Source organism: Lithobates pipiens, unplaced genomic scaffold (assembly GCF_037356315.1).
Source record: "Lithobates pipiens isolate NorthernLeopardFrog02 unplaced genomic scaffold, aLitPip1_a1.2 Scaffold_22, whole genome shotgun sequence".
Classification (NCBI taxonomy): Eukaryota; Metazoa; Chordata; class Amphibia; order Anura; family Ranidae; genus Lithobates; species Lithobates pipiens.
In genome coordinates, this window is record NW_027507784.1 from 25,236,541 (window position 1) to 25,308,629 (window position 72,089).

Genomic DNA, 72,089 nt, shown 5'->3' on the forward strand with positions numbered 1-72,089 from the left:
AGCATATAGGAATCCGTGTGCCCTACATAAGGATCAACTCCAGGTCCGTGTATAGGGATCACCTCCAAGTCCGTGTATAGGGATCAGTGCTCCCTACATAGGAATCACCTCCAGGACCCTGTATAGGGATCAGTGCACCCTACATAGGGATCATCTCCAGGACAGCATATAGGAATCCGTGTGCCCTACATAAGGATCAACTCCGTGTATAGGGATCAGTGTGCCCTACATAGGTAGGGATCAGTGTGCCCTACATAGGTATCACCTCCAGGTCAGTGTATGGGGATCAGTGTGCCCTACATAGTGCTCACTGCTTGGGATGGGCTCCAGTAGGGATCACCCCTGGAGGATGGGGGCATACCCCTGTTCATTAGTGGTAAGCCGAGTTCTTATTCCCCATTTGCTGTGATTGGTGTATATTGTGCTCCATAAAATGCTCATCTAAAAGTGTTTTTTTTTTAAATTGTCACTTCCCTCTGAAATCACAGATTGTGAAAGGGAGTTCCACATCCTTACCAGTCTTAAAGCGGGAGTCCGCCGTTTTTTTTTTTTAAAGGCAGCAGCTACAAATATTGCTTTTAAAATAGTGACACTTACCCACCCAGCGCGTCCGCGATGTCGGCACCCGAAGCCGATTTCTCGATCGTCTCTCGGGTGCTGCCGCCGCCATCTTGGGTATGGGAATCAGGAAGTGGAGCCTTGCGGCTTCATTTCCTGGTTCCCTACTGCGCATGCGTGAGTCGCGCTGCACAATAAGGATGGTCCCCGCTGTCTCTGGGATCCGTGTGTTTCCCAGCAGGCAGCGGGGGACCTTCGGAAAGGGGCGTAGATTCTGTGGAAAGGGGCGTACCCTCTGCAGATATCTATGCCGGAAGTGGGTGCAGATACCTGTACTGTACAGATACCTGCACCCCCCTCCCCCCTGAAAGGTGCCAATTGTGGCGCCGGAGGGGGGGGGGAGGGTTCCAATGAGCGGAAGCTCCACTTTAGGGTGGAGCTCCGCTTTGACAATTAAGAACCCCCTACACCAGTGATTCTCAACCAGGGTTCCTCCAGAGGTTGCTAGGGGTTCCTTCAGCATTGGGCATTTTCTGCCTCTCGGATAAGTTCCCACCCCAACCATTGATCTTTTTAGCTCTCTGTAAGGAGGTAATTCTTCCCAATGACCATCACACTAATGTACAATGAGTTGTAGATTTCTAATTTTTATCAGGGGTTCCCCTGAGACCAGAGAACTATTTCAAGGGTTCCTCTGTGTTGAAAAGGTTGAGAAAGGCCGCCTTACACCAATGTGTGCTGCAGATTGTAGAATGTGTAAACAATTTATGATTTTGTACTATTACTGTCTGATTTATATTCAGTCTTCTTACCATCTCTTCCAGATGGGGTCGAGGCTTTGGATTGGTTGAAGGTATTTTGGGAGCACAGAGTCTCCTCAATCAGCCCAATAGTGTGTTCGGAATCTTGTTCTACACCCTGCAGATAGCGCTCGGTGAGTATTGGGGAAACCGCACCCTTCAGAGCACAAGGCACCCTATCGTTATTCCACATGTGTGTTCCTACAGGCAACCCAGGCACTTTATATTCTATCCTGACCCAACCTCCATCCAAGCTTCTTACCTGCTCCTGAGCTGTAGATCACAACTTGGGGCAGCAAAATCAACTCTAAATGTTTTATAAAAAGAACAGTGAAGAGCAATAGCGATAGAGCAATAGCGATAGAGCAATAGTGGTTCAGATATCAGATAATCCTCCGAGATCACCACATTCTGGATAGGCAAGCTTCATCCCCCCTTTTTTTGTTTTAATTGGGATTCTCGATACAAATGCAACCTTCACCATTCAACTGTAAATACACAATCTGTTCTATCTCTAGAGCTGAATTGAGAGAACACAAACAATTGGCCAAAAGTCGGGGAGAGTTGATAATCCCATCCAAGTAGTAGTAGTAGTAGTAGTAGTCAACTGGACTTAATTGTAATGTTGAAGATGTTTTCGTAGTTTTATCCCAGATACTTCTTCGATAATGAGTGTCAGGAAGATGCGCCAACATTTGTATCCAAACAGGTAGCACCATCACCTTCATCCATTCTCTGTGGAATGTGTAGATGTTGATTGTCCAACAACAAGATGGACTACAAACATCCACAAGAACCCATCCCGCTCTCGGCCAGTCAACATGTACACAAACCCGTTCCGTTCTCGGCCAGTCAACATGTACACAAACCCGTCCCGTTCTCGGCCAGTCAACATGAACACAAACCCGTCCCGTTCTCGGCCAGTCAACACGTACACAGACCCATCCCATTCTCTGCTAGTCAACACGTACACAAACCCATCCCGTTCTTGGCCAGTCTGCACGTACACGAACCCATCCCGTTCTCAGCCAGTCAACATGTACACAAACCCATGCCGTTCTCGGCCAGTCTGCACGTACACGAACCCATGCCGTTCTCGGCCAGTCTGCACGTACAGAAACCCATCCCGTTCTCAGCCAGTCAACATGTACACAAACCCATCCCGTTCTCGGCCAGTCTGCACGTACACGAACCCATCCCGTTCTCAGCCAGTCAACATGTACACAAACCCGTCCCGTTCTCGGCCAGTCAACATGAACACAAACCCGTCCCGTTCTCGGCCAGTCAACACGTACACAGACCCATCCCATTCTCTGCTAGTCAACACGTACACAAACCCATCCCGTTCTTGGCCAGTCTGCACGTACACGAACCCATCCCGTTCTCAGCCAGTCAACATGTACACGAACCCATCCCGTTCTCGGCCAGTCTGCACGTACACGAACCCATCCCGTTCTCAGCCAGTCAACATGTACACAAACCCATCCCGTTCTCGGCCAGTCTGCACGTACACGAACCCATCCCGTTCTCAGCCAGTCAACATGTACACAAACCCATCCCGTTCTCGGCCAGTCAACATGTACACAAACCCATGCCGTTCTCGGCCAGTCTGCACGTACACGAACCCATCCCGTTCTCAGCCAGTCAACATGTACACAAACCCATCCCGTTCTCGGCCAGTCAACATGTACACAAACCCATGCCGTTCTCGGCCAGTCTGCACGTACACAAACCCATGCCGTTCTCGGCCAGTCTGCACGTACAGAAACCCATCCCGTTCTTGGTCAGTCAACATGTACACGAACCCATCCCGTTCTCGGCCAGTCAACATGAACACAAACCCATCCTGTTTGGCACAATGTTGATGTTGAAGATGTTTTGTATTTTTCCAAGCTGCTTCTTCTGTTTCAATAAGTGTCGGGCACATGTCCTATTATTTATATCTACCCAGGTAGCACCTTAATCCAATCACTGTGAAATGTGTAGATGCTGATTGTTCAAGACCAGAATGAGCAATCAACATCTAGAACAACCCATCCTGTTCTTGGACAATGTTGATTGATGTTGAAGATGTTTCATAGCTTCAGAAAGATATTTCTTCAGTTCCAGTGGGTGTCAAGAACATATCTCACGACTTGTATACACATACCTCAATCTTATCACCATGGAGAGTGTACGTGTGGATTGTCCAAAAACAGGATGGATAAGAAATATCTACAGGACCCCCACCCTGTTCTTACAGTGTTGATTGATGTCGAAGATGTTTTCTGGCTTCTCCAAGCCGCTACTTCATCTCCAGCCAGTGTCAGGAACACACCCCAACCATTTATATCTACATAGATAGCCCACACAGCTTAATCCAAGTTCCATGGAATGTGTAGATGTTGATTGTTCAAGAAGAGGATTGACACTCAACATCTACAAGAACCAGTCCGGTTTCATCTTGAAGATGTTTCATAGCTTCCCTAAGCCACTTCCTCTGTTACCAGTGTGTGTCAGGCACAGACCCAACCATTTATATCCACAAAGGTAGCACCAACACCTTAATCCAATCACCAGGGGAATGGGCAGATGTTAGTTGTTCAAGACTAGGATGGGCAGTCCACATCTTCAGGAACCCATCCTGTTGTTGGGCAATGTTTATTGATGTCAAGGACATATTGCTGTTTCTCAAAGTTACTTATTCCGTTCCACTGGAACATGCCCCACAATTTATATGCACATAGGTAGCACCGACTACTTAATCCAATCACCATGGAGTGTGTGTATATGGATTGTCCACGACCAGGATGGACAATCAACATCTGCAAGAACCCACCCTGTTCTTACACAGTGCTGATTAAAGATGTTTTTTGGCTTCTCCAAGCGACTACTTCGTCTCCATTGAGTGTCGGGAATACAGCCCAACCATTTATATCCACAAAGGCATCACCAACACCTTAATCCAATCGCCATGGAATGTGTAGATGTTGATTGTCCATCCTGCTCTTGCACAATCAACATCCACAAGAACCCATCCTGTTCTTGGACAGTGATGATTGATGTTGGAAATATTTCATAGCTTCATCAAGCCACTTTTTCGGTATTAGCGAGTGTCAGGCACATACCCAACCATGTATATCCACAAAGGTAACACCAACACCTTAATCCAACCACCAGGGAATGTGTAGATGATGTTTGTCCAGGACTAGAATGGACATTTTCCATCTACAAGAACCCATTCTGTTCATGGACAATCCATATCTTTAAGAACCCATCCTGTACTTAGACAATGTTTGGTGTTGAGGACATTTGGTAGTTTCTCCAAGTTACTTTTTAATTTCTGGTTAGTGTCAGGAAGATACTTCAGCATTCATATCCACACAAGTTGCACCAACACCTTAATTCAGTCACCATGGAAGGTGTAGATGTTTGTCCAAGAACAGGCTAGACAAATGGCAGCTACAAGAACATATCTGTTCTCGGACAATCAACATCTACAAGAACTCACCCCATTTTTTGATAATGATTGATGTTAAAGAGGAAGTAAACCCTGATGAGTTTACTTCCTCTTTCATTCCCTGCAAAGGTAAAGCATAATGGGCTACTATGCATGGCATCGCATCGCATAGTAGCCCATTATGTGTCACTTACCTGACACAGGAGCCAGCGAAGTCACCGCTGTCCCCTGTAGTCCGGCGCATCCATCTTCTCGGTGGGTCTCGCTGCTCCGCCGCTGTCATTCAGCGAAGCCGCGATGACGTCACTCCCGCGCATGCGCACGGGAGCCGCCACTCGCGGCATATCGCCGTTGACCGCGCTGCTGTCTATGGCGCATGTGCCGTAGACAGCGGTGCCTGTCTTTCGGCAAATATCTCCTAAACCTTGTAGGTTTAGGAGATATTTCTTGGACCTACAGGTAAGCCTTAATCTAGACCTGTAGGTCAAAGTTGTTTGTAAGGGTTTACAGCCACTTTAAAGATTTGGCAGCTTCCCCAAGCCACTTCTTCTGTTCCAATGAGTGTCAGGAACATACCCCAGTATTTATATGCACACAGGTAGCATTTAGGCCTTGGATCCAAACACCAGGAAATGTGTATATGTTGATCCAAGGCCGGGATGGACAGTCTGTTACAAGAACTCCTCCTGTTCCTGGACATTGTTGATTGATGTTGAAGACATTTCCTTGTTTCTCCAAACCAGTTCTTTAGTTTCAATGAGTGTCGGGAAAATAACCCACAATTTTTATATCCAATTCCCATCGAATGCATATATGTTGATAGTCCAAGAACAGGATGGAAGGTGAAAGTTGAGGGACCCCCTGTTCTAGTTACTTTATTCTATCCTCGGCATCAAGACATTTGCATAGGTATCACTTCCTCGTTAACATGGATGAAGGTTAAATTGTTGTCCACCCGCTGGTGTAGAGATGTTAAAAAAGGCATTATACTCGGAACACAAATGGCGTTGAAGGCCTCCCGCCTCTGTTCAGGGATGGTTTTTCAGTTTGAAAGAAAATATTAAAAGAAAAAACACCCTGCGCTATCCAAACATAAAAAAATCTGCTAACACACCAAAATGGATATTTTAGGTAAAAAGTGTACAATCTATACAAAAGTGTAGCGCTAAAAAAAAATAGACATGTGCAAAAAATGCAAAAACATATATAATATCCCCGTGTACAACCACCTGGGACTCTATAAATGTTCCCTATAGTGAGAACTTTAATCCTAATAAACACCAAAATTGTGTTAGTGAAACAATTGACCACATAGACTTGTGCTTATATGTGTCTATAGAGTGGAACATTTGCCCTATAGAATTGTGTTACTTTGTGTCCATAAAACAAAATAATCAATATCAAACGGAAAAATTGTTGTTGTTCAAACGTAAAGTCTCTTTGTTTGATAAAAATATTCAAGTCCCACGTGTGTGTTTAAATTGCAAATCCACCTTCCACTCTTAAAGGGATAGCATGCGGACACCACGTGACAATCCCACCACCCCTGTGGATGCGGGCTTACCAGACGTATCTGACCCAAAAGAATATATATTCAAAGGGTCGTACAGGCTTCTGTAGTATCTGTAGATATTCAAACTCGCACATGATATGGATTAGGCAGCACAGTGGTGTAGTGGTTAGCACTCTCACCTAGCAGTAAGAAGGGTCACTGGTTCGAATCCCAACCACGACACTACCTGCCTGGAGTTTGCATGTTCTCCCTGTGCCTGTGTGGGTTTCCTCCGGGTACTCTGGTTTCCTCCCACAATCCAAAGACATGCAGGTAGGTTAATTGGCTTCTGTCCAAAATTGGCCCTAGTATATGAATGGGGACCTTGGATTGTGGGCTCCTTGAGGGTAGGGACTGATGTGAGTGTGCAATGTACATTGACAGGGACAATTGTAGACATTCAGGTTGAACTAGATGGACTGGTGTCTTTATTCAACCTTACTAACTATGAAACTATGATGAATCTCCAATGAAAACAAAATCAAAACAATCTCTCCACCAATGTAATTGATGGTAATAGGTTTTCTCCAATTAGATGGAGGTCCAGCTCAGAATGATGGACGCATAAAATTAAAAAGATGGGGCCATATAGTGTAATTCCATTAAAAAAAACAAAGTTTAATAAAAAATAGTAACACACTCACATTTGTGAAGTGAATCAAGCGCTTTCAGATAAAAAATCGGCTGCAGTGGAGTACTCCCGACGCGTTTCGTCCTCATAGACACCGTCTGGGGTGCCCATCCACTGCAGCCACACTTACTTCATAGTTTCATAGTTAGTAAGGTTGAATAAAGACACCAGTCCATCCAGCTCAACCTGAGTGCGTGTCTACAATTGTCCCTATCCCTGTACATTGTACACTCATATCAGTCCCTACCCTCTAGGAGCCCACAATCCAAGGTCCCCATTCATATACTAGGGCTAATTTTGGACAGAAGCCAATTAACCTACCTGCATGTCTTTGGAGTGTGGGAGGAAACCAGAGTACCCGGAGTAAATCCACGCAGGCACAGGGAGAACATGCAAACTCCAGGCAGGTAGTGTCATGGTTGGGGTTTGAACCAAAGACCCTTCTTACTGCTAGGTGAGAGTGCTAACCACTACACCACTGTGCTGCCTGTGCTACTTTTATATCAAAAAATGCCCATTAGGCCAAATTCCGTCGGCCTGTGTCACCGCATGTTACTTCCGGTTTTGGGAGCCAAGATGGCTGCCGGGCATGCGTTCCACACCTCTATCCCATTATATCACAGTATGTCCCGCTTCCATTCTACTAATATACATTGTTTTTTTATTTTTTTTATATATATCTTAACTGCATATATGTAAAAATGAAAAGTCTAACATATCTGGAAAACTTATACCCTTAGTAAACTCTGTAGTCATCATTAAGTCCGGCTATGTTATGCGCTGGAGCGCACGCTGTTCAGGAAGTGACGCAATTTAATCTCGTCACTTCCGGAGAGCACAACTAAACAGAGACCCGAGTTGTAAACAATAAGTCTTGTGCGGAAGTGACGCGGATGGTCGTGATCGCGTCAGAAAGTTAAATGTCATACGAAAGTGGAGCCATAAAAACAACTCGCGTCACCTCCGGATGGTGTATAGAGGACACAACGCCGGCACGTACAGTGAAGAATGTAAATTACGTCGCATCCAAACGGATGCGACAGGGCGACAGACTATACAAATAACCCCTAGATGGAACAAAAATTTTTTTTTCGATGTAGTTGGCCTTTTTCATGTCTCTTATGAACAAATGTGTACTTCACAGAAACCAAGAGGAAAACGGGTTTAAAGGTGGCCTGAAAGAGGCTATCTCAAAGGAACTGGTGGGGGAGGGGGGAGGTTGAGTTCTGCAAATATCAAAATGCCTTGGTGGGAGTCAGTGTAGAGCAGTGGAGATTCCTAGGCAGGCTGTATCTGCATGCAGGCCACCCACAGCTGATGTCGAGCCTCCTTGGCTTGATAGAATTTGAAATCCAATGGAATGAAAGGGTTGGGCCGGGGACAGTCAAGCTGGGGAGGAAAGTGATAGATGATGCTGGATGTCCTGCAGTCAGGAAATGACTTGCTTAAAGGGGTTGTATAGCCAAATTGGGGACTTTTACCTACAGGAAAGCCTATAGTAAGGCTTACCTGTAGGTAAAAAAAAATTCCCCTCGCAATGCGCCGCCGACTGCAGCGGCGCAAGCGCACAGGGGATTCCCGGCTGATACCGGACCCTGCCGGAGAGAAACGATATCGCGGCTCCGGCCACTCAGCGCCGGAGCCGCGATACCCGGAAGAAACGCAGAGGGAACATGTCAGCTCCCCCGGCGTGGATCAGGACAGATGTCGGGGGGCCTCGTTCTAAGGTAACTATTTCATAATGAGCTAGTATGCGGTGCATACTAGCTCATTATGCCTTTTGCTTTGCAGGTGAGGGAAAAAAAATAAAAAATTCAGCGGGTATACAACCGCTTTAAGCTTCTAATGCACATTGTGAGAAGCTTACAGAAATTTTGAGTAAGCAAATTCAGTATAAGAGAGCAGCCTGTGTTGTATCTTCGCATCACAATGTCCACTTGCTTGCTGTTAATGGGTTTTTATCCCTCTTCAGGATTTGTGCCCTCGTTGGCCGCGGCCGCCACCCTCCTAGTGACATCACTGGTGTCCATCGCTGGCTCCCTCTACCTGGCCTACATCCTCTTCTACATCCTGGAGGACTTCTGCGTTATCTGCATCACCACCTACGTCCTAAACTTCTCCTTGCTGCTGCTGAACGTGGTGCGGCTGCGCAACCTCACCGCCAAGCCCCAGAAGAAGAAGAAGAACAAGCGCAAGGCACACTGACGATTGCGGTGGCGCTTTCTGCATTGTGTCTGCAACAACACTCAGGAATTTTTAATTGACAGTGTTACAATTTTTTTTTTTTTTATAGAAGTCCACATTTTTATTTTTGAAAAGTTCCTTGGCGGTTTTATCATGTTACAGGAGGAGTAGAGCGGTTCTGTCTGAAATATTCTGCCAGATATGAGGACCTTCTTGGGGGGTGGCTGAGAAATTTTGGGAAGATTGAAGCCAATGAGCAACAACTCAGGAATTGGTGGTTCCCGTTTTTTCCCTTTTCTAGGTACCAAGGGAACTTCAAGACTGAATTTTAATCGGACTCTTTTCTGACCCGTAATCCTCTAGTTGTGGGGTTTATAACACTACAGAATACAACCGCCTGCAGATAGAACTGTCTGTGGATCATTTGTGGCGCTAAGTGCCTTCAGAGTAAAGGGTCATCCTGTGTCTCGACCATTCCAAGCCTTGTGTTGTCTTCTAATAAATTGGATGTTTTACACACTGTCTTCCTCCAAGTGTCTACACCACAATAAAAAAAACAAGTCTTAGCCCCTGTACACACAGTCGGAGATTTCGACAACCAAATCCGTCGGATTTTGTCCGAAACTGTTGCATACACACGGTCGGACTAAGTTGTCGAAAAATCCGATCATTTAAAATGTGATGACGTAATTTCGTTACGATGGGACTACAGTCAGGCTAGTAGCCAATAGCTTTGATGTAGGAATTTGATCTGAGCATGCGTGGCACTTTGTCCGATCAAAATTCTCTACACATGATCGGAGTATGTCCGATCGGACCAGTTGGTCGGGAAATATTTCCAACATGTTGGAAAATTGGGTCAGACGGAATCAGTCCGATGCAAACCACACACAGTCGGAATATCCAACAACACGGTCCGATAGGACACATTCCGACGGATTCTCCGACCGTGTGTACAAGGGCTAACACAATGATTTCCCATCATGCTGGGGTCACCACACCCAAAGTTTTGGTTAGGGCTCATTCACACCAACACCAATTGGCAGGGCTGCCAAACACAGTCCCATTGGAAAAGTGAAGAGGCTGTTCACACTATCTTGTTACGTTGTTGTGCATTGCATGTCATCGTAGCGCGGCGCTTTTATAACAAGTATAATGTGTCATCTAACCACTTCAACCCCGGAAGATTTTACCCCCTCTCTGACCACAGCACTCTTTTTTTTTTTTTTTTTTCGGCACTACGTCACTTTAACTGACAATTGCGCGGTCGTGCAACATTGTACCCAAACAAAATTTGCGTCCTTTTTTCCCCACAAATAGAGCTTTCTTTTGGCGGTATTTGATCACCTCTGCGGTTTTTATTTTTTGCGCTATAAACAAAAAAAAGACTGAAAATGTTGCAAAAAATATATATTTTTTACTTTTTGTTATAATAAATAGCCCTCCAAAAAAATTTCTTCATCCGCTTAGGTATGTGTGTGTGTATGTATGTATGTATGTATGTGTGTGTGTGTGTGTATATATATATATATATATATATATATATATATATATATATATGTATGTGTGTGTGTGTGTATGTGTGTGTATATATATATATATATATATATATATATATATATATAAATCACAGTAAGCGTATATAGATTGGTATATGCAAAAGTTATAGTGTCTACAAACTATGGGAAAGATTTATGACTTTTTTTTTTACTAGTAATGGCGGTGATCTGCAATTTTTTTTCCTTGTGGGATTGCGACAGACAGATCGGACACTTTTGACACCGCTGACATTTTATACAGCAATCAGTGCTATAAAAATGCACTGGTTACTGTGTAAATGTCACTGCCAGGGAAGGGGTTAACACTCGGGGGCGATCAAGGGATTAAGTGTGTGTGTTCCCTCAGCGTGTTCTAACTGTATGGGGATAGGACTGAGTAGGAGAGGAGACATATCGCTGTTCCTACTATGTAGGAACAAACGACAAGTCTCCTCTCCTCAGACATCACAGGGATTTGTGTGTTTACACGCGATCATGCCCGCCGGCCGTGCACATCGGGTCCCCCGAGGTGCGGCTGGCGTGCGTGCGCCCTCTGGTGGCCAAAAAAGGAAAGGAAAGGACTTGCCTATACACAATTTGGCCCAGGAGAGCTGTTGTGCTGCAGTATATCTGCGTGAGCTGGTCAGGAACCGCTTAAAAGCAAGCACTGTGGCGCACCAAAGTGTGTTTTGCACAACACCCCCCCAGTGTTTGCTTGTTACGGCACCATAAAGCGCACCTATTAATGTGAACCTGGTCCTACAAGGCTCTGGACTCCTCACCAGGGTTCATTTTGACGTTAAATTTCAATTTAGTTTTAGTCTTTTGACTAAAATGCAGTTTTTAGTTTGTCTTTTAGTTGACTAAAACCTCCAGTATGTTTTCGTCAACTAAATTTGAATGGGTTTAGTTTAATTGTAATGTATCGTTTAACCAGTTCCCGCCCGGTCGTCAGTCTGCTATAGGCCGGGTGGGAACTGGTTAAGTAATGCATTCATTGTTCTGAGTGGACATCATAGGATGTCCTCCAGAACGGCCACTCGTGCACTCCGATCCGTGGTGTAACGCTCGGACACACCGCATCACCGATCATGGTAAAGGGCCTATAACATGGGCTCTTTACCATGTGATCAGCTGTGTCCAATCACAGCTGTTCAGTGTAAATGGGAAGTGTTGAATATCTACATTCCTGTCCTCACACTGACAGTGTGTGAGGAGAGGAGAGGAGAGCCGAAAAGAGGCTTTTCTGAGTGGGGACATCTGCATTGATAATCAGCGCAATCATTATTAGTGATGCCCATTGGTGTTGCATATTAGTGCTGCCTCGTCATTGTCCAGCAGTGATGCCTATCAGTGCTCCATATTAATGCCTCTTCATCGGTGTCTATCAGTGCTCCATATTAATGCTTCCTCATCAGTGCCTATCAGTGCTGCATATTAATGCTTCCTCATCAGTGCTGTATATTAGTGCCTCCTCATCAGTGCTGCATATTAAGGCCTCCTCAGTGCCCATAAGTGATGCCTACCAGTGCCCATCAGTGATGCATATTAGTGCCTCCTCATCAGTGCCCATAGGTGATGCCTATCAATGGGGCCTATCAGTGCTGCCTATTCGTGCCTCCTCAGGGCTGCCTACCAGTGCCCATCAGTGCTGCATATTTGTGCCGCCTCATCAGTGCTGCATATTGGTTCCTCCTCGTCAGTGCAGCCTATCTGTGCCCATCAATGAAACAGAAAAAATACTTATTTACATTATTTTATAACAGAAACAAACAAAAAAAATTTGTTTTTGTTTTTTTCAAATGTTTTTTGTTTTTTTTGTTTGTTTGTTTGATTAACAATAAATAAAAAAAAAAACCCATAGTGATTAAATACCACCAAAATAAAGCTCTATCTGTCTAAAAAAAAGATAAAAATTTCATACAATGTTGCATGACCGCGCAATTGTCATTCAAAGTGTGAGAGCGCTGAAAGCTGAAAATTGTCCTGGGCAGGAGGGGGTTGAACATGGCCGGTATTGAAGGGGTTAAGCAGTTCTCTCGATTGTCCAAATTCATTATATACTCCTTGAGTAAATGCCTTAAACTAAACTTATGACAAAAATATTTTAGTTGACGAGGTGGACACTGGTCCTCATCATAGATTTTGGACCTCTTCCCACCTCTGGAGTTTCTAGTGCTTTATGCAGACTACTACTACCAGTATGAGTAGTATATAGCGTGATATAAGCCGTTTCTTTGTTATCTGCAGCCTTGAAGCTGGTCACCTCCCTAAACAGTGCAATCCCTTAAAATGATAAATTGTATCAAATACGGTAATTTTTAGACATGTTGAATGACAAAAAAAAATTGTTTTCGTCTCATTCGCTTGTTTGCTTTGAAAATTTGAAAATCTAAAAATTCGGAAATGTGAAAATCCAAATTTCCGAATTTTTAAATTTTCACATTTTCGAATTTTTCAATTTCCAAATTTCGCATTTCTGAATTTAAAAAATTGCAGAATTTTTGAATTCCGAATGTTCAAATTCTGAATTTTCGGATTTTCGGAATTTGAAAATTCAGAATTTCCAAAATCCAAAAATTCGAAAATCTGAAAAAAAGAAAGAAAATCAGTAAGATTTGAAATAATAACTAATTGATAACTAATAACTAATCAACTAATGATTAAATTATAGGTATTGGAAATTTCTTTCAAATTTGTCTGTTTGTGAACGTAACCAATACAAATTAATCTAAAGTTACAAATGATCCTAAATAATGAATGCCGCATCTAAACAAATGGAATGGAACAAATTAATAATAAATAATAATAATAAAAAAGTTTTATTGTTATTTATTATTATTAGATTGTTATGTTCCATTAGTTTAGATACGGCATTCTTTATTTCAGATCATTCATAACTTTGGATAAATTTGTACTCGTTACATTCACTAACAGCCAGATTTGAAAGGAAATTCCAATACCTATAATTTAATATTTTATTATTAGTTATTTTCAGATTTTCATTCTTTGGAATGTCCAGATTTTCATTTTTTTTTTTATTTTATTTTTTTTTAATTTTTAACATTCCACATTTTAGAATTTTCTAATTTCGAATTTCTGAAACTTTGAATTTCCAATTTTTCGAATTTCAGATTTGCGATGTTTCAAATTTTATAATTTCCTAATTTCAAATTTTCGAATTTCTGAAATTTAGAAATTCCGAATTTCGAAATTCTGCAATTTCGGAATTCATAACGAAACAAATGGCACATGTCTAGTAATTTTCCTTTCCTGGCTCCAATCCATGGTGGCGTACGTGCGGTAGTATGCTGCCATATTGGGTGCAGGTAAAAAAAAAAAAAAAAATTGTATTCCTATTGAATACAATTTTCCTTTTCTGGTGCTGGTCCATGACCGTATACTACACCATGCATGATGCCTTGTTGGCACTAGGAAAGTAAACCCGCGCTGAGAGAATGTGTGGGATGCCATTCATGTCCTCTCCACCCATAATGCTGGTTGCTTCTTTGGTGCCATGCACATCCTGAATCCCCAACCTTGGAACAAGCATGCCACAGGAATTCTGACTTGATTGCGTCAGGGCTCAGTGGATTGAAATTAAGTATGACCAAAGATTTTTTTTTTTTTTTGCCCATACTTCTCCAGGGAGTCCCAGGAACACACTTTCCTTCTCCAGTGACCCAGAATCAGTTTATGGTAGACTATTGCCAGGCTCAATGGGTGGAAATTAGGTATGGGCCAAGCTATTTTTGGCCATTCTTCTACTGTTGATCCAAGGAACACGCTTTCATTCTCCCGTGGCCCAGAATCTGTTTTTAGTAGACTACTGCTTGATATATGTGATGGAGCAGACCTGAAACAGACAATATTGCCTGATTGACAGCTGGTTCCACCTTTAAGTGTGTGTCTGAGAGTCAGAGCCAGCTGTGCCCATTCCCTGCCAAGTCTGGTGCTCCAGAGAGTGCTGGAGGACGAGTCTCTGCTCAGAACTGAGCAATCCGTGATGTTCAGCATGGAGTTATGTGTGTGTTTTTTTTTTGTTTTTTTTTAAAGCCACCCTCCAGGATATAATCCTCCCCCTGCCCGTCTCCTCTACCTAAAGGTTATACTTAACAAAAATTGCCCTTTTTTTTTTTTTAACTTGCCAGTGACCATGGCTTTGTCTTCTGTTCCTGGCTTGGGTCCTCCTTTGGGTGTCCATGGCAGTATCTGCCTGATGTGGACACTTCCCATTGGATGGACTGCAGTAAGGTCTCAGAAGTGAGAAGGGGACTATCTCTCCACCATAGGGAATGGTGTCCTTGTGGGGGGGGGGGGGGGCGATGACAGCGCTGGGTCAGTGGTCCCTTCACCCAGAATTGGCATCAGTGAGGGACCTGGATGGGGGGGCTTAGGTGAGTATATCTGGCTTCAGAAGGCTGGGATTTGTTAGCGGTAAGTGGAAGGGGGGCTGGTCAAAAGATGTTTTTGCCTGGGGGCCATGACTGCGCTAGGTCAGTGGTCCCTTCACCCAGAATTGGCATCAGTGAGGGACCTGGATGGTGGGGCTTAGGTGAGTATATCTGGCTTCAGAAGGTCGGGATTTGTTAGCGGTAAGTGGAAGGGGGGGCTGGTCAAAAGATGTTTTTGCCTGGGGGGGCCATGACAGCGCTGGATCAGTGGTCCTTTCACCCAGAATTGGCATCAGTGAGGGACCTGGATGGGGGGGCTTAGGTGAGTCGGGAATTTGTTAGCGGTAAGTGGAAGGGAGTGCTGGTCAAAAGATGTTTTTTGCCTGGAGTGGTGATATAAAGTCAGACAATAAAGCCTACCTCCATATTACTTTCACTTAAAATAGTTGGGTTTTGGAGAAGCTGGTAGAATGATATAATTTTTCCCCAATCTGTGATACATAATATCGCAATCAATGATTTGTGTCTGCAAAGGGCCAATGTACTGTCCTTTAGACTTAAGGGGGGGCCGGATGTTGGTGTCAGTGTGAGGAATAGTGCCCCATCATTGGTGTCAGTTGGGAAGTATAGTACCCCCTCATTGGTAGTGGGTGGAAGAGTACTCCATCATTGGTGTTTGTAGGAAGAATAGTGCCCCATCAGTGGGAGGAATAGTGCCCCCTCATTGGTAATGGGGAGGAAGAGTACTCTATAGTTTGTGTTAGTAGGAAGAATAGTGCCCCATCATTAGTGTCAGTGGGAAGAATAGTGCCCCATCATTATAGCTATGAGTAAGCGCTAAATTTAGCGCAAAACACGGCAGAATTTTTTCTTGTTTCATGCCCTCGTTTTCTGCTGTGGTTCGTGTGATGTAGTATTTTTTAATTGAAAAATAAAGGCATCAACTATTCCAGATTCGATCCGGAGTATGGCTGTCCAGAGCTTTTTTCTTTCTCTATCTATTGGTTTGTGCAATTAGCCTGCACCTGGGACTCCCTTGTCTGGAAACTTCACAGTTTTTCAGGTAGACTGGCCTGGAGTGGTGGTTTTTCCCTCTCCCTACTCCATCATTGGTGTTTGTAGGAAGAATAGTGCCCCATCATTGGGAGGAATAATGCCCCCTCATTGGTAATGGGAGGAAGAGTACTCTATAGTTTGTGTTAATAGGAAGAATAGTGCCCCATCATTAGTGTCAGTGGGAAGAATAGTGCCCCATCATTGGTATTGGGAGGAAGAGTACTCCATTGTTGGTGTTAGTAGGAAGAATAGTGCCTCATCATTGGTATCAGTGGGAGGGATGGTGCCCCCTTATTGGTAGTGGGAGGAAGAGTACTCCATCATTGGTGTCAGTAGGAGATATAGTCCCCCATCATAGGTAGTGGGAGGAAGAGTACTCAATCGTTGGTGTCACTATTGCTGCGTACACACGAGCGAATTGTCCGGCGTACTTAGTCTGCCAAACAATCCGGCGTATAGTCCGGCTGACTTTCTACCGAACGGACTTGGCCACACGCGGACACACAGAAAGTCCGGCGTTTGCCAGCGCGATGACGTACAGCACGTACGACGGGACTAGAAAAAGGAAGTTCAATAGCCAGTAGCCAATAGCTTCCTTTTTCGTACTTGCTTCTGAGCATGCGTCATTCTTAGTCTGCCGGACTAGCATACTCACAAGCGTATTGTCCGCTGAAACCCAAGTCCGGCGGAAAGATTGGAGTGCAAAACTACTTTCTAAGTCCGCCGGACTTTACGCTGGAAAAGTCCGCTGAAGCCCACACACGATCGAATTGTCCGCTGAAATGCATTTAGTTCGTGTGTACGCGGCATTAGAAGAATATTGCCCCAGCATTGGTGTCAGTAGGAGATATAGTCCCCCATCATAGGTAGTGGGAGGAAGAGTACTCAATCGTTGGTGTCACTATGAAGAATATTGCCCCAGCATTGGTGTTGGTAGAAGGAATAGTGCTCCATAGTTGGTGTCAGTGGGAGCAATAATGTCTTGTATCAGTGAGAGGAACAGTGCCCCAAGGGCCAAATGAAGGCAAGCAAAGGGCCTCAGTTTGGAGACCACTGATTTAGAAGAACGTCTGATCTAGGAAGCATCTCAAATGCAAGTCAGGCTGGCACATTGGAATCCACGATCTGTGCATCCATACACCCTCAGTGCTGTCACCATCCAAGTAGCACATCTGCTCTAAGACTCCATGGTTGGTTATGGACTGAAAATCCTCCAGTTGCGAGTGGAATCAAAGTACAAATAGTGTACACCCAAAGGTGTTGAAAGATTTAATATACTCTTATTCAAGTTACAATTAAAAGTATCGTACCTGTATCCGCACTAGGAATGTTCTGGGTTCAGTCCGAGCCCAGTTCTGTAGAAGCCTTGGGAAGCTGTCATGTGATTGCATCCCTGTTGGCCCAATCAGCAACACCCAGGGGCACTCCCTGCATCGGCATGTACACAAAGGGGCAGGGATGTTCATGACATCATTGACTTACTATGGCCACATGGCAATATTAGGTCAGTGTCATTAAGTTTAGACTTAACCCAATTTAGTTCTGATCCTGACCCAGGTTTCAACACATAACAATCAGTTGGATTTAAGGCGGAGAGTGTCATGTGTTTTGTGATATGTGTTTTATATTTAATATATGTTTGGGTGCGCTTTACACACAAGTGTTTCTTCAATATAGTGGGCCAAGTGTTAATGGGCAGGATCTATACCATATTAATCCAGTATGGGAATATAAAAATACCCTGGCCAGTGTCTAAACAAATCAAAATGCATGCTGTATGACAGAAGAGGCATTATACTCCCCTTCGTTCCCTGTAATAGAAGAGTTATTATACTTTCCTCTCCAGTGTCCTTTGTCTCCTGCCTCTTCTCCATTCCCTGTAATAGAGGAGTCTCTATATTTGTATGTTCCATGTCTCCTACGTCCCTTCTGTTCCCTTCAATAGAAAAGGTATTATACGTCTCCTCCCGTTTTCGGTATCTTTTACCTCCCTTCCATTCCCTTCAATAGCGGAGGTGTTACACTTGCCTCTCCGGTGTCCCCTGCCTCCTAACCTCCTCTTTGTTCCCTGTAATAGAAGAAGTGTTATACTTGCCTCTCTTTTGTTCTGTCTCCTATTTCCCCTCCATTCCCTATAATAGAAGAGGTAATATACTTGCCTCGCCGGTGTTCCATTTCACCAAACTTCCCTCCATTCTAGCACTGTAGTCATCATAAGACTCTTCAGTATTCAAAATCCCTGGAAGTGCTAGATGTCTACATCCTCCACTCTGCACCGTGATTCCTTCCTCTTCTCCGTAAAATCAGGTGTCTCCAAACTTTCTAAACAAAGGGCCAGTTGACTGTCCTTCAGGCTTTAGGGGGGCCGGACTGTCGCTATTGGGAGTAGAAAAGGATCCCGACTTGAGTGGGTACAAATAATGCCCCATAGTTGGTTTCAGTGGGAAGAAATTGTGCCCAATCATTGGTGTCATTGGGAGGAATTGTGCCCCATCATTGGTGTCATTGGGAGGAATTTTGCCCCATCATTGGTCTCATTGGGAGGCATTGTGCCCTATCTTTGGTGTCATTGGGAGCAATTGTGACCCATCGTTGCTTTCATTGGGAGCAATTGTGGCCCGTTGTTGGTATCAGTGGATAAAATAGTGTCCCAAGGACCAGATAAAAGCAAGCAAAAAAAAATGCAGTTTGGTGACCACTGCCCTAAATCATGACTGAGTGCTTTAGGGAGGTAGGGGACCAAAAACAGAACAATGGCACGCTGCAGGTGACTTAGGCATCCAACACTTTCCTAAGTTTCAAGAGCCAAATGGACTAATGGAAACTGCAATGCCAAAAAGGAGAGACGGTAGACAGAGACATGGGCTGCTAGAGAGGAGGACATATTTATACTCTTCTTTGTAGGGTTCTGACATTTTGACCTATACCTGTCATGGTCTCTTTAAAGACTAACCCTATCCTTCTGACCCTTGTTTCATGTTACACCAATATTTAGGGACTCATAGTTCCCAATGGAACACACCGGAAGGGACATCACTGACCTCGTAGTCCATTGACACTTCCTGCAGCCCTGAAACTAAAGCTCTGTACCTTGGGGTTGAGAAGCTATTGTGGTCCACTGATTGCCGTTGCAATGCTGTCCAGTCTCCAATGTATTATTATTATACAGGTTTTATATAGCGCCAACAGTTTGCACAGTGCTTAACAAAATAAAGGCAGACATTACTCTTGTACCAAATTACAATTTGGTACAAGAGGAATCAGAGGGCCGTGCTCATTAGAGCTTACAATCTAAAAAGGAGGGTCAAAAAAGGAATGTAAAAAATAATAGGAGCACATTCGTTTTTTTTAATGAATTTATTTATTTATTTTTTACAAAAGGTGGGACCTAGCCTTTAAAAATAGAACCAAATTAAATATATAGCTTGGAAGGCTTGTTTTTCAATTACATGTTTCAGCCTGACTGCTGCCGTGAGAGACCCAACCAGGTCCGAGCACCCAAAGCCAAACAAATCAAAGGCAGACTTGACCCATCTATTGATATCGTTATATAGAATATTTTGAATTACAAAGTGTTAAAGCGGCAAGGCCAACTCTCAGTCTACCTTCCACTTTTGGTGAATTTACCTCTTATATTTATACTTACAAGGTTGAAAAAATATTGGTTTGGTGTGGGTGAGATCAACCTTAGAGCCGAAGTCCAAGCAGATATAAAAAACACAAATTGTATTCATAAATATATCATTAAATTTATTTATTTTAATTCATGAACTTTAGGTACTTTAATGGGTTGAATCCACCTTAAATCTGAACTCCAGGCAGATATAAAAGAGACAAATGAATACAGCTCTGTATCCATAAATAAATCATACATTTATTTATTTTAAATCTAGCACATTAAGTGCCTGTATTTGACTTAATATTGGCATCTTAGGGGCCCTGTACAGACTGGAAGATGGAGGGGTCATTAAAGGGAATATAAAACAAAGTTTCTTCCACCATTGAATCCTCTTGTTCTCTTCTTTGATCCTTCAGCTGCATAGTTGATTTTAGGCTTTGCTGTAGCTCACAATAAGAAAAGAACCAAATGTCCTTCAAATGGTCCCTCAATAGGTAAATACCTGGGGGCTGAAAATGTCTGACCTCACTCACAGTGTTACACAGCATATTTTTAATTTTTTTTAAATGTTTTTTGAGAAATTACATCATCTTTAAAGGATCAGTCCACCAAAAAAAACATTTTTTTTGTTGGGCTTAGGCTATCATTATACCTAAAACAGCAATATCCTCCTGCCATATCTCTAGACTCTGTTCCTGTGCGCTTCAGAGTTTTGGGTGTTCCCATTCGCTGTTGTATGTTTAAGCCTACAAACAATGGGGAATTTATTTTTGGTTGCACGAGTGATGAGTTTGAGCACTGTGCAACAACGACCTTTAGTATGTCACATACAAGGAATATATAATATCTCTGAATTGTTCATAGAAGCCAATGGTTGTAGGGTTGACATTTTTCCACACAATTCACATTTTCTGCCCATGTGTTCTATTTAATCAGAATGTTATGTAGTTTTATCACAGCTGATATCTCACGGCTTCCAGAGTCGGGGACTGCAGCCTCTTGCCACTTTTTCCTCAAGACATCGTTCCTATGCTGTAAACTGTGGTTGGGCGTTAGTAGTGTGTGGATTATTTCTCTTTGAATGACTGCTCTGTGTGATTTGACTGCAGTGAGACTGATAGCTTAGAATCTTTCCCCTGCACTAGCATAGATTTTAGATTAGGTGTTTCCAGAGTACCAGGCTACGAGCAGCCATGAGGTCTTATACCACGTACACACGACTGGACTTTGTGACAATTTGATCGTGTGTGGGCTCCATCGGACCTTTGCTTGCCAAAAATCCGGCGGACTTTAGAAATAGAACATGTTTTAAATTTTCCCACCGGAACTCCGCCGGACCGAGAAATCTTATCAAAACTCCCTATAATTAATATATATGATCCTTATGTTATTATTGCAATTTTCAATTTCTCTGCTTTTAACCGGAAATTATTATCTACCCAAAATAGATATGTCCTAAATTTCTCCTGAAGAAGCGACTATTGATCGCGAAACTAGTTGAGAGCAACTGACACCATCTCTGATTTTGGGCACCAATTTTGATTGTGAAGCACTGGCCTCTCCTGTACAACAAGATTGGAAATGCCTCTGCATCATGGTTGTATACCTACATGAACGTGACAAAGCATTCTTTTAGGCTCTGTATTTTTAATTTATACTTCTTCTTTGTATGATATAAAATTGTCTAATTTTCTATGTAATAAAAACTTTAATTTTAAATGTCTTTTGGTGTTTTTCAAGAGAGTCCTTCAAAAACTGGGGCACAGCACATCTAAAATGTTTTTTTGGGGTTTTTTTTTGGGCATATGCCTCCTTCTTTCGATTCTCTGGACCGAGAAATCTGTTTGTGTGTATGCTAGTCCGACGGACAAAAACCGATGCTAGGGCAGCTATTGGCTACTGGCTATGAACTTCCTTATTCTAGTCTGGTCATACGTCATCACATTCGAATCCATCAGACTTTTGTGCGATTATGTGTGGCCAAGTCCGTTCATTCGGAAAGTCCGTCGGAACTCTGCCGAAAGTCCGTCGGAAAGACCGCCAGACCTAGTCCCTTGAAAAGTCCGGTCGTGTGTACGCGGCATTACAGTCCAGATTGACCTGTGTACTCAATAATTGTCAGGATGAAAAAAGGACCTCCCTGGCTTTATAGGCTCTTCTTTACTTTGTTTATTCAGTCCCATGTTATTTGTCCTGTCTTTCATTGGAACCTACAATCAGATAATATGTTGCACTTTAGTTCATATTGAAAGATTCTTTTAGATTTTCAAGAGCTTGTTCTTTGGTGATTTGATACCAGTCCTCTGGTAGCTGAGCTGGCTTTCCATTGTAGTAATCTGAAAACTGCTTAATAAACTCCTTGAAGACATATTTCCAGTAATTGGAGGCTCCAATGGTGGCATCGGGCTGTATTGTCCAATCCGGATAAATTCTGCGGTATTCTTTGTAAAGACATGGCTTCCAGTCAGTGTCTGAATTTAGGAACGTTGTGTTTCCGACCACATCGGTGGTGCATATTGAATGCGAGAGAGCTTTGGATTCTGTACAGCGGTACGTTCCTAAACCTTGAGGCCGATGGACCGATGCAAAGTGCTCCTTGTGATTAGCGGCACCGGCCTCACAGGGGGCTTTACAGAATGGGCACTGCTTACCACATCCAAAGACCTTCATAAACAATATATCTTGTGGTTTAAAGGTTCTCTTGTTCAGCACATATTCAATAGTAAAGTGTTTCATATCGGTGATAATTTCTTTCTCAACACCTTCCAGGAACTCTTCAATGTCAACCGAAAATTGGACAGGACTAGCATTGTTCTGAAACGTAATCACTTTCATTTCATTCTGCACAATGACCAGATCTTTCTTTAATATTGCGCAAAATGTTTTTAAACACTGGGAAACATTAGGTGTTTCTCGTACTCTTGGATCTTTCAGGGTTTGTCTTACCTTTTTTATGATGCAGGCAAGAATGTTTGATTTTAACATTTCAAGGGAGGTGGAATCCTTGTATTTGTTGGTAATAAATTTGACTATCCAGTTTTTTACAAAGCTCTCGTATTGATTGTTGTATTTGATGTAACGGGTAAAATCGTGGTCTTCCAAAAGCTCTTTGAGCAAAGTGTATTGGAAGAAGGTTCTACTGCTGTACCTGATCGAATCTCTGCTGGTTAGTACGTCATTCACAATTTCACCACCCAAATGTTTGTACACATAGTCTGTAAGAGCTGGCTTTAGGCACACCTCACAGAATTTCTGGGCTCTGAATTTAGACTCATCTTTCTCCTGGTAGACATTCTTAAATGTGGAGAAGTACTGAGGTTTTATTTTATCAAGGTAGGACTTCATATTATTTTCCTGGAAAAAAATATTGTGCTTCTTCTGGAAGACTGGGGCAGCCTGTCCCAGTAGGAGAAGCTTCAGATCCAACTCGAACAATGGCGTGAGATGAAGACTCCTGACCTCCTCCTCATTGAGTCTTTCGTTAACAAAATTTAGAAGTTCTTGGCAGTATGTTTGATCATAATCTTTCATTGTGTTTAATTGCTCTGTCACGTACCGATTGCACTGCTCTTTCAAAGAAGTCACAAGACTGCTCACCTTATTCCAGTATTCCTCATTTTTAACTTCTGGCATGTTTTCATACCAACTGCTCTGAGTGTATTTCTTATCCAAGTCCAGCCCGTTTTGTCCACAGTCATCTAAATTTTTTACTTCATTCAGCTTTTCATTAATGTAACCCGCTTTGTGCCTCATGTCTTTCCTGAGTTGGTCAATCATTTCTTGGCTGACGTTGTGCTTTTTTAAACTGCTAAACTGTAACACAGATATTGTTTTATTCCACATGACCTCAAACTCAGATTTTAGTTCCTCATTGCTAAGTTGGTGTTTTGCATTTTTGCAGTTGTCCAAGAGGCTGGTGGCTTTCTCTTCGATGATCCTCAGATAGCTGTTCTGAACAAACTGTATTTCATGTTTCCCTTTCTGAATGCGGATAGCTTCTTCACATTTGACAGTTAAATTGTCTTCAACTTCATTCTTAAGGGTTGTTGCACTCCTAAAGAAATCTTCCCTGTATCTCTCTACAAGGTGCACGTATTTGTTCCCACTCTCAAAGTATTCTTCCAGAGCTTCTAGCATGACTTTCTCTTCTTCTTGTAAAACTTGATACATGTCCTCTTTTATGCCAGCCCAAATTTCAGTTTCAAGTTCTGAAGCCGGCTGATTTAAGATCTCATTTTCAGCCTCGTTAGTCCATGTGTGCATTCTCTTACGGAAATTCCACTCCAGTTCTGAGTATTTTATTGATAGTTGATTGTAGGCCTCAGCCACCAAGCTGTTTCTGAAGCTAAAAATAAATTTCTCATACTTTACCGCATTCCACAGACTCTTTATCCATTTGATAAAATCAGATATACTCTGAGGACTTCTGGACTCTAGCTGCCTTTTCATGGTTTCAAATAGTTGCCTCTTAAGTTCAAAAATTTTTTCACTGTACCCTGTATTTACTGAAGCCATTGGTGGAACTCCGTGCCAAAATCCTGGGATATACCAGCTGTGCTTCTCAATATCGTAGTCCATGACATCTGAAAACTTGGCCATGTTACTTTTTTCTTCCATTCTAGAAGCTACTTTGGTCATTTCATCTAACTGTTCCAGGAGTTTCTGCCTGTCTCTCATGTTCTTGTCATGAGCAGACACATCGCTAACATTTTGATGAACAAACTGGCAGTTGGGCTTCTTACCTATTTCTTTCATCCTCAGAAATGCATGGACCACTATCTGCAAAATATCTTTAATTTCTGCCGTATTTTCCATGGCCATGTTAATTATAGTAATGTCGCTCAACCCAACCACAAAGGTTGCTAACTCGTTGTCATGCTCATAACTGTCTTCAACAGAAGCCAACTCAGGAGCTTTCAGCCCCTCTGTGTCAATTACCAGAATTAACTCACACCCAAGGTCATCCACTAAGTTGTTTTTCACTTTTAGAAGAGTCATGAAGGCCCCTCGTGTACATCGCCCACTGGCCACTGGAAACTGCAGACCAAACATGGTGTTGAGAAGGGTGGATTTCCCAGTACTTTGAACTCCTAGTACAGTTATCACTTTAATTCTGCATTGTCCTCCTGTCTTGGCGTCCAACTCTGTCAGGACATCAGTTATCCACTGCATGGGGATGTTTGAGGCATCTCCATCAATTAGCTCCAATGGGAACCCATCTAACAATAGATCAGCAGCAATACTTGGTAGTTTCTGAAGCTCTTGATTACTTGTGAAGCCATTTGTGAGGAAGTACTCCGCTTCATAAAACTGGCCAATTTCTCGAATGAAATGTTCTACTCCTAGTGAGCTGTTCATCATGATTTGATCTAGTTCTTTCAGTCTTTCTACATTGGGGTTACATTTAAAGTACTGCTCCTTGTACTCAGCTTGGAGCGCTGAAAGATGATTTCTAGTGACTGAATCGAGGTAGAGCTTCATCCACTTCAAAAAATAATGTTTCTCAATACGTGGTAGGTTGTTGAGTGCAGCTATAAATGTGAGTATCCCATCAGGCATACTACACTCACTTTGTTTCCTTCTTAGGACAGCACACTTCTTTATTAGCTTTGCTCTGTAATCCTCTGCTTTCTCACTACCCAGTCCTTTCATTCTACACATTTCCTTTTCAATTCTGGCCAACTGTTTCCAATATTCTCCTTGTAGTACCATTGTTTCATTCTTGTACTGCACAACATCTTTCACATTCTTGGTAATTTCCAGTGCAAGTGTCCTTGTATTTTGTTGTTCTTCTGAACCCTCGTCAATGCATATGCCTAGATCTGCGGCTATGTGAGACATCTCCTCCAGGGCGATATAATAAGGGGAAGATTTAATTACATCTGAGATAATCAGCTGCAGTTTCTTCACCAGTTCTGCATCGTTAATGGAGTTGTTCTTCACCAGAACATTTTTTCTGTTGATTTTCAAGATGGGGTATAACATCTTTATGTGGTTCTGGGTCTCTATGCTTATATATCTGGAAGAAGGAGCAAGGATTATGAAGTAGTTTGTGTTTGATTCTTCAATGTTGGATAGAATGCTATAGCTTTGATCATCCATAGTCTCAATAAATATGAACACAGCCGAGGATACTTTTGTTAGAAAGTTGAATTGAGTCCAGTTAGATTCTAGATCACCCCGGAGATTTGTCACCGCGACTGGTTCTGGAAACAGGTCCAAGAGTTCACTTCCTCCGGGAAAGAACCAGGAGATTTCCACCAAACCATCCGAGACTTCCCTTGCAATATTTGCCCCTTCCATGTTCTGATGGACAAAAATATCATGGTGCTGTTGGACTGGACTTAGGATATGATTTAGAATTCTGGATTTTGAAAGATTACACCTTCCCAGTCTAGCAAATGAGAAAACAGGCATGGGTATATTGACCAAGTTGTCTTCCTTGCATCCTTTAATGTTTGCTAATGATTGGGGTCGCCATCTTTTCACGATCTCCCTCATTGCCCACAGCATGAAAGTTATATGAAACCCTTCCCCAGCAGGAAGCAGAAAAGGAAGTGCAAACTGGCACATGGACATTTTAGTCACAATCTCTTGTTGCAGAAAACTATCTGAACTATTCAGAAGAAGACAAAGAACATCCAGAGGATGAATGGAAGTTGACATGTCTATATCTTCCATAAAATCCATATCTTCATCTTGCATTGTGCTTTGTCTTGTATACAGTGACTGACTAAGTCGCGTGTTTCTTGCTGTACTGTTTAAGGCCATGAGGCTCTGTAGGAATCGCCAGGGTAAGTCCTCTGTCCTCTGAGGGGCAGTGTTCTTTAGATTTTCTTGGCCAATCTTCAAAACTTGCATAAGGCTGAGCTTTGATGTCCGGAACTTCACCAGATTTAATTCCCTCAGCTTGTCATCAAAATGTTTTATTTTAGCTGTGGAAGAGAAAAATACAGTATGTATTATATAATTCAGTATTCTACATTATATTCAAATTCACTGTATTTCCAGTATGTTAAAGAGCTATGCTGAATATTTAAAGGAAATTTAAAGACATTTCATACCAGCTTATTTCCTAAGGCTGGCCATACAATGAAAGAAAAAAAAATTGAGGGATGTTGTGTGAGAGCGAAACTATTTCAATTCTGTTTATCAGGAACCGGACAAAATTTAAACAGTGTTTGACTGGCCTAAAGGGCCATACACATGGGCCGAATATCGGGCGGTATCGGCCAATTAAGTAGAAACCCATATGTACGGCAGCCGATCTGACAGAAGCCGACCGAACATCCGGCTTCTGTCGAAGGGGCATGACCAAAAAAGGTCTTCCTGATCAGCATCTGATCAATGCTTTTAGCCAATGGCTGAGAGCAGTGACTGGTGTGTTCTGGCTGAGGGGCCGTCCCCTTGAGAGATTGCTGTAATAAGATCACTACAAGATCTCCTCTCCTCCTGTACAGTACTTAAAGTGGAAGTAAACTCCCCGATCGTTTTCAGCCAAGGAAGATGCCATCTTTGCCTCTGTTTAATCTTCAACTGCTATGGTGCTGCACATGTGATTCATTATGACACCAGCCATTGGATGGTTTGATAGTTTGGCTGAGAGCACAGCCAATGTGCAGTTAGCATTCCCGGCATGCCTTTTTTTTAAACTGTTTAAATCGATGGGTTTACTTCCACTTTAAGTCTCTGGAAATCCTGGTTTGAATGATCAGAATATCTTTCATGCTGAACTGTGATGGTGCTATCAGCTGTTTATCAGAAGTTGGCCAGGCAGCAGATGAAGGAACACCTATTGGTATCCTTTGCCTCAGAGGCAAGGAAAAAAACCTAAGCAGCTCATATTTTTTTTGTTCCGGATGGGTTGAAATAGTACCTATATAGGAACGTGTTCTTATCCAAGAACCGGAAATAAAAAAATATATATTATGTGAGGATATACGGGAGGTTGATTGTAGCATTTGGATTTTTTTTCCTATTTGTAGCGCAATAAAATCGGACTCAAGGAATTTAATTGGAAGCCGAACGAGGCTTGGATGATGTCAAGCCAGGCACTTGGGATCCAGGCCAGGGCTTGGTTGTTTACTATGTTATATGAGGCGATGGCATAGCACATTGCCCCTGCCACAGGAAGACAGCAATCTGTGACGAAACACGTAAGGAATACGACCCTGGCGTCATCACGTACTACGTGTCTCGGAAGCGTGAGTGTTTTTTTTTACATGCCAGCCAGCAATATCTAATACATGCTTTTAACTTATTGAAACGTGGGTGTAACTTAATTTATACTAAATAAAGTGCCATTGGATTTTATGTGGAATTTTTTTTTTGTTTTCGAGCTCAACAACACAGATATTCCAGCGGGATGATTTCTCCTATGGCCTAATCAGAGTCTGCGGGAACACTACTTAAAGGCCCTGGCAGGATAATCAGACAAAAACGTTACTGGCCTTTTTTTTTAAAGAGGTCCAGTACTGCTGGTAAGCCAAGATTTGGTTTCTAAGGTGGTGGTGTCTGATGGTCAGCTGCACACTTGGATATATGTAGATTGAAAGATACCTTGATGGTGAATCACGAGAGGCATAGTGTCTTTGAGTGCAACTTTGTTTTCCTGTTATATCTCCCACTGTGGACTCTTATTTACTTTGTTAGACATATACAAAAAGTCCAAAAAATGATCAATGTTTTTAATTTACTATTTAGCTTGTCCAATTATCACTTTTAGCATGATATATACTATACTTTTATACTAGCCCACAGGTGGAAGGGAAGAAATTAGCTTGATTCTCCTATCAACACAGTCAGTCAGTGTTGATGTGAGAATCATTCTCGCAGCTCTGTTGTGTTCTGCCGGCAGAGAGCCTTCTACAATGGTCACTGCTGGCGACTATAGCCGCCGGCAATGATCTAGTGAAAAAAATCTGACAGGCTGGTTGTACTGAATTTTCGATCCCTCGATCAACTCCAGTACAACCAACCTGCCCATAGATGGAACAGGTCAAGATTAGAGTCATTTATGGCTGGCTTTATTCAGTGGACATGATGCCTGATTTCTGATAAGAAAAGGAATTGATAAGTGTAAAAAGCTCAAATATTTTAGGGCTAGGATAAGGGTATTGTAACCCTAGGTTTACGCTATGCGAGCTGATTGCGGGTGTGGGAATCGCAGCTGTTCACGTACCCGCAACCCCCTGTTGCACTGCTCTGTAGAGACTCACGGGGCTGCTATTCATTCTTAACAGCACCCCCATGCATCTCAAACAGAAGCACGTTTGGAACTGCAGGGAACTCGCATGGTACAAAATGGTGCATTTTGCAAATTTTGCATTTCGAAAGTGGTGCATTAACCTTTTTTACTGCAGGAAAAGTGGGCATGGCAGCTCATTCAAACGAAAGGACCATGGTCTCTGTGCAAAAGCAGCCTACAAACGTGCACAGATGTGAACCTAGGGTCAGGTTTCTGAACAACCTTGCTTTTTTGCTGTTTGTGTCTCAGGGAGATTTCCCTTTCACTTCCTGTTACACAACAACAGGATGTGAGTGGATAGCTCTCAAAGGTATGGGAAAATGTCCTCTTACGGAATTGTCACCTAAACGGATGCCTCCATTGGAAGATTTTTTCTCCATTCTAGTTCTAGTATCAACTGTAAAACTTTGGATATCTGATTATCTTCTGTACCAGGTGAAATCCCCAGAACAAATAGAGAGGGTGAATCTCTCTAGTGGGGGCACAAACAGCAAGGCAAAATAGATAGAGGCTATAGATATACTTAAAGTTACCCATGAACCACTAATAGAAAGACAATCTCACCCAACCTCCTTGTCCCTATCAATGTTGACACAAGGGTGTTATTTTCTAAAACTGGAGGGTGTGAAATTTGGTGCTGCACTGCATAGAAACCAATCAGATTTCAGGTTTTATTGCCAAAGCCTAACTGAAGAAGCTGAAGTTAGAAGCTGATCAGCTACCATGCAGAACTGCACCAGATTCTGGGTCAGGCTTTCTCAACCTTATAACCCTAGAGGAACCCCAAAAAATAATTTTCATGTGTCGAGGAACCCTTACTAAAACCAAATTAGTAGGGCTCAATAGGAACAATGCTCCTGATATTGGTGGTCAATAGGAAGAGTCAATGGGAAGAATGTCCCCCCTTAAAAGGGTTTTCCGAATGCCACCCATAAAGGCAGCTAAAAAGATATTTGGTGTCATGCTGCTGGCTTTGCCAAGTGGTGCTAAACCTTGAACTCTGTAGGCACCATCAAATAGGTGGTTCATCAGCCACAGCTCAAGGAACCCCTAGCAACCTCTGGAGGAACCCTGGGGTTCCACGGAACCCTGGTTGAGGATGGCTGTTCTGGGTGCTCCAGTTTTATTAAATCTACCCCAAAGTACTTCTGTGAGTGGTCACATTCCAAAAGATCTGCAGAAAATGGATTTGTGTATTAAAAGTCGCCAGTCCTACTTGCTGCCGTCCTATCTAACACCATGAGAAGAGAGGATACAGAATAGTGTATTTAATTCTATGAAATCATTAAAGTGGTAGTAAAGTTTCTGAGAAAAAAAAAGAAGGTTTTCCCCTGCAAGGTAATGTAATAATGTGCTAGTATCGTTATGAAGTACTTGCGTTAAAATGAAGCCCTCCAGCGGTGAGCTGACAGGGCTTCTATCTTCACCCGGTCTTACTTTCGAGTACGTGGGCTTTGGCCTTCTGACTGGCCAAGCCGCAATGACGTCATCCCCGCACATGCTTGTGGGAGCCATGGACACGGCACAGAGCTCTGCCGTGACATCACCGCCTTCTGCTCGCTGGAATATCTCCTAAATGGTGCATGTTTTAGGAGATATTCATTTTACTTACAGATAAGCCTTATTATAAGCTTGCCTGTATGTAATAATGTCACATAAGGTTTTACTACCACTTTAAGACAACACAAAAAGAGAACATTATAATGTACTTACGGCCCCAGAAATATTCTTCTAGGTCGGATGATTCTGAAATGTTCAGATTGTTCTCTTGATGATGGTCAAGGAAGTCTTTAGAGATAGATTCTGATGCTGGAATAACTGCATTTTGCATGTTTTCTATTATTTCTTCTTTTAGTGTATCCACTTTCTCTTCACTTATTTGCTCCACCTTCTCTTGGTTGATATTCTCCTCTTCTTGATTGAGGTTTTTTTTACTAATGTTCTCCTCCTCTTGTCTGGTATTTTCTCCCTCATTAACGTTCTCTGTTTCTAGCCTGCTGCTCTCTTTCTCTTGATTGGTTCTCTCCTCCTCATTGATGTTCTCCTTCTCTTGAGTGATGTCCTCTTTCTCTTGAGGATTGGCTTCCTCTGGCTTGGCGTCCTCTTTATTGGCATTCTCATTTTGTATACTGGTACTTTCATCTTCTTGACTGGTGTGGTCTTTATTGAAGTTCCCATTTTCTTGACTGAGGCTCTGAGTCATGTTCTTTATGTTCTCTTGAATGATGTTATCAACTTCATCTGAAAGGTCATCTTCTTGACTAATGTTATGTTTACTAATGCTTTCTTCCTTATGATTGGCTACCTCCTCCTCATGACAGATGTTCTCCTCTTCTTGAATTATTTTCTCCTCCTCGTGATTTATGTTCTGTTGACCTAGTTTTTTATCTATCTCATGAATGATTGACAGCTGTTCATGATTGAGCTTCTCCTGCTCTGGAAAAATGCTCTCTTGATTGAGGTTTGATGGCTCTGCATTGCATTCATTAATGGCCTCCTCCTTATAAATGATTTCCTTCTCTTGATTAATGTTCTCTTGATTGAGGTTTTCTGTCTCTTGATTTGGATTTCCTTTGTTGGTAAATTTCTCACCCTCTTGACTAATGCTCTCCCCTTCTACACTGATGTTCTGTTGGGTGATTTCCTTTTCTCCGAGAGTGGTGATTTCTTCTTCATGATTGATTTTCTCTTCATAATTGGTCTCCCTCTCATGGCTGAGATTCTCTTGACTATTTTCTTTCTCATAACTGAATATATTTTTCTCTAGATTGACATTTCCCTCATCCTTATTAATGATCTCCTGATTTTTATTGTGGAGTTCCTCCTCTTGAACATTGCTCTCCTTCTCCTCTTCTTTCACAATCTCATTCTCTTTATTGTTAAAAAAATTGTCTTGATGTATGTTCATATCCGCTTTGATGACGACTTCCTTTTCCTGATTTATTATATCCTCCTCCTTCTTGTCAACCCTTTTTTCTTGATTGATTATCTCCTCTTCTTTATTGTTAACCCTGTTTTCTTGACTGATTATTTCTTCTTCTTTTTTGTTGACCTTCTCTTCTTGATTATTGGTTTCCTCCTCTTTGCTGACCTTCTCCTTTTGAATAATGATCTCCTCCTCTTTATTGTTAATCTCCTCTTCTTGATTGACAATCTCCCCTTCTTTATCGTTGACCATTATGTTTTGATTGATGGTCTTTTCCTCTTTGTTGTTGACCTCCTCATCTTCATTAATGAGCTCCACCTCTTTATAGTTAACCTCCTCTTCGTGATTGATGATCTCCTCCTCTTTATTGTGGACCTTTATCTCTTGGTTCATGATCTTCTCTTTATTATTAGTCTCCTCTTCTTGATTAATGATCTCATCCTCTTTATTATTAACCTCCTCTTCTTGGCTGATGATCTTTTCCTCTTTATTAACCTCCTCTTCTTGACTGATGACCTTCTCCTCTTTATTAGTAACCTCCTCTTCTTGACTGATGATCTCCTCCTCTTTATTGTTGGCCTTTATTTCTTGATTGATGATCTTCTCCTCTTTATTGTTGACCTCCTCTTCTTCATTAATGATTTCCTCCTCTTTATAGTCCCTCTCTTCCTCACCGATGATCTCCTCCTCTTTATTTTTGGCCTTTACATCTTGATTATTGATCTTTTCCTCTTTATTATTAACCTCCTTATCTTCATTAATGAGCTCCACCACTTTATAGTTAACCTCCTCTTCTTGATTGATGATCTCCACCTCTATATTGTTGACCTTTATCTCTTGGTTCATGATCTCTTCCTCTTTATTATTAACCTCTTCTTCTTGACTGATGATCTTATCCTCTTTTCTATTAACATCCTCTTCTTGACTGATGATCTTCTCCTCTTTACTACTAACCTCCTCTTCATGACTGATGATCTCCTCCTCTTTATTATTAACCTCCTCTTCTTGACTGATGATCTCCTCCTCTTTATTATTAACCTCCTCTTCTTGACTGATGATCTTTTCCTCTTTATTATTAACCTCCTCTTCTTGACTGATGATCTCCTCCTCTTTATTAGTAACCTCCTCTTCTTGACTGATGATCTCCTCCTCTTTATTGTTGACCTTTATTTCTTGATTGATGATCGTCTCCTCTTTATTGTTGACCTCCTCTTCTTCATTAATGATCTCCTCCTCTTTATAGTCCCTCTCTTCCTGACTGATGATCTCCTCCTCTTTATTGTTGGCCTTTACATCTTGATTATTGATCTTTTCCTCTTTATTATTAACCTCCTCGTCTTCATTAATGAGCTCCACCACTTTATAGTTAACCTCCTCTTCTTGATTGATGATCTCCTCCTCTTTATTGTTGACCGTTATCTCTTGGTTCATGATCTCTTCCTCTTTATTATTAACCTCCTCTTCTTGACTGATGATTGTATCTTCTTTACTATTAACCTCCTCTTCTTGACTGATGATCTTCTCCTCTTTATTATTAACCTCCTCTTCTTGACTGTTGATCTCCTCCTCTTTATTGTTTAGCTCCTCTTCTTGAATGATAATGTTGACCTCCTTTTCCTGATTTGTGATCTTCTCAATATTTTTGAGCTGCTCTTCTTGCTTGATGTTCTCTTTTTCTTCATCGGTGCGCTCCTCTCCATTGAAGTTCTCCTCTAGGTTGATGTTTTCATGATGCGGGGTTTCTTCCTTGATATTCTTATTCTCTTGGATAGTCTCTTCTTGACTAAAGGTTTTCATATTAGCGTTCTCTTTCTTTTGCTTACTATTCCTCAACCCTTCCTTCATGTTTTCTTCCTGACTGATTTCCTCCTTGTTTTGGATGTCTTCCTGAAGAAGATAGTTGTGATAAAAGCCCTCTTGGTCTGGATCCATACTGGTAATCTGGATTGTCCCTCAACCTGGAAAACAAGAACTGGTATTAAAATCCAATGGATTCCAATAGGCAGGTTTTGCATTATTAGCAGTAGGCATACAGTAAATCGTCATGTTAATGGTAATTTACATATTATTCTCTTTTGTCTTCAAAGAAGAATGGAATAGCAGCCACTCAACAATGTAAATTGAGTCTATGGTGTATATGAGTAAGTACTGTATTTACATTTTTTATTTTGACATAAGTTATTTTTTGATTTAACCAGTTGCTTACTGGGCACTTAAACCCCCCTCAGTCCCAGACCAATTTTCAGCTTTCAGCGCTGATGCAATTTGAATGACAATTGCGCGGGCATACAACACTGTACCCAAATGAAATTTTTATCATTTTTTTCCCACAAATAGAGCTTTCTTTTGGTGGTATTTAATCACAGCTGGGAGTTTTATTTTTTGCTAAACAAACAAAAAAAGATGCAAAAAAATAAAAAAATAAATCATGTTTAATAGTTTGTTATACAATTTTGCAAACAGGTCATTTTTCTCCTTCATTGAAGTGCGCTGATGAGGCGGCACTGATAGGCTGCATTGGTGGGCACTGATGGGCTGCATTGGTGGGCACTGATAGGCTGCACTGGTGGGCACTGATAGGCATAGTTAAGGCGGCACTAATAGGCACAGATAAGGCGGCACCGATGGGCACAGATAAGGCGGCACTGATGGGCACAGATAAGATGGCACGGATGGGTGGCACGGATGGGCACTGAAAGGTACCACTGATAGATGGGACTGATGGGCACTGATAGGTGGCTCTGATAGGTGGCACTGCTGGGCACTGATGGGTGGCACTGCTGGGCACTGATGGGCACTGGTAGATGACACTGATGGGCACGGATATGTGGCACTGGGGTGCAGCACCTTTGTTGAGGCAGATTGTGGGCACTGCTGGGTGGCACTGTGGGCACTGCTGGGTGACACTGCTGGGTGGCACTGTGGGCACTGCTGGGTGGCACTATGGGCACTGCTGGGTGGCACTGACGGGGGGCACTAATTTTTTATTATGTATAGTTATGAGGGGGCAGGTGGGCACTGGCAGGGCTGGCCGTGATCAGGACTGATGTCCCGATCACGGCCGCCGGTGATCGTTTTTTTTTTCTCCTCGCGCTGTCAACGCGAGGAGGAATAATAGTCGATTACCGGCTCCGTTATATCACATGATCAGCTGTCATTGGCTGACAGCTGATCACGTGATAAGGGGTCGGGATCAACCCCTTGCACGGATCGGTGATCAGGCGAGTCTTATAGACTCGCCGATCACAGAGTGCGCCACGCACACCCCTCAGGGGGCGCGCAGGCCGCTCGTGCACGGGACGACGTCAATAGACGTAGTCCCGGCAAAGGAGATCCGCGCTGTAGCCGTCATTCGGCTATAGCGCGGGTCTCAAGTGGTTAATATGCAATTTTTATTGCTGCAGCATATTTTATTTGTACTGTATTACAAATTCTAAGATTTCCTCATTAGCAGCTAATTGTGATATCATTGAACACCCTCCCCAGAATAAAAGCTACTGAAATAAAATCTAAACCACATAAATGTTGTTTTCTATTATTCAGACCTAATCATCCATAGACATGCATTCATTATTATGGGCAAATAAGGATAAATCAATTTTGCACACCTGCCTTTACACACACATGAACTTTAATGAACTTTAACTTCTAAACCTTGTGAACAGCCTTGCTAAAAGAGTTGAAGCTGTTATAGCTGCAAAGGGTGAGCCAACTCAATATCGAACCCTACAGATTAAGACTGGGATGCCATTAAAGTTCATGTGTGTATAAAAGCAGGCGTCCCAATACTTTTGGTAATATACAGGGGCGTAACTAGAAATCACAGGGCCCCATAGCAAAATGTTGTATGGGCCCCCCCCCCCCATCAAAAAAAAAAAAAATGAACTAATGCCATTGAACAACAGACTACCACACCCATGTGGCACAGTACCCAGGTAACAGCTTATATTAATTTTGAACAACAAAGTATGCACTATACTGTATGCAGCCCCTGAAGGGAACACATTGCTGACCTCCAGGCCTTCTAACCAATTTCTGTTCTGTTATATAAAATGAAATAGTTCAACTCACCATAATGCAAAATCAGTGGGATCCCTGAGCGTGTCACTTGCCATCATCGCCTGCCACCAGATGCAGATTGTAACTTGTCACAGGTTGCGGAATGTCACCTACCACATGTTGCAGATTGTCCACTTGCCACATCCCAGATTGTCACTTGCCAAGATAGATAAGTCACACATTATGCCACACATTATGGATTGTCACTTGCCACGTCCTGGATTGTCACTTGCCACGTCACTTGCCACACATTATGGATTGTCACTTGCCACGTCCTGGATTGCCACTTGCCACATCACTTGCCACACATTATGGATTGTCACTTGCCACGTCCTGGATTGTCACTTGCCACACATTAAGGATTGTCACTTGTCACATCACCTGCTACATGTTGCGGATTGTCCACTTGCCACATCGCCTGCCACCAGATGCAGATTGTCACTTGTCACACGTTGCAGAATGTCACCTGCCACATGTTGTGGATTGTCCACTTGCCACATCCCGGATTGTCACTTGCCACGTTACCTGCCACACATTACGGATTGTCACTTGCCACGTCCTAGATTGTCACTTGCCACGTCCTGGGTTGTCACTTGCCACGTCACCTGCCACACATTACGGATTGTCACTTGCCACATCACCTGCCACACATTACGGAATGTCACTTGCCACGTCACGGATTTTCACTTGCTACGTCCCCTGCCACATGTTACGGATTGTCACTTGCCACATCCAGGTTGTCACTTGCCACGTCACCTGCCACACATTACGGATTGTCACTTGCCACGTCATTACAGATTGTCACTTGCCACATCCTAGATTGTCACTTGCCATACATTATGGATTGTCACTTGCACGTCCCGGGTTGTCACTTGCCACGTCACCTGCCGCACATTACGGATTGACACTTGTCACGTCACGGATTTTCACTTGCCACGTCACCTGCCACATGTTATGGATTGTCACTTGCCACATCCAGGTTGTCACTTGCCATGTCACCTGCCACACGTTATGGATTGTCACTTGCCACGTCCCGGGTTGTCACTTGCCACGTCGCCTGCCACACATTATGGATTGTCATTTGCCACGTCATGGATTTTCACTTGCCACGTCACCTGCCACACGTTACGGATTGTCACTTGCCACGTCGCCTGCCACACATTATGGATTGTCACTTGCTCTGCCACTTTCCTGCTGTGTCACTGAGTCAGGCAGCAGATTATCAGACAGCAGAGAGATAATGTCAGCTCTCTGCTTCCTGGCTGCCTGCCCAGTGAGGGGGGAACTGCACTGCAGGGATGCAGGGCGGCCAGAGATGATGTCATCTCTATGCTCCCCGCCTGTCAGCTCCCTGATTGGCCAGCCCACTCTCTCACCAGCGAACTGGCCACTCTCATCCGCCTCCCGGATCCTCTGACCGCCCGCTCTCACTCACTGAGCCGCCTGTGGACCACCCGCGGAGCCGCGGACTACCCGCGGAGCCGCCCGCGGACCACCCGCGGAGCCGCGGACTACCCGCGGAGCCGCCCGCGGACTACCCGCGGAGCCGCCCGCGGACCACCCGCGGAGCCGCGGACTACCCGCGGAGCCACCCGCGGAGCCGCCCGCGGAGCCGCGGACTACCCGCGGACCTCCCGCGGAGCCGCCGGCTATCTCCCGCGGAGCCGTGGCGCCTGTCCTCACCGGGCCCCACTTGACTGCGGGCCCCATAGCGCCCGCATGTGTTGCTATGGCGGTAGTTCCGCCACTGGTAATATAGTGTATATATCTATATCGCTATCTCTCTCTCTCTCTCTCTCTCTCTCTCTCAGTCTTAAAGCTAAACTATTGCTAAATTTTTATTTTGCAAAAAAAAAACGTTGTCCCAGATGACTTTAACCACTTGCCAACCAGCGCACGACGATGTACGTTGACAGAATGGCACGGGCAGGCAAATGGGCGTACATGTACGTCCCTTTAAATTTGCCGCCCTGCCATCAGGAGCGCGCCGCCGGCGGCGCGCTCCCACGCTGGTCGGGACCTCTGTGAGTCCGGTCGCGGGACCCGCGGACTCGATCGCCGCAGGCATCCCTGCGATCGTCTCACGGAGCGGCCGAATGAAGAAATGCCGTTGTAAACAGCATTTCTCCATTCTGCCTAGCAACTAGTGACGCTGATCTCTGCTCCATGTGATTGGAGCAGAGATCAGTGTTTACTAAATGAAAGCCCAACCCCCCCACAGTTAGTAACACACCCCTAGGAACACTTAACCCCTACACTGCCACCCACTGGTTAACCCCTTCACTGCCAGTGTCATTTACACAGGAATCACTGCATTTATATAGCAGTGATTACTGTATAAATGATAATGGTCCCAAAAATGTGTCAAAAATGTCCGATGGGTCCCCCACAATGTCGCAGTCACAATAAAAATCGCTGATCGCCGCCATTACTAGTAAAAAAAAAATAATAAAAAAGTATTAATAAAAATGCTATAAAACTATCCCTATTTTGTAAACGCTATAACTTTTGCGCAAACCAATCAATAATCGCTTATTGCGATTTTCTTTTACCAAAAATATGTAGAAGAATACGTATCGGCCTAAACTGAGGGAAAAATTTTTTTTTTTATATATTTTTGGGGGATATTTATTATACCAAAAGTAAAAAATAATGTGTTTTTTTCAAAATTGTCGCTCTATTTTTGTTTATAGGGCAAAAAATAAAAACCGCAGGGGTGATCAAATACCACTAAAAGAAAGCTCTATTTGTGGGAAAAAAAAGGACATCAATTTTGTTTGGGAGCCACGTCGCACGACCGCGCAATTGTCAGTTAAAGCGACGCAGTGCCGAATCGCAAAAAGTGCTCTGGTCTTTGACCAGCAAATTGGTCCGGTCTGAAAGTGGTTAAAAAAAAAAAAAAAAAAAAAAAAGCATCCTGCAGATATAGGCTCACAAGACTCTACCTCCAAATAAAATATGACTTTTGGGTGGACCGAGCATTCTGCACCCAAAGCACATGTGATGTTATTACGGCTTTAATGGCTTGAAACTGCCTGGAGTGTTTTGTTACTAGATTTACTACATTGTCTATCTCTGGTGAAAGCCGTGGGATCTGCACAGACAGCTCGCTCCCGGCTATGAAGATTAATTGTCATTTTTTTTCTGCTGCTGAACACACACCTGCCAAAAGGAGGATGAACTTTTAAGGCATTTAAAGTAAATGTCATCAGGGGATACGGTGTTCTGTAATTGCCGATCCCTCCTTCTGAAGATGCCCAGCTGTCATGTTGATCCATTGGCTTCAATACTATGGGGGGGGGGGGTTATTTACGAATGGCAAATCCACTTTGCACTAAAAGTGCACTTGGAAGTGCAGTCGCTCTGAAGCTAAGGGGTAGATCTGAAATGAGGGGAAGCTCTGCTGATTTTATCATCCAATCATGTGCAAGCTAAAAGGCTGTTTTTTATTTTTTCCTTGCATGTCCCCCTCGGATCTACAGCGACTTTACTTCCAAGTGCGCTTTCAGTGCAAAGTGGATTTGCCTGCTCAGTGGAGATCAGTGGAGAGACCCCCTTCTGAGCAAGTGGATCGCAGCCGCTGTCCGCCCCCATGTGGAACCGTTTCAATAAGGCTCCAGGTTCCTTCCATTCTGGCTTCTGTTACTTCTCTAGAGCAACAGAAGGAAGTTGTGACGTATCCATTCACATAGATGTACATATTGTATTCAAGTGTTGGAGCCTCCTGACCCATCCCAGGATCTTCTTGAAAGGCCAGTGTCTCTCCTGCCTAGAAGCTGTGATCAGAAGCCACAATGTAAGGAACCGGGAGCCTCATTGAAACGGTATACTGACATCTAGTGGATGGTGATAAAAGAGCTGGTGAAAGGTGGAATATCTTTAAAGGCGCAACTTGCTTGGCGTTTTGTCTACACACAATCGGAATTTATGCGATCGCATTTTGTTGTTGGAAAATGTTAGATCCTGCTCTCAAACTTTGTGCCCACACACGATCAGATTTTCCGACAACAGGGTGATCCTTGGTGGAAGCTTTTCATCACAGCCATACAACGCATCTATCTTATCAGTTCATATCTTTTATTATCTACTGACAATTTATATTGGACAGTATATGGGAAGCGCTGCTGCAGTATGATAAAGGGACTTTGAAGTTTTTTTTTTTATATTTCCATTTTCACATGTAGAAGAATACGTATATATCGGCCTAAACTGAGAAAGAAATTTTTTTTTATATATATTTTTTGGGGATATTTATTATAGCAAAAGGTAAAAAAATATTGTTTTTTTTTTTTCCTAAATTGTCAGTCTTTTTTTGTTTATAGCACAAAAAATAAAAACTGTTAACCCCTTCCCTGGCAGTGACATTTACACAGTAATCAGTGCATTTTTATAGCACTGATCGCTGTATAAAATGTCAGTGGGGCCAAAAATGTGTCAAAAGTGTCCAATCTGTCTGTCGCAATCCCACAAAAAAAAATTGCAGATAACCGCTAATTACTAGTTAAAAAAATTTAAAAAAAATAAAACTGCCATAAATCTTTCCCATAGTTTGTAGACACTATAACTTTTGCATAAACCAATCTATATATACGCTTATTGTGATTTTTGTTTTACCAAATATAGGTAGAAGAGTTTATATATATATATCTATCTATATATTTATATATATATATATATATATATGTATATATATATATATATGTATATGTATATATATATATATATATATATATATATATATGTATATATATATTTATATATATATATATATATGTATATATATATGTATATATATATATATGTATATATATATATATGTATATATATATATATATATATATATATATATGTGTATATATATATATATGTATATATATGTATATATGTATGTATATATATGTATATATATATGTATATATATATATATATGTATATATATATGTATATATATATATATATATATAAACTCTTCTACCTATATTTGGTAAAACAAAAATCACAATAAGCGTATATATAGATAAACACCAATGAAGAAATATTTTTGGAGGGCTATTTATTATAACAAAAAGTTAAAAAAATATATTTTTTTGCAACATTTTCGGTCTTTTTTTTTTTGTTTATAGCGCAAAAAATAAAAAACGCAGAGGTGATCAAATACCACCAAAAAAAAAACTCTATTTGTGGGAAAAAAAGGACGTAAATTTTGTTTGGGTACAACGTCGCACGACTGCGCAATTGTCAGCTAAAGCGACGCAGTGACGAATTGCAAAAAAAGGCCCTGGTCAGGAAGGGGGTAAATCCTTCCAGGGCTGAAGTGGTTAAATGATGGCCTTTGTGTCAGTGATAAATAGATGTCTACATTGTATAGATTTTCTAAATGAATTAACAACAAATAATGAAATAGTTGACCCTTCCCATGGCTCTACCACAAGTCTTCTTTAACCCACCAGGTATTTCCCATACTAAACCCTCCTATAAGCCTAGCACTAATGCCCCCGTACACACGGTCGGAAATTCCCGCCGGAAAAAGTCCGATCGGATTATGTTGTCGGAAAATCCGATCGTGTGTGGGGCTCTATCGGACTTTTTCTGTTGTAATTTCTGACGGAAAAAGTTTGAGAGCAGGATCTAAACTCTTTCGACAACAAAATCCGATCTGACTTTTTCCGATCGTGTGTAGAGAATTCCGACGCACAAAGTGCCACACATGCTCAGAATAAATTTGAAGATGAAAGCTATTGGCTACTGGCCTCTAGTCTCGTCGTACGTTTTGTACATCACCTCGTTCCGAACGATTGGATTCTCCAACAACTTTGTGCGACCGTGTGTATGCAAGACTAGTTTCGGGCGAAATCTGTTGGAAAAAATCCGATGGATTTTGTGGTCGGAATGTCCGACGGTGTGTACAGGGCATTACTCTATCCCTTACATTAGTGGTTAGCTCTACGGCCAACCGTACACCAGTCATTTTTTTTTTTTTCCGTTCAGCCAGCGGGTTGAATGAAAGAAAATGACTTGATTTTCCCATCCACACACTTGATGTGAAGGGGGGAAATCCCTCCCATTGGGACCATTGTATTCTGACATTGGGGAGATTTCCCCACCATTAGAATACACACAGGAAATGTCCCAACTGGCTGGTTGCACACAAGTTGATTGATAGATTGACTTGTGTACATTCAACCTGCCCATACATGGCTGAACCAGCCGAACATTGATCCCATGTATGGCCGGCTCAATGCGACCCTCTCTCTATCTCTCACTATAAAGCTGGCCAAACATTGATGTCTGCTGAACAGGTTGAGTTGAGATCCATGTATGGCCATTCCCATTCATGACAACTGGATCTATTGATCAGCTTTTTTATGAACTGGCCTGTTGGAAATGTTTGCTTCGATTAGTGCATGCAGCCAATAAGCTACCAGCTGATCAGTGTATTCAGAAAGCGAGGAAGTCTCCCTGCTGTCAGAATTCAATGACACGTTGCAGAGGATTCCCCCCCATCCACATCATATATGTGGATGGGGGAATCGGTTCTGTTCTTCTTTTGTTCAGCCAGCTGGCTGAATGAAAAGAACTGAACCACGTATGACCAGCCTAATTCTGTCCCTAAGGCCGCGTACACACGGGCGGACTGTCCGCCCAACTAGGTTCGTCAAACAGTTTGACAAACAGTCCGTTCAAAATTTGCATGAACGGACTTGACCACACACGACGAATGAACAGTCCGCTGAAAACTTGCGCGATGACGTGAACGGCACGTACGACGGGACGAGAAATTCGAAGTCCAATACACTGCAATGCAACCTTCGCCGTGTAAATCCTTTCTGAGCATGCGCGAGACTTAGTTTCTCGAACAAGCCTACACATGAGCGGACTGTCCGCTCAAACCAAGTTTCAGCGGACAGTCTTACGGAAATTCCGAAAAACTTTGTTCGTCAGACTGTCCGCTGAAACTGTCCGCTGAAGCCCACACACGAGCGGACTGTCCGCTGAAACACTGTTCAGCGGACAAAGTTGGGCGAACAGTCCGCCCGTGTGTACGCAGCCTTACATTGTCCTTCATCCCTCACCCCAATTCTATCAATAATATTACCCTCCCTGGATCTCTCTCTCTCTAGCTGCAAAGCTGGCCATAGATGGACTAAATCCAGCTAGATCATCGGGGACCCCAACACTTTCCGACTTCGCTTGATAGAAATCCATTGCTTGATTTGTTGGAAAGCAGCATATATTCTGACCAGGGCCGTCTTTAATATTGATTGGACCCTGGGCAAAAATATTCTTGGTGCCCCCCTCCCATTCAATTTCACTCTCCACCTGCTCTGAGACATACAATAAATAGCAGCTAGACTTAAAATCAGTTTACTGTATCAGATCAGGGAGCAATTATGATTGGTTGCCAGCCGTTACAGCATATCATTACTGACTGGTTGCTAGAGGTTACAGCACACATTGCAGCTTACTGATTAGTTGCTAGAGGTTACGGCACATCATCTCCTCACTGCAGGGGAGCATGATATACATATGAATGCCGCCTTTATTTACATATCAATACCGCAGACCCCAGCTATTTTCTTAGTAATGCCGCCGCTATTTACATATTAATAACGGTTATTTACATGTAAACACAGGGCCTGCAGGTCAGTCATCTGTACACAACAATAGGGCAGAACTGAGCAGCATTAGTAGCAGCATTTCACACTGAGATATCAGGACACAGCACGGGACTAAAACTTCAAGGGACAAGGGAATTTAAACCGGGATAGTTGTCAAGTATGAGGCAGCTGCTTTGGGCCCCACAACAATGACAGGGCCCAGGGCAGCTGCCCCTTTTGCCCTGCCTTAAAGAGGGCCCTGATTCTGACAGTAGGTGAGTCCCTGGATAGTATAGGATTCAATGTCGCAGCTGGTGGGATAGAGGAATGTGCTCGCTTTTTCATTCAACCTACTGGCTGAATGAAAAAAAATGACCCATCTATGGCCAGCTTAAGGGCCGGTTCACACTGGGGGCGATGCGAGGCGACACGACTTGCCTCGCCAAGACCTGCCGCGACCTCAGCGGCGACTTGCAAATGACTTCTGTATAGAAGTCAATGCAAGTCGCCCCGAAGTCGCCCAAAAGTAGTACAGGAACCTTTTTTCTAAGACGGAGCGACTCGAGTCGCTCCTCTTAGAACGGTTCTATTGTACAGAACGGGGGCGACTTGTCAGATCGCGGCACGGCAAGTCGTGTCGCCTCGTGTCGCCCCCTGTGTGAACCGGCCCTAACCCTAACATTAACCCCCTCCCTGAACCTCTCACAAAAGCTCTAAAGCTAGTCATAAATATATCTAAATTTTGCCAGTTCAGCAGAGACCGGATGAGTTTTGACCCATCTATGGTTCCTGCTTGACAGAAGTCAATCTAAGAATTTACTTTTGTTGAATGGGAGTATTGGAAAATGTTAATTTGATCAGCTTTTGCAGGTAATCAGTGTATTCTGATAGTGGAGGAGTCCCTGCTGTCATAAATACAATAGGCTCTTGTACACACGGTCGGAAATTCCGATCACAAAATCCGTCGGATTTTTTCAGAGGGATTTTGTCCGAAACTGGTATTGCATACACATGGTCGGATAAAGTTGTCGGAAAATCCAATCGTTCAGAAAACGCGATGATGTCCGCTTGTTCCGACGGGACTACGTTCAGCCTAGTATCCAACAGCTTTGCTCTCGTACTTTGATCTGAGCATGCGTGGCGCTTTGTCTGATTGGAATTCTCTACAAACGATCGGAAAAAGTCAGATCGGATTTGGTTGTCGGAAAAATTTGAGATCCTGCTTGATGGAAAAAGTTAGATAGAGCCCACACACAATCGGATTTTCCGACAATATAATCCGATCGGACCGTTTCCGTCGGAATTTCTGACCGTGTGTACAAGGGCTAGCACAGCGGGGAGGATTCCTCCATCAACATCGCTTGTGTGGAAAGGGGTAACTGTTAACTTTTTTCAATCAGCCCAGTGGCTGAAAGAAAGAGAAATTGAATCATCTATAGCCAGCCTAACCCTACCCCTAACATTACCCTCGCTAGATCTCTTCCAATAACTCTACCCCTAACATTACCCTCGCTAGATCTCTTCCAATAACTCTACCCCTAACATTACCCTCCCTGGATCTCTTCCACAACTCTACCCCTAACATTATCCTCGCTAGATCTCTTCCAATAACTCTACCCCTAACATTACCCTCACTAGATCTCTTCCAATAACTCTACCCCTAACATTACCCTCGCTAGATCTCTTCCAATAACTCTACCCCTAACATTACCCTCGCTAGATCTCTTCCAATAACTCTACCCCTAACATTACCCTCGCTAGATCTCTTCCAATAACTCTACCCCTAACATTACCCTCGCTAGATCTCTTCCAATAACTCTACCCCTAACATTACCCTCGCTAGATCTCTTCCAATAACTCTACCCCTAACATTACCCTCCCTGGATCTCTTCCACTAACTCTACACCTAACATTACCCTCGCTAGATCTCTTCCAATAACTCTACCCCTAACATTACCCTCCCTGGATCTCTTCCACTAACTCTACACCTAACATTACCCTCTCTGGATCTCTTCCACTAACTCTACCCCTAACATTACCCTCGCTAGATCTCTTCAAATAACTCTACCCCTAACATTACCCTCGCTAGATCTCTTCCAATAACTCTACCCCTAACATTACCCTCCCTGGATCTCTTCCACTAACTCTACCCCTAACATTACCCTCGCTAGATCTCTTCCAATAACTCTACCCCTAACATTACCCTCGCTAGATCTCTTCCAATAACTCTACCCCTAACATTACCTTCCCTGGATCTCTTCCACTAACTCTACCCCTAACATTACCCTCGCTAGCTCTCTTCCAATAACTCTACCCCTAACATTACCCTCACTAGATCTCTTCCAATAACTCTACCCCTAACATTACCCTCGCTAGATCTCTTCCAATAACTCTACCCCTAACATTACCCTCGCTAGATCTCTTCCAATAACTCTACCCCTAACATTACCCTCGCTAGATCTCTTCCAATAACTCTACCCCTAACATTACCCTCGCTAGATCTCTTCCAATAACTCTACCCCTAACATTACCCTCGCTAGATCTCTTCCAATAACTCTACCCCTAACATTACCCTCCCTGGATCTCTTCCACTAACTCTACACCTAACATTACCCTCGCTAGATCTCTTCAAATAACTCTACCCCTAACATTACCCTCGCTAGATCTCTTCCAATAACTCTACCCCTAACATTACCCTCCCTGGATCTCTTCCAATAACTCTACCCCTAACATTACCCTCTCTGGATCTCTTCCACTAACTCTACCCCTAACATTACCCTCGCTAGATCTCTTCCAATAACTCTACCCCTAACATTACCCTCGCTAGATCTCTTCCAATAACTCTACCCCTAACATTACCCTTCTTGGATCTCTTCCACTAACTCTCTCTAATTATCTAACTATCTCTAATGTTACCCTCCCTATAACTGTCACAGTAACCCCATCCCTATGTTCTCATTCCCTATATCTGTAACACCATCTCTAACTCCATCCCTATATCTCCAACCCCATCCCTAAGTTCACCTTCATTATATATCTCTAACTTCATTCCTAGGGTCACCTTCCCTGTCTATCTAACTTCATTCCTAGGGTCACCGTCCCTATATCTCTATCTCCTCCCCTAAGTTCACCTTTGCTTTATCTCTAACCCCATCCCTAAGTTCACCTTCCCTCTATCGCCAACTCCAACCTTAAGTTCACCTTCCCTATATCTCTAATAAGGATGAGCCGAACACCCCCCCCCCCCCCCCCCCCGGTTCGGCTCCCACCAGAACCTGCGAACAGACCTAAACTTCGTGTGAGCTTTAGAACCCTATTAAAGTCTATGGGACTCCAACGTTCAAAAAATGTGCTAATTTTAAAGGCTAATATGCAAGTTATTGTCCTAAAAAGTATTTGGGGACCCGGGTCCTGCCCCAGGGGACAGGGGACATGGATCAATGCAAAAAAAAGTTTTAAAAATAGCCATTTTTTCGGGAGCAGTGATTTTAATAATGATTAAAGTGAAACAATAAAAGTCTAATATTCCTTTACATTTCGTACCTGGGGGGTGTCTATAGTATGCCTGTAATGGAAACCTGCGTTACATCAGAGGGGGGCGGGGTCACCCGTACGTCACTGGGGAAGCCCGGGTTTCCCCTTGCGTCAGAGGGGGGCGAGGTCAGGTGATGGGTGGCCCCGCCCTCCTCAGTTAAGAAGTGTCAGGCTGCCGGGATTCCCACAGTGGATGACGTGGGGGGGGGGGGCGCTCTCTCATCCCCTTCTCTTTTCCTGCCAGGTTGCATGCTCGGATAAAGGGTCTGGTATGGATATTTGAGGGGAACCCCACGTAATAATTTTTTTAATTTGACGCGGGGTTCCCCTTATTATCCATACCAAACCTGAAGGGCCTGGTAATTGAATTTTGGGGGAACCCCACGCTTTTTTCAATGACTGTTCTCTGTATTACGGGGAGTCGACAATTCATTATAGCCGCGAGTGATTTTAAATGACTTTTTTTCCTTGCGAAATTACACTTTGTGCAGGGACAGTTCTAAGCATGGGAGACATGCGCCCCTTCACAGGCATACTATAGACACCCCCCCCAGGTATGAAATTTAAAAGAATATTACACTTTTATTGTTTCACTGAAATCATTATTAAAATCACTGCTCCTGAAAAAACTGACGTTTTTAAAACTTTTTTTTGCATTGATACATGTCCCCTGGGGCAGGACCCGGGTCCCCAAACACTTTTTATGACAATAACTTGCATATAAGCCTTTAAAATTAGCACTTTAGATTTCTCCCTTAGACTTTTACAGGGTGTTCCGGCTTTTCGAATTTGCTGCGAACAACCCAAATTGTTCACTTTTCGGTGAACAGGCGAACAGGCAATGTTCGAGTCAAACATGAGTTTGACTTGAACTCGAAGCTCATCCCTAATCTCTAACTCCTACCCTAAGTTCACCTTTGTTTTATCTCTAACCTTATCCCTAAATTCACCTTCTCTATATCTTTAACTCCATCCCTAGGGTCCCCTTCCCTGTCTATCTAACTTCCTTTCTAGGTTCACCTTCCCCTATATCACTATCTCCTCCCCTAAGTTCACTTTTTCCTCTATCTCTAACTTCATCCCTAGGTTCACCTTCCCTATATCTTTAATTTCATCCCTAAATTCACCTTCCCTCTTTCTCTAACTCCATCTCAGGTTTAACTTCCCTCTATCTCTAACTTCATCCCTGGGTTCACCTTCCCTATATCGCTAACTCCACCGCAAGCATTATCCTCCCGGTATCTCACACACTAAAGCCTCAGTTTTCAGGCTAAATGAAAGAAGAAAAAAAAAACGTGAAGAGCTCAGGAGGAGATCCTGTACTAACAATCTGATGTTAGTACAAAGATCTCCCTGCTGCACTATTATGTTCTGAAAAGGGAATGCCCCTCCGCCCAAAACACACCGGTCAGCATTCTCAGCCATTGACTGAAAGTGCTGATCGGATGCCAATCGGCAGAACCTTTTCGGTCATGCCCCTTTGACAGAAGACGGACTGACTGCCGTGATATGGCGCATGGCGTGCTCCCAGCACTGAGAGCCACGGGCCCCGTTCTAATGATCAGGACCTAGAATGTCCGATTCCAGGTCACCTGATTGCCATGATAGCCTCTGATTGGAAATAACAGTGATCAGTCACTGTGAAGCCCGCCCCCGTGTTTTCTATCTCTGTGAATGGACAAGAGAGATTTATTGTATCTTTCTTTGTCCTTGAAGAGAGAGAGGAAAAAAAAGTGTGTGTAAAAAAAGAAATAAATAAATAATTAGATCAAGGTTCGATCTAGGGTTAGTGTTTGGGTCATAGGTCAGGGTCAGTCATTTGCTGGACAGGATTTTTTTTTTAACCACTTCCGGACCACCCACCGTCCTTATACGTCGGTACTTTGAAGAGGAGTATCGTTGTTATGTCAGCAGCTAGCTCCCTTATCCCCGGTATCCTCTTCTGCAGTGGGCAGTCCGCTTCAAGATAAAAGTGGTCTCTGTATCGGATTCGCCACGAGATCACTTTTATTGGCGGCGGGAGAGGGCCCCCCCCCTTCCCGCCGCTCTTCGGTGCCCTCGGTAGCGGCGGAGGTGATTGGATCCTCTCCCCAGCCTGACACGGAAACCAGTGAGGGGAAGATGGCCCCCGCCCGTCTCCATATCATTGCAGGGCGGAAGCGACGAAAACTTCACTTCCACCCATAGCTCTTAACCACTTAAGGACCAGCCTCGTTTTGAGATTTAGGTTTACATGTTTAAAACTGTTTTTTTTGCTAGAAAATTACTTAGAACCCCCAAACATTATATACTGTATATTGTATTTTTTTCTAACACCCTAGAGAATAAAATGGCGGTCATTGCAATACTTTTTTTCACACCGTATTTGCGCAGCGGTCTTACAAGCGCACATTTTTTTGGAAAATATTCACTTTTTTGAATAAAAAAAATAAGACAGCAGTAAAGTCAGCCCAATTTTTTTTTTATATTGTAAAAGATAATGTTACGCCGAGTAAATTGATACCCAACATGTCACGCTTCAAAATTGCGCCCACTGGTGGAATGGCGACAAAATTTACCCTTAAAAATCTCCATAGGCGTCGTTTAAAAAATTCTACAGGTTGCAGGTTTTGCATTACAAAGGAGGTCAAGGGCTAGAATTATTGCTCTCGCTCTACTGATCGCGGTGATACTTGGTTTGAACACTGTGTTCATATGTGGGCGCTACTCGCGTATGCGTTCGCTTCTGCCCACGAGCTCGATGGGACGGGGAGCGTTTAACATTTTTTTTTCTTATTATTATTTATTTTACCTTTTATTTTTTATTTTTACACTGTTTAAAAAAAATTTAATAATAATTGTCACTTTTATTCCTATTACAAGGAATGTACACATCCCTTGTAATAGAAAAAAAACATGACAGGTCCTCTTAAATGTGAGATCCGGGGGTCAAAAATTCCTGAGATCTCATATTTACACTACAATGCAAAAAAAAAAAAAAAAAAAAATTGTAATTTTAAAATATAGTTTTAAAAAATTGGCCCTTTAAGAGCTATGGGTGGAAGTGACGTTTTGACGTCCCTTCTGCCCAGCAATTGTATGGAGACAGGTGGGGGCCATCTTCCCCTCACTCGTCTCCATACTGAACAAGCAGCAGGACGCGATCGCCTCCGCCGCTGCCAACGGCTCCGGAGGGCATCGGATCGCGGTAGGAGGGGGGGGGGCCCTCTCCTGCCACCGATAAAAGTGATCTCGCGGCGAATCCGCCGCAAGGACCACTTTTACCTTGTAGCGGACTACCCGCTGAAGAAGAGGATACCGGGGTTATGGCAGCTAGCTACTGCCATAACACTGTTATTTCTCTTCAAACAGCCGCCGTAAACGGCGGGCGGTCTGTAAGCGGTTAAAGGGACATTTTTTTTTATTTTTTTTGTAAATGACAACATTTTTTTTTGTATTGCATTTCAGTGTTAATATGAGATGGGAAGTCTTTTTGTCCCCCAGATCTCATATTTAAGAGGCCCTGTCATGCTTTTTTTCTAATACAAGGAGTATTTACATTTCTTGTAATAGGAATAAAAGGGACACCATTCTTTTTTTTTTAAAGGACAGTGTAAAAATAAAAAATTAAATGTAAAATAAATAATAATAAAAAATATTTTTTTTAAATGCACCCCCGTCCCAATATAAAAATATTTTTTTTAAACACACCCCATCCCGCCGAGCTCACGTGCAGAAGCGAACGCATACATGAGTAGCGCCCGCATATGAAAACGGTGTTCAAACCACACATGTGAGGTATCGCCGCGATCGGTAGAGCGAGAGCAATAATTCCAGCCCTAGACCTCCTCAAAACACGCAACCTGTAGAATTTTTTAAATGTCGCCTATGGAGATTTTTAAAGGGTAAAAGTTTGTCGCCATTCCACGAGAGGGCGCAATTTTGAAGCGTGACGTGTTGGGTATCAATTTACTCGGCGTAACATTATCTTTCACAATATAAAAAAAAAAGTTGGGCTAACTTTACTGTTGTCTTATTTTTTAATTCAAAAAAGTGTATTTTTTCCGTACACACGATCGGACTTGCTGACGGAAAATGTGCGATCGGAACGCGTTGTCGGAAAATCCAATCGTGTGTGGGCTCCATCGGACTTTTTTTGTTGGAATTTCCGACACACAAAGTTTGAGAGAAGGATCCAAAAATTTTCCGACAACAAAATCCGTTCGTTTAAATTCCGATCGTGTGTAGACAATTCCAATGAACAAAGTGCCACGCATGCTCAGATTAAATTACGAGACGAAAGCTATTGGCTGCTGGCCCGTTTATAGCCCCGTCGTACGTGTTTTTACGTCACCGTCTTCAGAACGATCGGATTTTCCAACAACTTTGTGCGACCGTGTGTATGCAACACAAGTTTGGGCCAAAATCCGTTGGAAAAGTCCGACCGTGTGTACAGGGCATAAGCCTGCTGTGCAAAATACGGTGTGACAGAAAGTATTGCAACGAACGCCATTTTATTCTCTAGGGTGTTAGAAAAGAATATTTAATGTTTGGGGGTTCTAAGTAATTTTCTAGCAAAAAAAACAGTTTTTAATTTGTAAACAACAAATCTCAAAAAGAGGCCCGGTCCTTAAGTGGTTAAATAATATCAATGTCAGTGTGTTTTAGGTAGAATAAAAAAAGAAATAAAAAATACAATAAAAAAAAAAAAAAGGGAAAATACGCGCTATTGTTTCTGGGCTGTACTACGGGTACAAACAACAACTAACATACACATATGTGCTATCGCTGCCATCATCAGGGAAAAAATTATTTCTTTGGTCATGTTCTTTGGTGGTAGGCCATGGCAGTAGCAATAAATATGTAGCTAAATGTAAAAAATAAAATTAAAAAAATTACTATTTTGAGCTTGATTTCCTTTGATAATAGGAAATAAATCAAGAGAGATCCATTACCATAAAACCACCAAATAAAAGTCCAATTTGTCCTGAAAAAAAAACATGGTATGATCCACCTGGTTGCACAAAGTAGTAGATTATATTTACGGTTTTACAAACACATGTCAAAGTTGCAAAATTGGGCTTAGGCATTAAAATTTGTTTTACCCTTGTGCCCGAAGGGGTTAACATTAACCCTCCAATTAGGGATGAGCTCGGTGTTCGACTCGAACGCATGTCCGAGATGAACATCGGCTGTTCGTCGAATTCAGAACTTTGTGGACCGTTCGCACCAAATTCGTGTGGCACGAACGGCCCACCATGCACTGTGCCATCGCAGTGTATTGCTGGCTCATGATTGGCCAAGCATGCACTGTGACCCCCCGCATGCTTGGACAATCACAGCGCTGGCAGCGAGGAGAGCCATGATTGGCCACAGGCAGGATGCTCAGGGGGTACATTATAGCTCAGGGGGTACACGCCCCACACTATATAAAGCTGCCAGAGTGGCGGCCTTGTGTAGTGTGTTCCGGCATGCCGGGAAGAGGTTGATAGGCAGGGACAGTGTGTTCTTTTCTCAGGCATCTTAAAGTTAGTGGGTGTTGTGTGCCTCCAGCACAGTATACACCTGTATCTACCCTTTATTGCTGGTGTTCTATAATAAAGGCATCTGCAGGAGTTAGTGGGTGTTGTGTGCCTCCAGCACAACACAGTATACACCTGTATCTACCCTTTATTACTGGTGTTCTGTAATACAGGCATTTGCAGGAGTTAAAGTGGGTGTTGTGTGCCTCTAGCACAGTATACACTTGAAGATACCCTTTATTACTGGTGTTGTCTGTTGCATATCTTGCATATTAGCCTTTAAAATTAGCACTTTTGATTTCGAACGTTCGAGTCCCATAGACTTTAATAGGGTTCTAAAGTTCGTACGAATTTTAGGTCCGTTCGAAGGTTCTGGTGCGAACCGAACTGGGGGGTGTTCGGCTCATCCCTACCACCAATATGTTGACTTAACCCTTTGCTTGCCCACTCCTCCAGGTCTCTGAACAGCATTTGTTAACAAACATTTGACACCCCTCTCTGGTAATCCCAACCATGAAAACCATCGGCCATCCTCATTTTTGCCCCAGGTAGTGTAGCACGGCCGCTAACACACACTACTGTTACAAATATCGAATATTCTGCCCTATTGGGAGGTCGTTCCCTACTAGCTGTGAGTGTTATAAGTCATTCCTTCACAGCTTTGGTAGCGCTTTCACTTTGGGTGTAGTGGCCCTTTAAATGTCTGAGATGAGTCAATTCTAATGTAACAAACTGAAGGTAGGTTATAGGAAGAGAAAGAAAAGTTCAGCTCACCTCTTTTCCTTTACTGGCTCAGCACAATTGTGACCGCCATGTCCGTCCAATGAAGAAGGGCCGCCTCTCCGGTCTGCGCGGGGCGATGAACATTTCCAGATATGAAACAATCCGGTGGAGTTTTCTATCAGATGTGGTGATCACACCCCTCCCATCCCATTTGGAAATCAACTATTTTGTTTGAATATTGTTTTATCGTGTTTATCGTGTGTCTGTATTGGGGGCTGTGTACAGCGTCCCCTGTGCCTGGACTTGTCCCATCAGTCAGCTGTGCGCTGTGTCTGCAGGCACTTCTATCACTCATTTTCATTTGAAGGGAAATTGAAGGAGGATTCAGGGAGTGCACACAATTCATGTTACATTTACTGACAAGGGTGATCTCAAGGTAGTTTAAAACGGATCCATATAAGTAGAAGTTTTACATTATTTTTCCTTTAATACATTCCGTACAAAAGTGTCACATAATTTAACAAGTTCAACTCTCACACCTGTACACCGCCTATGAAGAACCACACCGATTCCCACACTTACACTTCTTCTAGGTCTAGTAACAGGTTACTTTACAATATTACTTCTCCTGTTTGATCAATGTTTATAAACAATGTTATGTCGTCCTTCACTCTACTCCTCTCCTCTTCCTTCCCTGTGCCTCCTGTCCTCCTCTTCTTCTCTCCACCTCCTCTCCTCTCCTCCAACTCTCCTCTCCCTCTCCTCCTCCTCTCCTCTCCTCCATCTCTCCTCCTTCTCTCCTTTCTTCTTCTCCGCCTCTCCTCCTCTGCTCATTCTATCCTCACCCCCTCCTTTTCTCTTATCTCCTCTCCTCCTCCTCTCCCACTACTGTCATTCTGCTCTCCTCTCTGATCCTCTCATCTTTTTTTCCTCTTTCCTCCCCTTCTCCTGCCCTCCTCTCCTCCTTCTCCCCCCCTCTCCTGTCCTCTTTCTCCTCTCACCCCCACTCCTCATCCTCCTCTCCTCATCTCCTCCTCCTCTTCCTCATGTCCTCCATCTCTTCTCTCCCTCTCCTCCTCTCCCTCTCTATTTCTCTCCTCTCCTCCTTCTCTTCTTTCCTCTCCTCCTCCTCCCCCCTCTCCTGTCCTACTTCCCCTCTCATTCCCTCTCCTCATCCACCTCTCCTCCTCTCCTCTTCCTCATCTCCTTCTCCTCTTCCTCATCCCTTCCATCTCTTCTCTCCTCCTCTCCCCCTCTATTTCTTTCCTCCTTCTTTTCTTTCCCTCTTCTCCTCCTCCTCTCTTTTCCTCCTCTCCTCATCCTCTTCTTCTCCTCTCCTCCTGCTCTCCTTGTCCTCTCCACTCCTCCTGCTCTTCAATACTCTCATCTTTTCTTTTCCTTTCCTCTCTCTCTTCTGCGGCCCTATCCTCCTTCTCTCCTCTCCAATCCTCTCCTATCCGATCCTCTCCTCCAACTATCCTCTCCCTATCCTATCCTCTCCCTCTCCTCCTCCTCTCCTCTCCTTCATCTCTCCTTCTTCTCTCTTTTCCTCTTCTCCGCCTCTCCTCCTCTGCTCATTCTCTCCTAGCCCCCTCCTCTTATCTCCTCTCCTCCTCCTCTTCCACTCCTCTGGTCCTGCTCTTCTCTCTGATCCTCTCATCTTTTTTTTTTCTCATTCCCTCCTCTCCTCCTCCTCCCCCCTCTCCTGTCCTCCTTCCCCTCTCAAACCCTCTCCTCATCCACCTCCCCTCCTCTCCTCCTCCTCTCCTCTTCCTCATCTCTTCACTCCTCCTCTTCCCCTCTATTTCTCTCCTCTCCTCCTTCTCTTCATTAGTATTCAGCCCCCTTTACTCTGATACCCCTAACTAAAATCTAGTGGAACCAATTGCCTTCAGAAGTCACCTAATTAGTAAATAGAGTCCATCTGTGTGTGATTCCATCTCAGTATAAATGCAGCTGTTTGGTGAAACCCTCAGAGGTTTGTTAGAGAACCGTAGTGAACAAACAGCATCATGAAGGCCAAGGAACACATCAGACAGGTCAGGGATAAAGTTGTGGAGAAGAATAAATCAGGGTTAGGTTATAAAAAAAAATTCCTGTATCTCTCTTTCTTTTATCACAATTATAATACTATCTAGCAGTGAATGTCCCTGCGGTCTCCAATATACAGACATATAGAGCGTTCAGTAATGTTCTACAAGTAGAGACATCAATGTGCTGAATTTTCATTTTCCAGGTGTGTGATGAGATAGACGATAACAATCTGGTTACTGGGCAGATACCGATCGTGGGAAATTCAGATCCCGCCATGATTTGGAACAGTCGCTGATCATGTTCGTTGCACATTGACACTCTTCTTGGTTATACACACTGTACGCTTCTTTTCAAAAATGAATAAAACATTATTTATAATCCTTTTTTTTTTTATACTACAGAAGCATCTAAGCAATGTCTGAGAGTAAGAGCTGAAAACAAGTAAAGCTGCTTGTTATTAGAATGTTTTGAAACTGATTGCTGTTGTGTTGGTGATTTTTAACCACTTCAATTCGCGGCATTTTCACCCCCTTCCTGCCCAGGCCAATTTTCAGTTTTCAGCGCTGTGACATTTTGAATGACAATTGTGCAGTCATGCAACACTGTACCCAAATGACATTTTTATAATGTTTTTTCCCCACAAATAGAGCTTTCTTTTGGTGGTATTTGATCACCTCTGCGGTTTTTATTTTTTTGCGCTATAAACAAAAGAAAAGCGGCAAGTTTGATAAAAACACAATATTTTTTACATTTTGCTACAATAAATATCCCAATTTTAAAAAAAATGAAACCATTTTTTTTCATCAGTTTAGGCCAATATGTATTCTTCTACATATTTTAGGTAAAAAAAAAAAATGCAATAAGCGTATATTGATTGGTTTGCTCAAAAGTTATAGTACTTACAATATAGAGGATAGTTATATGGCATTTTTATTCTTTTTTTTTTTTTTTTACTAGTAATGGTGGCGATCTGCGATTTTTATCATGACTGCGACATTGCAGCGGACAGATCGGACACTTTTGACACAATTTTGGGACCACTGACAGTTATACAATGAGCAGTGCTATAAATATGCACTGATTACTGTATAAATGCCACTAGCAGGGAAGGAGTTAACACTAGGGGGTGATCAAGGGGTTAACGGTGTTACTGACTAGGGGAGGAGACCGATCGGTGTTCATACTTAGTATGAACACACGATCTGTCTCTACTCCCCTGACAGGAGGTGGATCTGTGTGTTTGTCCTGCTCCGTAACAATTGATTGCAAGTGCCCGGTGGATATTGTGGCCACCGGGCATGCGCATTGGCTCCTCGGTGACGCGGCAGGCACCTGTGAGCCCCCCCTATACCTGCCGGGAAGCAGAGGACATCATATGACGCCCGCCCAGGATGGGAGATCCCACCTGCAGACATCATATGACAATGGGTGGTTAAGGGAAGTGGTTAAATATAGTAAATGTCGGGGCGTGTCCAAGATGGGGAGTGAGAGGACGTGTGCCAGAGAGCTCTGCTGCCTTTTTTTATTCTGTACCCTGATAAACTGGGTAGATTACCATCATTTTCAATGCCGTCGTCGGTGAATGCCTTCCTGACTACCCGGGCGAGGTAAAGGGGGCAAGAAGCTTAAATTTCCCCCCGACATACCACTGGAGACCAGCCCAGCTCCCCACGGGCCTAGAGACCGGCTATCTCGCAGTAACATGGCGTCACAAACAGACTCGCGGAAGGGTCCTGCCGCATCAGCTCCAGGCATACCTTAAGTCATGGCCACGATAGCCTCCTGTCAGACGGACGTCATGTCCTGCCAGGCGGCCCTGACCAACAAGATAGAGGAGGTGCAGATGGATGTAGGTCTTCTCCGGCAGGACCTGGACAAGGTCCGCTCCCGGGTGTCCGTGGCTGAGAACCATGTGAGACAAGTGGAAGATATGGCGGGGGAAATACGATTGCACTCCGCTCCCTGCAAGCCAGAGTCAAACTGCTGGAACACAGGGCCGATGATTCCGAGAACAGGTGCCGCCGGAACAACGTGCGCATAGTGGGCTTGGCGGAAGGCGTGGAGGGTCTGAACCCTGCTGTTATTGTGGAGGAGTTGCTCCGATCTCTGCTCCCCACGGCACACCTGTCCACTTATTTTACGGTGGAGAGAGCCCATAGGCTGCCGCCACAGCCCGGCCCGCAGGGCTTCCTGCCTCGCACTTTTATCCTACGTCTCCTGAATTTTAGAGACCGGGACGAGTTGTTTAGGGCGGCTAGAGCGGCTGGATGCCGGGCTCGGGTGGGACGGGGGTTGGGGGTCGCCACTAGCCTCCTGTGGGAACAGTTAGCTTTTTACTGATGCCTCTTGGCTCCTAACCTAGCGTTCACTGGGACAGTGTCACTGGCGATACTGGTGACCGTAGCCCCCGCCCGCCAAACCGGCAGCCGCTCCCCCCCTTGGAACGAGTCTATATGTGAATCTTTCCTTCCACTATGGCCATTGAACTTCCCGTACCAGGGTCGGTCCTGGTATGCGCACTCACAAGGATCAAGGTACTGTAAGTCTGAGCCCCTGGCATGGTACAGGTGATTTCCACAAACCGGTTAAGATGTTATGGCAGCATCTCTTAGTTTTCATGCTGTTTTGCAAAGACATGTGTTGTGCACTGTTTATGGAACTTTGATTGTTGCTGGAGCACGGGCGTTGCACACCACCGACTCATGGGAACAAGCATGCCTCCCAGTCATTGGTTGCCTTCGGGCGAGTTCATAGGGAAACATGCAGACTTAACTTGGGTGGGATCTGCGGGGTGGGGGGAGGGGGAGTTTGGCCGTTGCTAACCGAGTTTTACTCACAAGGTGGGTATTAGTTTATAATGTTTTGGTTTGTTTTACACTGATTGTTTTTTTCTATGTTCCTTTAAGGCATGATTCTATGTTCAACATGTTTGGCTGCAGGGCGGAGCTGGGGCAGTGGGGGTGGTTGGGTGGTTACCCTGGGGGGGGGGGGGGGGCACTGGCACTGTCATGTACAGCTCTCACTAAGTCCGGAAAAATTATCCCTTTTCCTCTAACACTATGACTCCGGTCTTGGTGATTTCCTGGAATGTTGAGGTCGCTGGTTTTTAATTACATTAAGAGATCTTCCCCACAGGTCTGTGTGTTACAGGAAACTCACCTGTTGGGTTCCCGGATATTGGGCTTGAAAAGGGTCTGGGTGGGTTTATACTACCATTCCTCATACTCCACCTATTCCAGGGGTGTCAGTGTTCTGGTGCACAAGCAGCTACCCTTTCAGCTCTTGGATATCAAAACGGACCCCGCAGGTAGATACGTGGTCCTTCACGCTCTGCTGGCTAATAGCCCTTGTGTTTTAGTGGGGTTGTACCTTCCTCCCCCGGCGGATGTGGCCCTACTACATAAGATAATGCAGATGGTGTTCGCCTATGGAGTGGACAATGTTTTGATAATGGGGGACTTCAATTTGACTCTGACTTCAGACCTGGACAGATTTCGAGCCGTGTCCAGATGGACGCCCGGCCTGGCCAAATGGGCTAGTAGCTTTGCCCTGACTGACGTCTGGCGCAAATTTAATCCCAACTCCAAGCAGTTTACATGTCACTCTAATACTTTCCGAACCCTGTTTTATGCCTCTAACTCCATGCTTAGGAGGGTTTTAGACGTGGATATCCTGTCCAGGGGGATCTCGGACCATACCCCACTACTCCTTAAACTATCGTATGGGCACCCAGGTGAGCGGTTATGGAGGTTGTCTAGATACTGGGTTGAGGATGAGGGGGTTCAGGAGGCGGTACAGGAAGGGAGGTGCCACTTCTGGCTGGAGAATGCTGAAGGTGCACCCCTCTTTGTCACGTGGGATGCCTTTAAGGCTTGGACTAGGGGAGAGTACATTACACGCATATCGGCTACCCACAGGCAGACCTCCCGCTCATTGGAGGAACTAGAATAGGAGGCTAAACGGAGGGAGGAGGCTTATGTGGCCAGTCCTGATCAGATGACCTATGGGGAATGGCAATTCGCATTGCGCCAGCTGTCTATATATAGAGTGGAGGGGATGCAGAAGTCACTCCTGGCCACAGCCCACAAGATTTTTGAGTACGGTGATAAGAGCGGCCGCCTGATGGCATGGCTGGTCAAGGGGCAGTTTGCTACTTCCTACATTGCCCGGGTTAGGGACTTGGACGGGACACTACTGCAATCCTCGGAGGACGTAAACCTTAGATTTGCCCATTACTGCCAGCACCTCTACTCAACCAGGGTGGATTACGGTCCTCAGGAGCTCTCCAGATACTTGGAGGGGATTCCCCTTCCGACTCTTAGTGGCCAGGCGTGTGTGGCCCTGGAACTGAATATTACACTGGAGGAGGTCCAGGCTGCTCTTTCCCAGCTGCAGGCGGGGAAGACCCCGGGGCGGACCGCCTGCCTAGAGAGTTTTACTCACACCATCAAGATTTACTGGCCCCATGGCTGGTGTCGCTGTATACTCAATGCCTTTGACTAGAGGCACTCCCCGTATCTATGTATGAGGCGGTGGTGGTGTTGGTGCCCAAACCGGGTAAGGATCCTGAGGACTGCTCCTCCTACCGACTGATCTCACTCCTAAACGTGGATGTCAAGGTTTTGGCGAAAATCCTGGCTAACAGGCTGTCCACGGTACTGGAGGAGGTGATCCACTCAGATCAAACCGGGTTTATGCCCGGGAAGGGCACCGACATCAACCTCAGGTGCCTCTTCCTTAACATGTCCATAGCACACGAAAACAGCCTCCCTGGACGCCGAAAAGGCGTTGAATTCAGTGGAATGGGTCTTCCTGTGGGAGACTTTGGGCCGGTTCGGGTTCGGACCCAGGTTCATCCGGTGGCTACAGATACTCTTTTGGGAGCTCGTGTTCGGACCAATGATAGACTATCAGCATCCTTCCCATTACAGAGGGGCACGAGGCAGGGATGTCCCCTGTCCCCAGCCCTATTTGCGCTCGCCCTTGAGCCTCTGGCGGTCATGATTAGGGCCTCGGAGAGGGTGCGGGGGTTGTGGGTGGATCCACTGGAGGAAAAGATTTCTTTATACGCAGATGATGCCCTACTGTATCTCCAGGACGCGGGTGACTCCTTGTCGGCGGCTCTTGAGATTTTCAATATATTTGGTAGATTTTCGGGAATACGTATTAACTGGTCAAAATCCAACATATTTCCACTTGACCCTCAAGCTCGAGATCCTAATATAAACACACCTCTTCGTTGGGTTGACCAGTTCCGGTACTTGGGTATCCAGGTTAGGACAGAGCTGGCAAGTTTTAGTGACCTCAATCGGCAGCCGGTCCTGGCTCTGCTTCAGACTAAGTGCGCCTCATGGGCTTCTCTGCCCCTGAACCTCATGGGCAGCATTAATTTGCTGAAGATGATTTTTCTCCCTAAATTTCTTTACGTATTTCGCAACAGTCCTACCTGGATACCCAACTCCTTCTTTGCGTAGGTGGACAGATGCGTGGGCTCCTTCATTTGGGGGGGGGGCACACCCAGGCTGGCCAGGTCCACCCTGATGCTTCCTGTCTGCTGTGGGGGTCTAGCGCTACCGAACTATCGAACTTACTTCTGGGCGGCGGTCTTGGTGTCGGTTCTGTGGTGGTTTGTCCTCTCTAGGGGCAATGCCGCTGTGTGTTTGGAAGCGGCGGTCATCGGGTCACTTCAAGAGCTGGGTTACCTGGTCTATAGGGGGCAGCGGGCATACAGCGACCTTCCGACACCCACTAAAACAACCCTTAGGGTCTGGATGGCGGCCAGGCGGGGGCTTGTCGGCCCCCAGGACTGGTCCCCCCTCTGCCCTCTCTGGGGGGATCCCAGACTTCCACATATTAAGATGGGGCCGGATCCACGGATCTGGGCCAGATACGGGGTTAAGTCTCGGGGGGACATATTTGTTGATGGGGCCTTGCTTTCGTATACGACTCTCCAAACTAAGCACCACCTGCCGGGTTACCATCAGATGCGCCACGCTGCCAGGGCCCAATTCCCAACGTCCAATTAGGCTTAGAATGGACCCCATTGAATAGATACTGGTTCAGGAGAAACTGGACAGACCCCTATCTGCCCTGTACCTGGGCCTCCTGAGGACCGACTCTGCAAGGGTGGACAGACTGTGGGACTTGTGGAAGGCAGATATACCCGTCCTAGATAAAACGGACTGGGAGGACTGCCTGGCGGATAGTCAAATTCTTACACAGGGTCTACTACACTCCCCAGGGACTCCATAAAGTTTATCCCCAGCGACCACAAGACTGCCCCAGATGCAAGCATTCTATAGGTACGTATATATACATATGTTCTGGAGCTGTCCTAAAATCGCTAAGTATTGGGCTGAGATAGTGGACTCTATTAATGGCCGCCTCCAGCTGGAGCTTCCCCTATCCCCAGAGCTGGCTTTACTAGGGGTTCAGGACGATGATCAAAGACCTAGACATATAAAATTACTGCTGACTTACCTCTTTTTCTATGCTAAGAGGGAAATTGTATTGCGTTGGAATGCCTCCTCTCTCCCTATCGTTGGAATGCGGGAGAAATCGATTAATACTGTGCTTCCGCTGTACAAACTAACTTATATGAATAAAAATTGCCCCCAAAATTCTCCAGGGTATGGCAGCCATGGATGGCTTAAAGGGAAGGGTTTGTGAAGGGGGGGGTCACCCGCATTAAACATTTTTGGAGATGGGGATGATGGACGCATGGGGGAGACATGCCTTAGCCGCTCCTAGATCTGTATTACGGCTTGAAACCTGCTATACATGGATAAGGATTAGTGTCTTATGCTGTACATTTACTTGATCTGCTCAACCAATGTACCTATACTGTGTATTTGATTTGGTCCATGTTGGACGACTGTTGTATTGTGCCTTCATTGTTTGCAATAAAGGAACATTCTTTTTCGTTAGAAAAAAAAAAAAAAAAAAAAATATATATATATAGTAAATGTCAGGAGAAGCTAATCACAATAAAACTATTTATATATTTGTTCTGACCCGAGTAACCATATAGCATCCGGCACCTCATCCCAAAAGTTCAAATATATTCGAAGAAGATTGGGGTGGGATTATAACGATGCCAACAGATAGTAATAGAGACAAGAGGTAATTAAAACACCAATTTAATTGTAGACATGATTAAAATACGATCAAATAAAATCACTCACTATATATCTCCATTTTTTATTCCAATTATGTGGTGGCTAATTGTTCCTGTGTTATCCCGACATGTTTCGCCAGCATTGGCTTCATCAGGGCTCAAGCAAAGGAAAAACGTTCAGCAGGACGCCGTCAAATACCATTTGTGAGATTTGAGAGCGACCTGCTGAACATTATTCCTTTGCCAACCAACCTATCTGATATGGATACTTGTTGTCCTATATGCAGGCGGTCTCTTGTGCTTACACTGTATATTGTTCTCCAACCTGGTGGTTGTGTTGTCCTCTGTGGTCACATGGTGCCTCCTCTTTTCGGTGGTGCTGATCCTAGTGGTGATCGCCTGGGGGCTTGCCAGGTTTTTAGATGCTTTTCCGTGGTTTTAAATCATTTTTTTTTTCTTAACTGGCGACATGATGGTGGACACATCGGACATTTTTGACACATTTTTGGGACCATTGTCATTTATACAGCAATCAGTGCTATAAAGATGCACCGATTCCTGTGTAAATGACACTGGCACTGAAGGGGTTAACCACTAGGTGGCAGTGTAGGAGTTAAGTGTGTCCTAGGGGCATATTGCTAACTCTGGGGTGGGGGGGGCGTGGCTGTGTTTTACACATCACTGATCTCTGCTCCAATCACAGGGAGCAGAGATCAGTGTCACTGTTGCTAGGCAGAACGGGGAGATGCTTGTTCACATTAGCATCTCCCCGTCCTTCCTCCCCGTGGTGATCAAGTCCACGGGACCCGCGACCCCGACTCAAAGAGCTTCCCGCAGGCGCGCGCGCCCCGCCGCCTCTTAAAGGGCAACGTACAGGTACGTGATTCTGCCTGTACGTGCCCTTCTGCCGACGTATATCGGCGTGAAGGAGGTTGGGAAGCGGTTAAGGACGTACCGTTCCCAGCCCGTTCCTTAACAACCAGCAATTTCTTCACACGGAATTTGAATTGGTCGATCGTTTTTCGACCGATCTTAATTTTTTTTATAGTTCTCAAAAATTTGGAATTCATTAGAAAGTTAATAAACGCAATGAAATTTAAAGAATAGGAAACCAAACTAAACAGTGTTAATTTTGGCAGCAAATTATGATTTAGTTTTAGTCTTTTGAATAAAATGACATTTTTGTTTTAGTCCCAATTTAGTCTTCTGCAATTGTTTTAGTTTTAGTCGTATTTAGTCGACTAAATCTCCAGTACATTTTAGTCTAAAATCGAATAGGTGTAGTTGAATTGTAATGCATTATTTAAAGTGGGGTACCCCTTAAAAAAAAAAAATAAAAAAAAATACTGCAGCTGCTGGCTTTTAATAATCGGACACTTACCTGCCCCAGGGTCCAGCGATGCGGGGGAACGAAGCCCCCCCCTCGTTCCCCGCTCTGCTCGCGGCGCCGTCATGCATACTGTGGGCACCCGGCTGTGACTTCACAGCTGGGCACCCACTGCGCATGCGCGAGCGGCGCAGGGCGCCGTGATACGCCGTACAGTCACCTGGGACACGTGACAGGTCCCAGGTGAATGTGCGGCGCAAGGGGAAGTGATGTCACCAGCCCGGGCAATGAGGAAGGCAGATTACGAGGGACCCCCTAGCAACCGGTATTTAGAGGTGAGTAAAAAAATTTTTTTTTGCCAATTATTTTTTTATTTTTTTATTTATGAATTTTAAGCAGCTTTTCATTTTTTGGTGGCAACACCACTTTAAGCATTTTTCTACAATTTCCAAACTCCTTTTATACTGTACTGCTGCAGTGAAAAATCGAATATTTTATTATTTATGGTATTTGGGTTTGAACATGCGCTGCAGACCAGTGTTAACTTTGCCGTCAAATTAGAATTTAGTTTTAGTTATACTCTTTTGACTAAAATGGCATTTTAGTTTTAGTGGTATTTTAACCACTTCAGCCCGGGAAGGATTTGCCCCCTTAATGACCGAGCCATTTTTTTTTTGCGATTCGGCACTTGCTTCTCTTTAACTGACAATTGGCGCTATACATTGATCACCTCTGCGGTCTTAATGTTTTGCGCTATAAACAAAAAAAAAAGCGACAATTAAAAAAAAAAATATATATATATTTTTTTTTTCTTTTTGCTATAATAAATTTCCAAAAAAATAAATAAAAAATTTCTTTCTCAGTTTAGGTCAATATATATTCTTCTACATATTTTTGTTAAGAAAAAAAAAAATCGCAATAAGCGTATATTGATTGGTTTGCGCAAAAGTTATAGTGCCTACAAAATAGAGGATAGATTTATGGTATTTTTATTATTATTATTTTTTTTACTAGTAATGGCGGCGCGATCTGAGATTTTTATCATGACTGCGACATTGCAGCGGACAGATTGGACACTTTTGACACTATTTTGGGACCGCTGTCATTTATACAGCGATCAGTGCTATAAATAGCCACTGATTACTGTATAAATGACTCTGGCAGGGAAGGGGTTAAACACTAGGGGGCGATCAAGGGGTTAAGTGTGTCCTAGGGAGTGATTATAACTGTGGGGGGAGGGGGGGGGTGGGCTTTCACTGACATGACAGCGATCACTGCTGTCAATGACAGAGAGCAGTAGATCTCTGTCGTGTCACTAGGCAGAACAGGAAAAATGCCTTGTTTGCATTCCCCGTTCTGCCTTTTGACACTATTTTGGGACCACTGACAGTTATACAGTGAGTAGTGTTATAAATATGCACTGATTATAATTTTTTTTTTTTTTTTATTGTAATGGCAGCGATTTTTTGCGGTACTGCAACATTACGGCGGACAGATCGGACACTTTTGACACTTTTTTGGAACCATTGACATTTATACAGCGATCAGAGCTAAAAAAAAAAAAAATAGCCACTGATTACTGTATAAATGTCACTGGCAGGGAAGGGGTTAACACTAGGGGGGCGATCAAGGGGTTAAGTGTGTCCTAGGGAGGTGTTTCTAACTGTGGGGGGGGGAGGGGACTGACGGAGTAGAGAGAGATCGCTGTTGCTGATCACTAGGAACAGTAGATCTCTCTCTCTACTTCCTTGTCAGAACAGGGATCTGTTTACATTGACAGATCCCCGTTCTGCCCCTCTGTGGAGCGAAAATGGGTGGCCGGTGGACATGGTGGCTGTCGGCCACTCGCACCGGCTCTGCTGTTTTTAAATCCTCTTTGTTATTTTTTTTTATTTTGTTGCTCTCTGTAGCTTATGTTTAACAATGTATTTTTTTTTTTTTTAGCATTTGTGCAGATTTATTGTCTTTTTTTTTTTTTTTTTTGCAGCATTAGCTTTGAAAAAAAATAAAAATACACACCAAAATTTTAATATATCTTTTATTTCCTGTTTGCCAAAAAATTATAATTTTAGTGTAGTCGCACATAGCGGTCTATTTACCGTATAAAACATTTGTTGCATTTGTGCAAGATGGTGAAATTTCCCTGTTTTTTTTTTTTTTTAATAGATTAATTCCTTTATTTTCAGCTTTATCTAGTAGTAAAAATGTGGTATAACCAGAAACATGGAAACTTCTAGAGTAAAAAATAAAATAAAAAAAAATGACTTAAAAAAAAAAAAATACAAACAATAAAAAATAAAAATTAAACTTTCCATAACGACGTGCACTTTTCTAATTATAAAGGTTCTAATTATAAAGGTTCTAATATATCTAATAATAATGTATAATTATAATTCTCTCATTATTTAAAGGTGCACTCGTTGTTGTAGCGGCTGTGGAATTAATTTATTTACATATCTGTGGCGCTGGTAACATTGTTTTTTACTCAAAATGCAGTACAGCTTTCTGAAACACCTTCATGAAAAAATATTCAGAATTTTGGCCACTCGATGGAGCGGACGATATAGGAATTGATTTCATGGGAAAAAAAAAATAAAAATACAGGGAAATTTTCAACCAGCTTGCAGAAATGTTTCTGACATTCAGCCAACAAATGTATTTTTTTTTCCGTTTTTATTTTCCATAATTTGAGGGATCTTTAAAAAATAAAATTAAAAAAAACAATAAAAAATACAGGGAAATTTCGACCAGCTTGCAGAAATGTTTCTGACATTCAGCCAACAAATGTATTTTTTTTTTCCGTTTTTATCTTCCATAATTTGAGGGATCTTTAAAAATAAAAATAAAAAAAACAATAAAAAATACAGGGAAATTTTGACCAGCTTGCAGAAATGTTTCTCACATTCAGCCAACAAATGTATTTTTTTTCCCGTTTTTATCTTCCATAATTTGAGGGATCTTTAAAAAAATAAATAAAAAAAAACAATAAAAAATACAGGGAAATTTCGACCAGCTTGCAGAAATGTTTCTGAGATTCAGCCAACAAATGTATTTTTTTTTTTTCTGTTTTTATCTTCCATAATTTGAGGGATCTTTAAAAATAAAATAAAAAAAACAATAAAAAAATACAGGGAAATTTCGACCAGCTTGCAGAAATGTTTCTGACATTCAGCCAACAAATGTATTTTTTTTTTTCCGTTTTTATCTTCCATAATTTGAGGGATCTTTAAAAATAAAAATAAAAAAAACAATAAAAAATACAGGGAAATTTTGACCAGCTTGCAGAAATGTTTCTCACATTCAGCCAACAAATGTATTTTTTTTTTCCATTTTTATCTTCCATAATTTGAGGGATCTTTAAAAATAAAATAAAAAAAACAATAAAAAAATACAGGGAAATTTCGACCAGCTTGCAGAAATGTTTCTGACATTCAGCCAACAAATGTATTTTTTTTTTTCCGTTTTTATCTTCCATAATTTGAGGGATCTTTAAAAATAAAAATAAAAAAAACAATAAAAAATACAGGGAAATTTTGACCAGCTTGCAGAAATGTTTCTCACATTCAGCCAACAAATGTATTTTTTTTTTCCATTTTTATCTTCCATAATTTGAGGGATCTTTAAAAATAAAATAAAAAAAACAATAAAAAAATACAGGGAAATTTCGACCAGCTTGCAGAAATGTTTCTGACATTCAGCCAACAAATGTATTTTTTTTTTTCCGTTTTTATCTTCCATAATTTGAGGGATCTTTAAAAATAAAAATAAAAAAAACAATAAAAAATACAGGGAAATTTTGACCAGCTTGCAGAAATGTTTCTCACATTCAGCCAACAAATGTATTTTTTTTTTCCATTTTTATCTTCCATAATTTGAGGGATCTTTAAAAAAATAAATTAAAAAAAACAATAAAAAATACAGGGAAATTTCGACCAGCTTGCAGAAATGTTTCTCACATTCAGCCAACAAATGTATTTTTTTTATTTTTTAAAGATCCCTCAAATTATGGAAGATAAAAAACGGGTGGTTAATGTTAACATTTTTGCTGCTCCAACTGAAAAAGATATTATTTATTTGCTTTTTTTTTTCCCCCCTAGTGTTTCCTCACTTCCTCACGTCTGATGAAACGGTTGTCACCGAGACAGGAAGTTAGGTTCAATCTCTCTAACAGAGTCCCAGATAATGGTAAAAGTCAACAGGGGGTTCTAATTTTTTTTTTTTTTTCCCCATTCTACCCAAATCTAAAGAAAATAAACACATAACGTTCGGCTGGACGCACACTTTTCATCTATGAATTGTAAAATTGCAATAAAGTAAAAATGAATGGCTGAAACAATGTATGCCTAAAATTAGTAATAACAATGTTATGGCAGAAATAATAAGGTGGTATCTAAAAAAATTTTGAAAAAGGCTCAGGAGTGCAATGGGTTAATAATGAGAAACAAGGCGTTATATCTCATTTGTCACGCTAGAGGGCGATGTACACCGCAGGCTTTATTATGTAAATATGTACACAGTTGTTCTATGAATCTTTTTTTATTTAGTGCGATTTAGCCAAAAATCTGTATTTTTTTTTTTTTACTTTTATATTGTCTGAAGCTGTAGCCTAGATGGTCTATGGTGCATTTTAGTCAATTTCTTGGATAAAAAATAAATAAAAAAAATGAAAATAAATAAATATATATATAATATATAAATAAACAAATATATATATATATATATATATATATATATATATACACACACACACAGTGCCTTAAAAAAGTATTCATACCCCTTGAAATGTTCCACATTTTGTGATGTTACAACCAAATACGTAAATTGTCAAAAGTATTGGGACACCTGCCTTTAGGCTGGATTCACACCTATGGCATTTTTTTTGTGCTTTTTGCATACAGAACATGTTCCATAGGAAACAATGTTAAATGGACTGTAGTGCAAATCTGCAAAATGCAAAAATCACTAAAAATGCCATAGGTGTGAATCCAGCCTTAGGCTTGATTCACACTAACGCGTTTTTTGATGCATTTTGCAGAAATGCAGGGAAATTTTCTAACATGGTTCCTATGGAATCCGTTCACATCAATGCGTTTTTGTGCCTCTGCGTTTTTGGAAAGGGTCAGGGACTTTTTTTCATGCAAAATGCAGCGTTTTGCATGTAGTAGAGGTCAATGGACCTGCATCAAAAACGCAAGTACCGCTTTTTTACAGCGTTTTTACCACGATTTTCGTTTTGCGTTTTTTTTTTTTTTTTTTTCATTTTTTTTCACTGTATATATCTGGTTGCTAAGTAACCACAGTGTAAAAAAAAAAAAAAAACGCAAAACGCAGCAAAATCGCGGTAAAAACGCGCGTCCAAAAACGTGACAAGCACCGCAAAAAAACACTGCAAAAACGCTCAAAAGCAACATGCATAGATGTGGATCGAGCCTTAGGCCCCTTTCACACTGGGGCGGTTTTCAGGCGTTACAGCGCTAAAAATAGCGCCTGTGTAGCGCCTGAAAAAACCGGCCCCTTTCACTCCAGTGTGAAAGCTTTCACACTGAAGCGGTGCGCTAGCATGACGGTGAAAAAAGTCCTGCTAGCCGCATCTTTGGAGCGGTGAAGGAGCGGTGTATTTACCGCTCCTAAACTGCTCCTACCCATTGAAATCAATGGGACAGCGCGGCCATACCACCGGCAAAGCGGCGCTTTGTGGGCGGGTTTAATCCTTTTTCGGCCGCTAGCGGGGGTTAAAACCACCCCGCTAGCGCCTGCAGACCGCCGCTAAAACGACGGCCGCACCGCCCCAGTGTGAAAGGGGCCTTAGGCTCCATTCACACCAATGCTTTTTGCATTTTGCAGTAATGCGAGAATTTTTTTTTTAACATGGGTTCCTATGGAACGCGTTCACATCAATGCATTTTTGTGCCTCTGCATTTTTGAAAGGTTTGGGGACTTTTTTGTTCCCGCAAAATGCAGCGTTTGGCAATAGACTTCAATTGACCCGCATCCAAAAACTCAAATACTGCGTTTTGTGCCACGATTTGCGAGAGTGTGGTTTTTTTTTTCACATTCACTGTATATACCTGGTTGCTAAGGAGCAGGTCGGGAAGCCAGCTGCCATGTCCTTAACAACCGATGAGTCATCAGCTGTCAGCGCACCTCCCCACTGACAGCTGAATGTAAAAAAAAAAATTGGCACTAAAAAAATCACAAAAAAACAGAGTGGGGCCCCCCCCCCCCCGAAGACCCCAGACCCACGTCAACATTTAAAAAAAAAAAATGGTGTGAGGTCCCCCCGAAAATCCATACCAGACCCATATCCGAACATGCAGCCTGGCAGATCAGGAAAGGGAGGGGATGAGCAAGCGCCCCCCCCCCTTCCTGCAGCATACCAGGCTGCATACCCCCAGCATGAGGGGGGTGGGTGCCCCAAAGCACCTTGCCCTCATGTTGATGGGGACAAGGGTCTGCGGGTGGGGGGGGGGCTTATCGGCTCTTTTTATTTTTATATTTCGCTGCTTTTTGCAGTGAATGAGTAGGGGTACAATGTACCCAATACCCATTCACATAGTGGGAACTGGGATCTGGGGGGCCCCCTAGTTAAAGGTGGATTCCAGATTACGATAAGCCCCCCCCCGGCAGGCTATCCACATGGGGGCAAGGTGCTTTGGGGTGGGGGGCGCAAAGCACCCACCCCCCCCATGTTGAGGGCATGTGGCCTGGTAAGCTTCAGGAGGCTCACCCCCTCCCTTTCCTGACCTACCGGGCTGCATGCTTGGATAAGGGTCTGGTAGGGATTTTGGGGAGGCTGACACCACTTTTTGAAAAATGTTAGCATGGGGGTGTCCCCTCCAAATCCATACCAGACTGAAGGGTCTGGTATGGTCTTGGGGGGGGGGGGCGAACTCGTGCCTTTTTTCCGTTAATTTTTTAAGCCGGAAATATTTATTTTACATTCAGCTGTCAGCAGGGAAGCCCGCTGACAGCTGATAACTCTTTAGTTGTTAAGAACGTGGCCCGCTCCTTAGCAACCACCTTTATACAGTCAATGTAAAAAAAAAAAAAAATAACATACAAATTGCAAATCGTGGCAAAATCGCGGTAAAAAATACAGTACTTGCGTTTTGGATGCAAGTCCATTGAAGTCTATTACGTGCAAGATGCTGTATTTTGCGGTAAAAAAAAATCCCCGACCCTTTCCAAAAATGCAGAGGCACAAAAAAGCATTGATGTTAATGTGCTCCATAGGAAACCATGTTAAAAAAAACTCCCTGCATTTCTGCGAAATGCAAAAGGCATCAAAAAACACATTAGTGTGAATGGAGCCTTAGGGAATTTTTGACCGTTCTTCCAGAAGCACATTTGTGAGGTCAGGCACTGATGTTGGATGAGAAGGCCTGGCTTGCAGTCACCGCTCTAATTCATCCCAAAGGTGTTCTATCAGGTTGAGGTCAAGACACTGGTCAAGCTCCTCCACCCCAAACTTTCTCATCCATGTCTTTATGGACCTTGCTTTGTGCACTGGTGCGCAGTCATGTTGGAACAGGAAGGGGACATCCCCAAACTGTTCCCACAAAGTTGGAAATTGTCCAAAATATCTTGGTATGATGACGCCTTAAGAGTTCCCTTCACTGGAAATAGGGGGCCAAATCCAACCCCTGAAAAACAACCCCCCACACCACAATCCCCCCTCCACCAAATGATTTGGAGGGGTGGCCCAATACTTTTGGCAATATAGTGTGGACGAGCGAGTTTGGGGTGGAGGAACTTGACTGGCCTGCAACCCGATAGAACACCTTCAGAATAAATTAGAGTGGAGACTGCGAGCCAGGCCTTCTCGTCCAACATCAGTGCCTCACAAATGCTCTTCTGGGAAGAATGGTCAAACATTCCCATAGACACACTCCTAAACCTTGTGGACGGCCTTCCCAGAAGAGTTGAAGCTGTTATAGCTGCAAAGGGCGGAGCCAACTCACTATTGAACCCTACGGACTAAGACTGGGGTGCCATTAAAGTTCATGTGTGTAAAGGCAGGTGTACCAATACTTTTGACATTTATATATATATATATATATATATATATATATATATATATATATATATATATATATATATATATATATATATAGTTATTTAATGTGCAGATCAACTGCACAACCCCTTTAGTAATTGGGTTCCCATACACTTTAATATTTACATGAATTGGAGTGCGAAAGGGAGAATTTGGATCATAATTGTAGTTTCTCTTCAAGAACGAGCTTCCTTCT

At 43.2% G+C, this 72,089-nt stretch overlaps 2 protein-coding genes across 3 annotated transcripts in view; one reads left to right on the forward strand and one right to left on the reverse strand.

Moving 5' to 3' along the window:
• LOC143923440 (vitamin K epoxide reductase complex subunit 1-like protein 1) overlaps positions 1–9,683 on the forward strand; it is an 11,056-nt gene extending 1,373 nt beyond the window's left edge. Inside the window, exons 2-3 of the mRNA XM_077447106.1 lie at positions 1,383–1,492; positions 8,953–9,683. Of these exons, the coding sequence (XP_077303232.1) occupies positions 1,383–1,492; positions 8,953–9,185 (343 nt within the window). The 3' untranslated portion in view covers positions 9,186–9,683. The remainder of the gene's footprint in view (positions 1–1,382; positions 1,493–8,952) is intronic.
• A 10,208-nt stretch (positions 9,684–19,891) lies between these two features.
• Positions 19,892–53,670, reverse strand: LOC143923441 (interferon-induced very large GTPase 1-like). 2 transcript variants are annotated; one of them, XM_077447108.1, is made up of 4 exons: positions 53,411–53,670; positions 32,440–33,902; positions 30,732–32,400; positions 19,892–26,706 (listed from the first exon to the last, which is right to left on the reverse strand). In XM_077447108.1, exons 2-4 carry the CDS (start codon positions 33,874–33,876, stop codon positions 22,007–22,009), a joined length of 7,806 nt encoding a protein of 2,601 aa, XP_077303234.1. In that variant the 5' UTR covers positions 33,877–33,902; positions 53,411–53,670; the 3' UTR covers positions 19,892–22,006. The 2 variants fall into 2 exon arrangements, with proteins under 2 accessions (XP_077303234.1, XP_077303233.1); XM_077447107.1 differs by having other exon boundaries at positions 30,732–33,902.
• Between the last annotated feature and the right edge of the window lie 18,419 nt (positions 53,671–72,089).

Excerpts from the sequence above, each read along its gene's own strand:
- LOC143923441 (XM_077447107.1), bottom strand. The coding sequence starts at position 33,876 with ATGGATCCAGACCAAGAGGGCTTTTATCACAACTATCTTCTTCAGGAA. Across the intron at positions 26,707-30,731 it reads AGAAGAATATTTCTGGGGCC|CTAAAATAAAACATTTTGAT; the intron begins GTAAGTACATTA and ends TCTCTTCCACAG.